Raw genomic sequence first — 71,540 nt, 5'->3', positions numbered from 1 at the left:
TTTTATAATTTTACACTTTCATTTTGGCAAATTTTGAATAATTTTTGTATAAGAGATTCACCATCTTCTCAGTTATTCAGGTCAATAGCTTTGAAGTTATCTTTGAATTCTCTCTTACTCTTATATCCCACATCAAAACCATTAGGAATTTCTACTGAGTCTACCTTCTCACCAGTTCCACATCTACCACTCTGGCCTGGCCCATTATTATCACTCATCCATTTTCTATCCTTGTTCTCTATCCTCAACACAGCTACAAAACTGACCTACCTATCTTTCTTTCTCCCGTCCTTCCTGCCTGCCTTCCTTCCTTCCTTCCTTCCTTCCTTCCTTCCTTCCTTCCTTCCTTCTTTCCTTCCTTCCTTCCTTCCCTCCCTCCCTCCTTCCTTCCTTCTTTTCAGAGACAAAGTCTCGCTCTGTCACCCAGGCTGGAGTGCAGTGGTACCACCTGCAGTCTCAAGTCTCACTGCAGCCTCAAGGCTCGCTGCAGCCTCAAGGGCTCAAGCGATCTTCCTGCCTCAGCCTCTCAAAATGCTGGGATTATAGGCATGCGCCACCATGCCTGGCCAAAATTGACCATTTTTAAGGCATAAGAGAAATTGGGTCACTCTTCTGCCCTCCAGTGTCTCCCATTTCTCTACATGATGTGCTCCCTCCCTTACTTCTCAGACCACATTTTCTAGTACTTTACATTCAATCTCTCCACTCCCTCCCCACTGGTGTCCTCGTGTTTTTTAACCATACCAGGCATACTCCTACTTTGTAGCTTTTGTACTGGCTGTTCCTTTAACTGAAATGCTCTTCACCAGAAAGCCACATGGCTAACTCCTTCATCTTTTTTAAGACTTTGCTCAAAATTATCACCTTTGCGTGAGGCCTATCTTGACCACTCTAAACTTTCAACCTGCTACCTGTCACCCACCAGCACTCCCAGTCACTCTTACCTTGCTCTGCTTTTTATTTTGTCCATAGCACTTATCATCTCCTAATGCATTTCCTAATTTGCCTACATATTATATTTGCTATCTTATTGTCTATTGTTACCCTGCTAGAAAATAGCCCCATGAAGGCAGAATTCCTTGTTTTGTTCACTGACATATCCCATGCTCTTAAAAGTGCCTGGCAGTCATAGGGACGCAGTTAGTCTTTTTTTCAATGATAGAATAATAGCACATTTTAAATTAGTGATTTGCAAATTATGGCCCACCCACTCCTGTGGGTTCCCCAAATTCTTTCAAGGAATCTGCCAGCTCAAAACTATTTTCATAATAATATTGAGATGGTTATGTCTTGCTCTCTGTATTAGGCAGTTCTTGCATTGCTATAAAGAAATACCTAAAAAAAAAAAAAAAGAAATACCTAAGACTGGGTAATTGATAAGAGGTTTAATTGGCTCACGGTTCTGTAAGCTGTACAGGAAGCATGGCACAGGCATCTTCTTCTGGGCAGGCCTCAGGAAACTTTTACTAGTGGCGGAAGTTGAAGCAGGGGCAGGCACATCACGTGGCCAAAGCAGGAGCAAGAGAGAGAATGGAGGGAAGGTGCCATACTTTACAACAACCAGATCTCACAAGAAGTCACTCATTAGTGCAAAGACAGCACCAAGCCATGAGGGATCCACCCTGATGACCAAAACACCTCCCACCAGGCCCCACCTCCAGCACTGGGGATTACATTTCAACATGAGATTTGGGTGAGGACAAATATCCAAACTATATCACTCTCTGGGTTGACATTTGCATTGAAAGTTCAAAAGCACCAGTGGGTAAAACTGCTGGAATCCTCACACCCATGAAGGCAGTGGCACCAAATTATTGTAATAATCATATTCTTTTTTCTTTTTTTTTCTTTTTGAGATGGATTCTCACTCTGTTGTCCAGGCTGAAGTGCAGTGGTGCAATCTTGGCTCACTGTAACCTCTGCCTCCCGGGTTCAAGCGATTCTCCTGCTTTAGCCTCCTTAGTAGCTGGGACTACAGGCGCATGCCACCACACCAGGCTAATTTTTGTATTTGTAGTACAGACGGAGTTTCACCATGTTGGCCAGGATGGTCTCGAACTCCTGACCTCAAGTGATCCACCCACCTCGGCTTCCCAAAGTGCTGAGATGACAGGCATGAGCCATCGTACCCAGCCAAATAGTCATATTCTTCACTGCCATGGCACTCATGACTTAAAAAGAAAAGAAGATGATTTCTAATATGAGGTTATAGAAAAAAAATTTAAGGAAAAAGAGTTTCACTTAGGAATGTCCTTGATAAAGCACTAAAAATTGTTAGTTGTCAACCTTTGAGTGTACTGTTTTTTAATATTCTGTTATAAAATGGAAAGTCCTCGTAAAGCACTTTTGTTGCATGCTAAAGTACTGATTGACTTGAGGAAAACAATTTGTATGAGTATAGGAGTTGCACACTGAATTAGACAGTTTTTTCATGCAACACCATATTTTCTTGAAAAAACACTGACTGGCAAAGTATGGTTATCCAGATGTGGGTACTGGTGGACATTTCACTTTGGGAAAATAACAGACAGTGTTTGTTGCCAGTTGTGTCATAATTTTTTTTTTTAAAAAATAGAGTTTCTATATTGTTGCCCAGGCTGGAGTGCAATGGAGCGATCTCGGCTCACTGCAACCTCCACCTCCCAGGTTCAAGCGATTCTCCTGCCTCAGCCTTGTGAGTAGCTGGGATTACAGGAGTGCATCACCATGCCCAGCTAATTTTTGTATTTTTACAAGAGACAGGGTTTTGCCATGTTGGCCAGGCTGGTTTTGAACTCCTGGCCTCAAGGGATCCGCCCACCTCGGCCTCCCAAAGTGCTGAGATTACAGACGTGAGCCACCACGCCCAGCCATTGTGTCATAATTTTGTACATACTCTAGTTTCATAAAAATCTCATTAGTTGATATTGAATGCATTTTATTGTGTTTAAGATTTTTCATTATTTTTTTTTAACACCCCACTGTCAACATTAGACAGATCAACCAGACAGAAAGTTAACAAGGATATCCAGGAATTGAACTCAGTTCTGCACAAAGTGAATAGACATCTACAGAACTCTCCACCCCAAATCAACAGAATATACATTTTTTTCAGCACCACACCACACCTATTCCAAAATTGACCACATAGTTGGAAGTAAAGCTCTCCTCAGCAAATGTAAAAGAACAGAAATTTTAGCAAACTGTCTCTCAGACCACAGTGCAATCAAACTAGAACTCAGGATTAAGAAACTCACTCAAAACCGCTCAACTACATGGAAACTGAACAACCTGCTCCTGAATGACTACTGGGTACATAATTAAATGAAGGCAGAAATAAAGATATTCTTTGAAACCAATGAGAACAAAGATACAACATACCAGAATCTCTGGGACCCATTCAAAGCAGTGTGTAGAGGGAAATTTATAGCACTAAATGCCCACAAGAGAAAGCAGGAAAGATCCAAAATTGACACCCTAACATCACAATTAAAAGAACTAGAAAAGCAAGAGCAAACACATTCAAAAGCTAGCAGAAGGCTAGAAATAGCTAAAATCTGAGCAGAACTGAAGGAAATAGAGACACAAAAAACCCTTCAAAAAATTAATGAATCCAGGAGCTGGTTTTTTGAAAAGATCAACAAAATTGATAGACCACTAGCAAGACTAATAAAGAAGAAAAGAGAGAAGAATCAAATAGATGCAATAAAAAATGATAAAGGGGATATCACCACCAATCCCACAGAAATACAATCTACCATCAGAGAATACTACAAACATCTCTGTGCAAATAAACTAGAAAATCCAGAAGAAATGGATAAACTCCTCGACAAATACACCCTCCCAAGACTAAACCAGGAAGAAGTTGAATCTCTGAATAGACCAATAACAGGCTCTGAAATTGTGGCAATAATCAATAGCTTACCAACCAAAAAGAGTCCAGGACCTGATGGATTCACAGCCGAATTCTACCAGAGGTACAAGGAGGAACTGGTACCATTCCTTCTGAAACTATTCCAATTGATAGAAAAAGAGGGAATCCTCCCTAACACATTTTATGAGGCCAGCATCGTCCTGATACCAAAGCCTGGCAGAGACATAACCAAAAAAGAGAATTTCAGACCAATATCCTTGATGAACATTGATGCAAAAATCCTCAATAAAATACTGGCAAACCGAATCCAGCAGCACATCAAAAAGCTTATCCACCATGATCAGGTGGGCTTCATCCCTGGGATGCAAGGCTGGTTCAACATACACAAATCAATAAATGTAATCCAGCATATAAACAGAACCAAAGACAAAAACCACATGATTATCTCAATAGATGCAGAAAAGGCCTTTGACAAAATTCAACAACCCTTCATGCCAAAAACTCTCAATAAATTAGGTATTGATGGGACGTATCTCAAAATAATAAGCGCTATCTATGACAAACCCACAGCCAATATCATACTGAATGGGCAAAAACTGGAAGCATTCCCTTCGAAAGCTGGCACAAGAGAGGGATGCCCTCTCTCACCACTCCTATTCAACATAGTGCTGGAAGTTCTGGCCAGGGCAATCAGGCAGGAGAAGGAAATAAAGGGTATTCAATTAGGAAAAAAAAAAAGATTTTTCATTATTAAGCGAGGTATCTCTAAACTTTTTTCTGACACATTTTCTCTTTCATCTTCAGTTTCTTGCCAACTCTATGTTTTAGTCAGAAGCCTTTCTATTGCAGGTGCAAAACCCTAATTTAAATTAGCTTAAGCAAACAAACAAACAAAAAAACAAAAAAAAAAACAAGAAGAATTATTAGCTCACAGAAAAATTGGTTCAGAAGGCCCTGAGTTCAAGCTCAATCAAGCCAGATCCAGGGTCTAAACCTCCAGGACTTTTCATCTCTATTATTTGTCTCCACTTGGCTACACTCGGCATGCTATCTATGCCTCTCCACCTAGAGGAGTCACGAAAGTGACCACGGTCATCCCCAGCTTTATGTTATCCCGGATGAGCAAACAAGGAAAAAGGAGAGCTTCAGTCCCCTAGTTCCTCTCTCTTTCTCTCTCTTACACACACTGTATACTCTGGCCATGATTCGATCATGTTTCCACCTCTGTGTGTCCAGCCAATGTTACAGTAAGATGGGTCTGGTCCCAGTCACATGCCAACCCTGGAAGTGGGATGTATATTTATGAGACCCATTATGCACACACACACAAACACACACACACATACACACACAGCCAAATGGATTTGAGGAAAAACGGATCCACAAGAAAAAGATGCTGGCAGAAAAAAACAGCGTCCCACTACAACAGAGACAGAATCCCTGTATATTTGTACACCCTACTCCCACAGCTAAGGATAACAGAAAGTTTTTAGAAATAAGCAATGCTTGACTTACAGTTTTCAAAATCACTATTCTATAATTTCAAGAAACGTCTGGGTTGAGCGAGTGGAGTAAACTGACGCTAGGAAATCACCTCTTACGAACCCCTGACTATTCAAGAAAGAAGAAAGAAATTCAAATTGTCAGTAGTCAAATTATTATAAAAGTAAAATAAGGTTGAGTTAGGCAATTCATGGGATAACGTATTCAGGATATAAACCAGAAAACGCCGCATAGATAGGTAGAATGTGGTCCTACTTAGTAGCATTATATTTTTCTTCCAATAACATTGGAAACCAGCATTTCTAGATATTACTATAGCTAAAGGAGAGTTATAGCTGTCTCTTAATTCATTCTTGAAATGCAAGTCTCCAAATCAATGGGCTGAGAATAGGGGCCATTCTCATGTCACCAACTCCAGCTGCACTGTAGGTGCCCCGCTCGTATCTCCTCACAATTACCACGTCAGCCCATGGTGCCTGACTTCCACTTTCTTCAGCCACCTAAGCACACTTTGTCCACCCATGCAGTCAGGCCAAAAGTGTGAAAATATTAACAGCCCATCAATGTTCAACTATTGACTTACAGGAGTTGGTCGTGGTGACTCTGGGGGGTGAGTGGAACACTGTTTTCCGGAGAAGGCTTCAGCTCCTGCTGCCCATGGTGGAGGCTGGCTTGTAACACACTCTTTACCAGCTGCCTTCATCTTCCCTCACATCTCACTCACCTGTTGGTGTTTCCTTCACCTGCCAAACAACCTGCTTTTATTTGAATCTTTATCTCAGGGTCTGCTTTTAAGACAAGAGAGAGAAAAGAAATGAAAAGGCGTGTATTGAGCGAGCCGTTCATGCTTTTCCTGCACTTTGAAGTATACAGAGCTTATTCCAGCAAGGTCCCATGTAACCAGAAATCATTCTTTTGCTAACTTTAAGAAACTAGAGGACCTAGGTGCACAAAAATGAGAGAAAAGGGCCTGTGAACATATGCACTTGAGTCTCACATGGATGTATTTAGTCAGCCTTGGGACTGCCTCCAAAACCAAAAAGTAAAACAACATAAAATGAAGTTAGTGATGGAATAACCAAGGTCGACTGACCTCTTGTATCCTCCCTCCATCTTTCTGAGTTTAAATGAGTAGATGATTGGAAGCAAATGGGTGTGGGAGGGAGGGGAATGGAAGGAGAGAGGAGGCAGACACATTTAATACATGACCTCAAACTACTACGCTGCTTCGTTTCGTGATTTCCTCCTTTATGTCTATGCACTTTAATCAACCTCAAGGTGTGCACCCTTGGGGAACTGACACACATAATCATCACCTACAGAATTCGTAGATTACATTCTATATGGTCTGCTTGAGATGGCAGGAATCCCAACAATACTTTTTTTTAAAAAATGTTACTTAACTGGTTAAAAGGAAAAAAACTTTTGAAAGTGTAAGCTCTAGGTGTTCAGAAAACTTATTCTAACAGATCCTCCCCCCAGAGTCATATAACCTATTGGCATATAAAATATTGTGCTCTAAGATACTTTCCTTTCCATTTCTTTTTTTTTTTTTTTTTTTTCAGAGTCTCACTCTGTTGCCCAGGCTGCAGGGCAGTTGCACAATCTTGGCTCACTGCAACCTCCACCTCCTGGGTTTAAACGATTCTCCTGCCTCAGCCTCCAGAGTAGCTGGAATTACAGGTGTGCGCCATCATACCCAGCTAACTTTTATGTTTTTAATAGAGACACAATTTCACCATGTTGGCCAGGCTGGTTTCAAACTCGCAACCTAAGGTAATCCGCCTGCCTTGGCCTCCCAAAGTGCTGAGATTATAGGTGTGAGCCATCGTGCCCAGCCCTCCCTTCTATTTCTTAATTAAATATTCTAAAAGCAAGTTATAAAGCACTTGTGTTTCACATATAATAAGTATTCATTTAAATGATGTTTGGCAAGTATTCTACTAAGTGAGCAATTTAAAGACGGAAGGTATTTTACTCACAATTGCTCATAGATATTTGGTATAAATATAAATATACAAATAAAAGCTTACAAATATTGTACTCCTGTCACACATAATCACAGACTTTAAAATATCAATTTACCTTAACAGTCCAAGCAGCTCATGAAAATTCACTGTCAGGGAAGAACCGAAATGAGTCAAGAGAACAATGTGTTATTTTTCTTTTACTTCAATTATCTTTACATAATTTCTAATTTTGTGATGAGACATTTTGGAATATTGCTTTCTTAAAAATCTACTGATTGCCTCAATGCCTGCCAGAGGTTCTGTGGGGTATTTAAGGAGTATGTAGGAAAGGGTAGTTCTAGTAAATTTGTTGTAAATCTTAACCTGCAAATTGAATTATTTACTATGAAATAAGTAATTTTTATTTTTTGGGAACTTGACAGTCTTCAAAGCTGTGATACTCCAGAGGCACTTCACACTTAAGGAAGAAGATATTTCATCCAAGTGTCAATAGCTATAACTCCAAGGATCCAGGACACCTGCGCTTCTCTCCGGACACACCTTCAGGTGTGGTGGTTTAGTAGTTACATTGCTGCAACACAGCTGAATACGATCTGCCACATAACAACGTTTAAAATTATACCATCAGTTCCCCTAAAACACAGTGTCCCCATGGGGATTCTCTGACTGTGTTTCCATCAGAAGGTGATAACCTTAAGGACTGGTTGTCTAAGAATATACCTAAAGAGACCCCCAAAAAAAGAGAGATTGGAAAGAGTATAGGACAAAGTTACCTAGTTATAAGGATGGGCTGTTGTGGCTTCCGAAATTCTGATGATCCCTCATTGCCATGGCCCTATTATGCATTTTTAAGCCTTTTGTTTTGTGGCAGATGAATTCATCTGGTTTACACGCATTCTGGTTCAGTTTACCATTATTTATAGGATCAAGAGACTGTTGCTACGATGACTCCAACACAAGTAAAGGAAGAGCCAAAGGGTTAGTTTTGCCCCCATCTCCGAACAAAGGACTAAATGTTTCCGTCTTCAACTAATTGTTGTGGTGACTTTTCAGTTCTATGAATATAGACCTGAAAATCCTAAACAAAACGTTAGCAAGTCAAATCCAAAAATATGCAAAAACAGATAATACACAGCAGCAATTATCGTCTTAGGTATCTACCTAAGAGAATGAAAACATATGCTCATAAAAAGACTTGCATATGAATATTAATATTATAACAGCCCAAAGTGGAAACACCCCAAATGTCTGTCCACAAGCAAATGGATACTGAAGTTGTATTATTTATACAAGGGAATACCACTCAGCGATAAGAAGGAACAAAGTACAGATACACAAAATAAACATGGATAAATTTCACAGACATTTTTCTGAGCAAAAGTGGCCTGGCATTAAAAAAGTGCATACTGTATGATTCCACTTATGTGAAATTCTAGAATAGTTAAAACACATCTATGGTGATTTTTTTTTTTTCTAAACCAGTGTTGGCCAGGCACAGTGGCTCACACCTATAATCCCAGCACTTTGGGAGGCCGAGGCAGGCGGATCACCCTAGGTCAGGAGTTTTGAGACCAGCCTGGCCAACATGGCGAAACCCTGTCTCTGCTAAAAACACAAAAATTAACCAGGTGTGGTGGCATACCCCTGTAGTCCCAGCTACTTAGGAGACTGAGGGAGAAGGATCCCATGAACCTGGGAGGCAGAGGTTGCAGTGAGTGGAGATCATGCCACTGCACTCCATCCTGGACAATAGAGCAAGACTCCATCTCAAAAAAAAAAAAAATGTTTCAGTGAGGTGTGGGGTGAGGGAGACTGCAAAGTGGCAAAGGTGAATTTTGGAGAGAGGGCACTCTTCTATATCTTAATTTTTATGGCAATGACATTGATGTACAGTTTTGTCAAAAGTCATCAACTTATATACTTAAAATATGAGAATTTTATCATAAATTATGCCTTAAGAAGCTTATTTAAAGAAAGAATATTATTGAAAAGTGATGAATAGGCAATATCTTTTTACAGAAAGGTTTTTTGTCTCAATTTCCATGATTCCACTCTCTGACCACCACCTTCTTTCCTTCCTTCTCACTCCTTACATTACCAATGCAACAACTCTTTGTCCCCAGTGAGCTCTCCAGCTTTTCACTCTCCCTGCCCTGCCTCCTTTTGTCCCTTATCCCACTTAAATTTCATGGTCTGTAAATCACTCCTTTGCATCCCTCACCGTCCTTGCTCTGCGCTTCAATTGGATAGACCATTTCCCAGATTAAATCACTCTGCCTACTCCACCTGCACCTAATCAGCTGAATGTGGTTGAAGAAAACCACACAACCAGGCTGATAGGACACATTCTAAATGCATAATCACCAACCCCGGGAGGTCCCCACTGTTGCTGACGTTGCTCCATTTAACGCTGTGCCCTGCTTTTCTCAACAACAATGACATCTCTTTTTGGATATTCAAAACTCAAATCTCTCTCTACTTCCTCACTTTCAAGGAAATTTTGCTAGTTTTTGCTTAATAGAAGAGATCAGAGGAGAACTTCAAAGCACACACCCAACATGAAATCTCTACCTGCATCTCTGCCTTCATATACTTGCTACACGCAACTGATTCTCTGTGCACCTACTTAATGCTCACCCCTTTGCTTGTGGACCTGCCAAAGACATCACTCCAGCAATTGTCCTCTATCCTTCAACATCAGACTTTTCACCTCTTCTAAATATCTCCAATTGCATATAAACACATTTCAATATCTTCCATCATTAAGAAAAACACCTTCCCTTGACTTCAGATCCCATTGCATTTCCCAGTTCCCCTTCATAGAAACACTCCTGGGCCCAGCACGGTGGCTCACGCCCATAATCCCAGCACTTTGGGAAGCCAAGGCGGGCGGATCATGAGGTCAAGAGATCTAGACCACCCTGGCCAACATGGTGAAACTCTGGCTCTACTAAAAATACCAAAATTAGCTGGGCATGGTGGCATGTGCCTGTAGTCCCAGCTACTTGGGAGGCTGAGGCAGGAGAATCACTTGAACCCGGGAGGCGGAAGTTGCAGTGAGCCGAAATCCCGCCACTGCACTCCAGCCTGGGCAACAGAGCAAGACTCCATCTCAAAAAAAAAAAAAAAAAGAAATACTCCTCCACTTTGGGAGGCCAAGTCAGGTGGATCACGAGGTCAGGAGATCGAGACCACAGTGAAACCCCTTCTCTACTAAAAATACAAAAAACAATTAGCCAGCGTGGTGGCGGGCACCTGTAGTCCCAGCTACTCCAGAGGCTGAGGCAGGAGAATGGCGTGAACCCGGGAGGCGGAGCTTGCAATGAGCCAAGATTGCGCCACTGCACTCCAGCCTGGGCAACAGAGTGAGACTCTGTCTCAAAAAAAAAAAAAAAGAAGAAATACTCCTCAAAAAAATTTTCGGTAATTGCCATCTCTATTTTCTCACCTCCTTTTCTCTCTTGACCCACACCAGTGAGGGCTCTTTTTCATCAGTACACTAAAATTGCTCTTGTCAAGGTCACAGTGCCCTCCACGTAGCCAAGTCTTATGGCTTTTTCTCAACTTCAAAGTCACAACTGATCACTTTCTTTCTTTGGCCACCTGAACCTGTCTCGGCTCTTCTCCTACTTCTATAGCCACTCTTTTCCAGTTTCCTTTTCTACTCTTAAAAATTTCTCAACCTCTAAACTTGGGAGTGTTCCTGGGCTCAACCATGGAACCTATTGTTTTCTCTTTATTAATTCACTAGAATATCCCCTCCCACACCATGGCTTTCTGTTCCATGTGGACACTGTTTACTTTCATGTTTCTCTCCAGCCCCTGAACACCAGACTGTAGAGTCAACTGCCTAATGGACATCCACACACGCTAACATGTCTACAATCAGAACTTTAAGTTCCCACCCAAACTCACTTCTCTCCCAATTTTCCCCATATAAGGAAAGCATGATTCCATTATACCAGCTTCTCAAGCCAAAAACCTTGATGTTATCTCAGGTAGGAATTGATTTCAGTTGAGATCAGAAAACCCAAATCACTGGAACAATCATATTGCTTTTCTCAAGCAGTCTGTAAGTAGAGATCCTGGAATCTTTTTTAGTGGCTCAAGAACATTAAGACTGAAGACTGTGTAATTATTTTGGCTTTCTCCTCATGGTTGCAACATGGCTTCCATATTCACTTGGGAGATGTAATTTTTAACTTGCCACCCCCAACAAATTCAGGATTCTACCAGTAAGGGGAAAAAAGAAGATGCATCTAGAAGTATCTGCCATATTATCTTTAGCTCCTCTTTTTCCCAGGTACCTCACATCCTATCGGTTAATAATCTGGACTCTACCTTCAAAATACATCCATCATTCAATCATCTTCACCATCACATCCTGGTCTGAGCTACTATAAACTCTCACCTGGATTACTACTGCATTTTCACCTCCTAACTGATCTCCCTGCTTCATCGTTTTTCACCCATTATTTATTCTTAACAAAGCAATCAAAATAATATCTAATTCTATTATGTCACTACTTGGCCCAAAATGCTCCTATGGCTTCCCATCCCAGTCAGAGAAAAAGCCAAAGTCCCTACTTTTTTTTTTTTTTTTTTTTTTTTTTTTTCCGAGACAGAGTCTGGCTCTGTTGCCCAGGCTGGAGTGCAGTGGCACAATCTCAGCTCAATGCAACCTCCACCTCCTGGGTTCAATTGATTCTCCTGCCTCAGCCTCCCCAGTCGCTGGGATCACAGGCACACACCACAGCACCCAGCTGATTTTTGTGTTTTTAGTAGAGACAGGATTTCACTATGTTGACCAGGCTGATCTTGAACCCCTGATCTCAGGTGAGCCACCTCGGCCTCCCAAAGTGCTGGGATTACAGGCATGAGCCACTGCATCTGGCCCCTTACATTGTTTTAAAAGGCCCTGAATGATCTGTTGTTCCTGTTACCTTTGTGAATTCATCTTCTGCTAATCCCCTCTTGCCCAATCTATTTGAGCCACGTTCACTTTCTTGCTGTTTTTCGAACATTCCAAGACCCTTTAACCTCAGAGCTTTTGCATCTGCAGAGTCTTCTGCCTGGAATGCTCTTCCCCTCACGGGGCCCATATGATGTGCTCTCTCACTTCCTTCAGGTTTGTGCTCAGGTACTGCCTTATCACCTCATAGAAAATAGCAGTCTGCCTCCATCACCATCCCCTTTCTTTGCTTTATCCTTTGTATCACTTTCCACTAGCCACAGATAAAATGTTTATGTGATGGTTAGTGTATTGTCTGTCTCCACTAACTAAAATGTAAACTGTGTGAGAGCAGGGACTTAGTTTTATTCACAGCTGAAATTCCTGGCACCAAGACAATACTTGGCTCATAATAGCTACTTAATAAATATTTGTTGAATTTGAGTGAAATTTTTCTGATTCTGGATCAGAACTCACATATCTTTGGAGAAACTTTGCACTATTCCTGCAGGGAAAATTCTTTTTCCCCCTTCCCACAGTGGCAAGGGAAATCTTCCCATGAAGTCTAGATCAAACCAATCCCCTATCCTCCTCTGGATTAATTACTCACCATAGCCACTGGGAGAACCGAGGTCTGTGAACTATATCCTGCCCTTCAGGGAATATAATCCTTTTTTCAAAGCCTCTGCACTTATGTTTTCAGTGACTTGGGGAGTGCTTGAATAGATCAGAGCATCTGCATCTCTGCTGCGCAACCCCGACTAATAACAAGCCCTGAAATTATGGTCTATCATTGTAGCAAACCAGAGCTACCCTAGAGCATCCAACTTAGTACTAACAAGATCAAGTGTGAGGAGGTTATCATCAGTCTATACCTTCTATACCTGCAAGAATCTCATATATAGATATACACACACATACATATACATACAGTCATGCACTGTATTACACTATATTGGTCAATGATGGACAGCATATGTGATAGTGGTCCTATAAGACTGTAATACCATATTTTTACTGTACTTTTTCTATGTTCAGATATGTTTTACCATTATGTTACAATTGTCTGCAGTACTCAGCACAATCATGTGCTGTACATGTTTGTGGCCTAGGAGCAATGGTTTAGCATATAACCTAGGTGTGTAGACTATACTAGACTATACTACGTAGTATAGTCTAGTACTGTCTGGTACACTGTATGATGATCATACAACAACAAAATCACCCAATGACACATTTCACAGGATGCATCCCAATCATTAAGTGACATATGACTGTATAAACATACACATAAACACACACACTATGCATGCACACACACATACATTCATATTCCTTAAATTTATTTTTGATAGCTTCTCTGGTACTTACCGACACCAATGAATGGGGCATCTAGCCTTACCTTGGATAGGTCCTAAGCAGGCAATGCAATCAAATCCTCCTTAGTCAGTGCAGCCTCTACGTCTTCTGAGCTAGTACTGGAACGTTATGTGGAAGGCTTATTGTCTTCTCATAAGGCAACACAGAAGCCCCCACTAGTAGGCCCACTAGCCCTTAAACTGTCTTTCCACAGGCTCCTCTCTCTCCCCAAACCCCATTCCATCATCTCCATTCTACCACAGGAGGCCATCTTGTCTGTTTGATGTCCTGTAGTCAGGTCAGTAGGAGGCTCAACAACATGTCTGCTCTACTCTCTGAAGCCCTGAAATGTGTTTATTGAGTGAGAGTTGTTAGGACAAGACTGATGGGTGATGGGAGACAGATTTAATAAGTCTATTCTCACATCGTGCTGGAAAACTTGTCTACCCCACACTCACTATCCTGGTGCTTGTCAAGTGACAGTTTTTACCATGGCTCTACAGAATGGTTTAGCAATTTAATTTTGCAGGAGAAAAAAGTTAATGATGCAAGAAAATGTTCACAATGTATTGTTAAATGAAAAGAGCAGATTACAAAAGTACAGTATGCTCCCAGTGGCTTATGTACATAGATATGTGGGATGACATAAATAAAAGTGCTTTTTCTCTGAGCAGTGGCCTTATGCATTGACTTGTTCAGCTTTTCTCTGCATGTTTATGCCCATGCACTTTTTAATGTCTTTCAATTTCTCTATAAAAGGCATTTATTACTTTTATAATCAGAAAGAAAACTGCTAGAAGCATTTTTTTTCTCTTTAGTTTTGTTCCCACTATGCATAATGGTAAGAAAAGAGCAAATAAAAAAATAAAGAATAAGTCCACCTGTGGTGGCTCACACCTGTGATCTCAGCACTTTGGGAGGTCAAGGTGGGAGAATTGCTTGCGGCCAGTTCAAAACCATCCTAGTCAACATAGTAAGAGCCTATCTCTACAAAAAAAGAAAAGATAAGATAAAAAAGAAATTAAAAAGAAATAGACAATAACAGATTTCATCATATAACCAGGACTCTTGATTGCCAAGTGTCAGAAACCCAGTCAAATAAGCTTAAATGAAATCGCCCAGGCACAGCTGGACTAGAGGCTCAAAAAATGTTATTAAGGGTCTTAGGCCCTCCATGTCTTCTCTGTGCCCATTCTCTTTGTTTGTTGCCTCCTTTCCTCCTAAAATAAGCAACTTCTTCCAAATGGCTAGGGAGAATACTTACATTGTCCTTAGAGCTTGCAATCCCAGTGGTCTAGAGAGTGTCCCAGAATCCATATATCAAATCCCAGGAAAGACTCTGATGTGCCCTGCTTGGATCATGTGCCCATATGTGAACGCGGGACAGGAAGGAGAGTATTCTGATTGGCCAGGGCTGGATCACCTGCCTTCTTTGGGGCAATGGGGAAACAGAGTGGAACAACCTGGTGCTAGCCCCATGCTAAGGGTTCCCCATAATAAAGAAGGATTTCATAAATAGAAGGGAAATAGTGTACTAGTTAGACAAAAGCAATAGTCTTCTACTCTGCTTGTTTTTAAAGTGTTACTTTGCTAAATTATTCTTTGATATCAAATTTGGGTGTTTCTTAGTATTGCTCTAGTTTTAAACGTTAAAATTATTTCTCCCCTTTTTATAGAAAGCATCTACTTATAAATATTGAAATGACTTTACCTTTACTCAGTTGAGATTGCTTTAACTCATTTACTGGATCTTTAATCAATTCCAGATTATAGCCGTTATATTGTATGGATTCTTTCTTCCTTTCTTGAGGCCGGGAATTCCATATGAAAATTTCCCTAGCTTTATAACAAACAAAAATCTTACAAGTTATCCCAAAAGCTGTGTCTAGATAAAAAGAGTATATCCTCTTCTTCCTGTTTCAGTCAGGGTTTTAAGTGGCTTAAATGAAAAAGGAATTAAAGGCTGGTAGGTAGCTCACAGATGCTCTGAGAGAGCTTGAGAACAAGGCTTGGATGCTGGGCAGTCAGGAATAATGTCCAATTACTCTGCAGGAGCCACTACAACTAAAACACCCCTACTGCATGGTCAGCATCTGTACCATGACTTGCACAAATGCTGCTCAGCTCACGTGGGAATTTTCAGGATCAGATGCCAGAAACTCTGGCACCGATGATCCTGAAGAGCCCCAACATCTTTGTTGCCAACCTTGCCGAAGGACAAATTCTACATGCCTCCTTTCTCCCATTGTTCACTTCTGAATGAAAGCCATATGCAAGTGCATCAAATTGGCAGAATCCAGGACACACACCCATGACCCCAAGGGAAGCTGGGAAAGAGTTTCCTGCTGCAACCTGGGGAAGTGGGACTCCTACTACAGAAAATTTTCCAAGCATTAAAAGAGCATTCAAGGGGTGCTGGGCAATCAGGAATGTCCACAATAACCAGTGTCCACAATAAGCCCTTGAAGGAGAGATTTCTATCTGTTAGTGCTTCCCCTATCTTATAGTTGCAAAAAATACTCAGAAGATCAACTGAAAGGTGGAAGTGCTGACACCTATCAAGCACTGCAGAGTGTGCTACTTCATGGAGGAATATGTTACTGATACCAGAATAATGCAGTTGTTTCTTAATTCTCCATATCCCAAATTCAGTAGGACTTAACCTGGAATCCCAACTTTAAGACAATAAAGGTACTCATATACATGAAAAACATTTTGCACAAATCATTTACCTGTACCAAAATTCAACCATAATGCCAAAATCAGTTATATCTTAAAATTAATCTCTTGATCTTTTAATAAGTGAAATAGTCTGATCACTTGAGTTTCAAGGAATAATTGTGCCTTTTATAGCTATTCTCATATTTACAAAATAGCATAATATTAACTTTCAATATGATCACTTCCATTCCTTTATATAAATGCCAAGATTTACTCTTGTCTGCCAGGATACATACTTATTTCTCTCTGTATCTGTTGACAGCGCAAATAATAAAACTTATTTTGTTCACTTTTCTGTGTCAACAGCAGTTGTATAAATCATGTGAGTCTTTGAATCTCTCACTAAAATAGAGAAAATTGACTTTATTTATCCCTTTTGTGTTAAACTGTTTTTAAATTTCTTTTTTGGTAGAATGTCTGCATTGTTTTGATCATACTCCAGCTTTGGTGGCCATGCAGACATGGTTCACACTGCCACCTGGTGTGGCTGGGACAAACTTTCTTCAGCTCTCTGGAAGCTACCAGAGCAGAGTCAACACACTGACCCGGCATTACTGTCATGCCACAGGCTGACTTTTGTTCTTGAAGAATCTGCGGATCTACGTAAAATGAGGAGAGAGGTTTGGATCAACAGCAAACACAAATTATTTTATAGAGGAAGGGGAAATCATAAGTCTTTAGCATTTTAATTCAGCAAATGTTTACTTAGGGCTCACTGAACTTAAGGTCTGTACTTTGTGCCATCGGTGACACAAAAATGAGGAAGGGACAACCCCTGCCCTAGAGTATCCAGTAATTAAAGGCAGAATATAACACGAGGTAAGCATGCAATATGCTTTAGAGGGGAAGAGATCACGAAAAATAACATAAAAGCAAACAAACAAACAAAACCCAAAAATAGACCTCTTAGTGGGAGTGGCATCTGGGATAACCTTAAAAGAAGTTTGGAACTTTGCAGGCAGAGATAAGGGAATTGAGGAGGATGGGGAAAAATATATACCAATAATAATAAATTAAAGCCTCTAGTTTAAAAATGAGTCTTATTTTACTTTTCTCTATTATTTTATCAGCAAAGTATACAAGAGAAAACTTACAATTTTCACAGTCCTTTGTGATTAGGATTTGATTATTAGAAAGGTGAAAGATATTTAATTTGCAATACTAACAATTAAATTTTTCTTTCCTTAAAAAGTGAATCATGAATGATAAAGTTTGGTAGCAATTTTGCTACTAAGTTTTCTTCAGATCATTTTTGCCTCAAAAAAACAAAAGACAAAAAACTCACCCAAATAAATTTTCCAAAATTTTATTAAGATAGGATGATGTATAATTTTAAATAAGTTATATTAAATATTCATATTATCATTATCACTTAACACATATTACATTAATATATATTACATATTCACAGGACTTAAAAGAATAGTTGTTCACTTTTCAAGCTTTTTTTAAAAGATGTTCAGATAATCTATGTGACCGCTGATTCTTAGAAATTCAGCAAATCAACATCATCCTCTTTTTTATTCTTATGGTAAAATTAATGCTTTGATATTGTACTTGTTTTATCAGCATCTTCAATGGTGATTTCAATTATTTGAATTTTAGTCTAGACAGGGCTATCATGCACCCTTGAATTTAAATTTTGATTTTATCAAATATGTTACTGGCATGTTTTTCTTCGGATTCAGGGTATATACGTAAATTTTATAAATGTTCAGTGTAATAAGAAATAAAGCAATAACCTTTGAATTTTTATTAGAATAGTCTTTGAATATATACTGCTGTGGTCTGAATGTTTGTCTCCCCAAAATACATATTTTGAAATCTTAACGCCCAGGGTGATGGTATTAGCAGGTGGGGTCTTTGAAAGGTGATAAAGTCATAAGGACGAAGCCCTCAGGAATGGGATTAGTGCCCTATCAAAAAGACATGAGGGAGCTTGGCTGCTCTTTCCACCATGTGAGGACACAGCTGAAAGGCACAATCTGTGAACCAGAAAGCCCTTAGAAGACACTGAATCCAGCAGTGCCTTGGACTTCCCAGCTTCCAGAACTAGGAGCAAAAAATTTCTGTTGTTTATAAGCCATTCAGTTTATATTTGGTTATGGCAGCCTGAATGGACTAAAACACATACATATTCATCTTGCAAAAATAATGATTTATGTAAGTTGAATAATTACCTATGCAAAATGCTTTTTAAATATAAAACTCTATGAACCCATAACTTTATTTATTTATTTATTTTTGAGACAGGTCTCACTCTGTCACCCAGGCTGGAGTGCAGTGGTGCAATCTCAGCTCACTGCAAGCTCTGCCTCCTGGGTTCACACCATTCTCCTGCCTCAGCCTCCCTAGCAGCTGGGACTACAGGCACATGCCGCCACGCCCGGCTAATTTTTGTATTTTTAGTAGAGACGGGGTTTCACTGTTTTAGCCAGGATGGTCTCAATCTCCTGACCTTGTGATCCGCCCGCCTCGGCCTCCCAAAGTGCTGAGATTACAGGCATGAGCCACCAAGCCTGGTCCCTCCAAGTATTTTCAAACCAAATTTTTATTATGAGTATAATCTTCTGGTCCTATGGTTTAACTATGCAGAACTTTGTAACAACTATTACAGTAGCAAAATATATGTGAAATGGGCTAGCACATTGCTTGATGGATAGCAAGCACCCAGGTACTTTTTGGACTGAGTACCCAAAAAAATGTAAGGAAGTCCTCTGCCCTTTCTCTGGAAATTATATCTGTTTTTCTTATAGTATTTTATTATTTCCTAGGAAGAAACTCAAACTTAAATTGCTCACTCAAGATTCACATGTGACATGACTGGAGGGTCTGTGAGGTACATCATCAACAGTAACAGAGTTAAAACTTGTGAAGCAGGCTGGGTGTGGTGGCTCACACCTATAATCCCAGTGCTTTGGGAGGCCAAGGTGGGCGGACCACTTGAGGTCAGGAGATTGAGACCAGCCTGGCCAACGTGGCAAAACTCCGTCTCTACTAAAAATACAAAAAAATTATCTGGGCGTGGTGGTACTCGCCTGTAATTCCAGCTACTCAGGAGGCTGAGGCAGGAGAATCACTTGCAGAGGTTGCAGTGAGCCAAGATTGAGCCATTGCACTCCAGCCTGGGTGACAGAGGGAGACTCACACCTGTAATCCCAGCACTTTGGGAGGCCAAGGCAGGCAGATCACCTGAGGTCAGGAGTTTGTAACCAGCCTGGCCAATATGGACAAATCCATCTCTACTAAAAATACAAAAATTAGCTAGGCGTGGTGATGGGCGCCTGCAATCCCAGCTACCTGGGAGGCTGAGGCAGAATTGCTTGAACCTGGGAGGTGGAGGTTGCAGTGAACCGAGATCCTGCCACTGCACTCTAGCCTGGATGACAGAGCGAAACTCTGTCTCAAAAAAAAAAAGTTGTGAAGCAGTTATGTGCACTCTAGCAGGTATGTGACCTCTACATATCTTGACTCAAGAGTCTTTTTCTAGAAAGATATTTAAAGGAGTGTTAAGGCAGTCCAGGCACTAAAAGACTTACCAAGGGCAAAGGGCCAACATGAAAAGAGAAAGGAAATTTTGAGTATTGCTCTTAGTGCACTCTGTGTGTGGCTTGTGCGAAGATTCTGTAAATGAATCCCTAAATGAGAACAAATGTAAGCAGCTGAGAATCAGTTAAGGTAACATTAGTTAGCTGCTATAACAAACAGACCTCAAATGTTCAGCAACTTGTCACAGTAGTAATGTAATTTTAAAAATTGTGGTAAAATACACATAACACAATGATACAATTTATCATTTTAATTATTTTTAAGTATACAGAAAATGTATTTCTTCTTTTTTTTTTTTTTTTTTTGAGACAGAGTCTCACTCTGTCGCCCAGGCTGGAGTGCAGTGGATGATCTCAGCTCACTGCAACCTCTGCCTCCTGGGTTCAAGCAATTCTCCTTCCTCAGCCTCCCGAGTAGCTAGGATTACAGGCTCACGCTGCCACACTTGGCTCATTTTTTGTATTTTAGTAGACATAGGGTTTCCCTGTGTTGCCAAGGCTGGTTGCAAACTCCTGAGCTCAGGCAATCTGCCCACCTCAGCCTCCCAAAGTCCTGGGATTACAGGCGTGAGCCACTGTGCCCAGGCCAGAAAATGTATTTCTTGCTCCCAAACAGTGCAAGGTGGATGTCCTGGCTCCTTCTGTCCCATATTCTGACATTCTTTGAGGTATTAGAGCTGGCAGAAGAGGAAAAAGAGAATGTAAAGGAGACACACCCCACTTCTTAAACTCCTTGGCCCAGAAATGAGACACATCAGCTCTGTTCACATGGGTGTGAGCTAGTCCTATGACTCCACTAAATGCAAAGGTGGGGTACAGGGGCTCAGAATTTTTTTTTAATGTGTGTGTGGCTACTTCTTGGCACTTATTCTACATAATGGAATTTTAGCAGACACCTAGTCATCTCTGCAAAAAGCTTCTTCACTAAATTCTCCCTGCTCACTGGCAACACCAGGAAGCATGACTTTGGAGCCCAGGTCGAAATATAAGACAAAAGACATAAAAAGACCCTTTCCACTTCAGTAGAGAACCTATTGGTGCTTTGAAGTCTTTATCACATCAATGCCACCACCAGTGCCTGCATCAGCAGAGTGGAACACTAGCAACCTTGCCAACCAGAGGTGCTAATACATTCAGCAAAGACATCAGATCTTCCACTTCCATACAAGACTTCCAGCAGTGCTACCTTCAGCAGATGAGAGAGAGCAGCGGCACTTTTTGTGGGAGTGGGAGGTGACAGCACCTTTGACAGGCACCAGCGGAGTCTCTGTAGGTATCTGAGGTCAGCAGCAGATCATCTGAGAAGAGGGCGATCCTGAAGGAGAGGAAAAATATGGCAAGCTTATCATGGTACCTGAGAAGATGCTCTGTGTGACTGTTCACTTATATGAACCCCTATGATTAACAGCAATTAGTTAGGAGTAAGGCTGTGATCATTCATTTTGTGTCAACTTGACTGGGACCTGGAGTGCCCAGATATTTGGTTAAACATTATTCTGGGTGAGTCTCTGAGGGTTTCTGGAAGAGTTAACATTTGAGTCAGCTGACTTAGTCTCAGATTGCCCTTCCCAATGTGGGTGAGCCTCATCTGATCCTTTGGAGTCCTGAATAGAACAAAAGGGAGAATTCATTCTCTCTGCCTGTTTTCAAGCTGGAACATCAGTCTTCTCCTGCACTTGGACTGAACACCACAAGATCTACTGGGTCTCCAGCTTGCAGACGGCAGACTGTGAAGTTTCTCAGCCTCCATAATTGCATGAGCCAATGAGCCAATTCCTTATAATAAACACACACACACACACAAATTCTGTTTCTCTAGAGAACAAAGGCTTTGTTGTCAGACTGTTGAGAATCAAATATAAGAAATATTACTGAGACCTTGGCTTTACTCCAAAGCTGCTATCAGCCTGAAACTGCATTTCTGCAAAACCATTTCCCTGGGAGAAAGATCCATGTCTGAGTAATGGAATAGCACGTGGGACGTATCTTAACTTACAGATCTAGGAGCCACAGTAAGCCCTGGAACCCAGTCCCCACCTTCAGTTACAGCAGCTCTGAGGCAGGCAATGAATATCTGCTAAAAGCTACGCTCTGGTTTGAATGTGTCCCTGAAGTTCAAGTGTTGAAAACTTAATCCCCCCCATGCAGCAGTGTTGCAGGTGGGGCCTCAGAAGAAGTGATTGGGTCATGAGGAATTTGCCCTCAGGAATGGATAGATGTTGTTATTGCAGGTGTGGGTTAGTTATCACTAGCGTAGGCTTGTTATAAAGGCGAGTCTGGCCCCCTCTTACTCTCCTTCACTCTCCTGCCCTTTCACTTTCCACCATGGGCTAATGCAGCAAGGCTTTCGCCAAATGCCAGCCCCTCAATCTTGGACTTCCCAGCCTCCAGAACTGTAATAAATAAAATTATTTTCTTTATAAAATACCCAGGCTGTGATATTCTGTTGCAGCAACACAAAATGGACTAAGACAAGTTATGGAGGGAAAAGATGAAATACTAAATGGCTCTCAGGATCACACACCCATCATGAATGAATTAGGATGAGGTGCTACTTAGAAGAGGAGGTGAAAAGCTGAGCTTCAACGGGGTGTATTTGCTGGCAACTGAAAAGAACAGAGGGAACTGAAATGAAGAGAGGTTGAGACTTGAAAAGCCCAGAACCCTGGAGACTTCCAACGTGCACAGCTGTCAGAACTGGACTCTACAATCGGAAGTCTGGAAAAGTGTCTTTGGGGTTTAAGTAGGAAATTGACCTCAACCTCCAGGGAACCAGCTACGAAGCTTGGAGTGTCTAGAGCAAAGTTATAGAGAGGCCTGATTGTGATAGTGTGAACAATGCTGAAGCTTAGAGCCAGAGAGAAGAGCTTCTAGCTCTTGCTGGAAGCTAGGACCCTAACTGACCTAGGGCAAAGTGGCCCTGTGGCCAGAAGCATCAATATCACATGGGAACTTGTTTGAAATGCACATTCTTGGGCCCACCTTCAAACCTGCTTGATCAGAAACTCCCAAAGTGAAGCCCAGCAACCCATGTCCTAGTAAACTGTCAAAGTGAGGAAAGAAAAAAGGTTGCTCTGAGGAATGTGAGCCTTTTCAAATTATTAGGCCCACAGAGGCACTGAAATGAGACAGCAATCACACCCTACTCCCTTCTTTGAGCTATGTATTCATCTCTTGAAACTGCTTGCTATTGCCACAAGCTGCTATAAATTAACCCAATGCCACACTGGACACTATAACCAACACCCTATAGTTTAACAATGTCTAGCCAATCACTAATAATATTATTTCTGTAAACCAATGAGAATTCCTGACAGATGACTTTGTATCAGCCCACTCCCTGCCCCCTCTTTCTGCCTTTAAAAATCTACTTGTAACAGCTAATAATTGGAGTGTATATTCAGGACAACTTGAATCTATGCTCCCAAGTTGCAATCCTCAAACTTGGCCCAAATTAACTCTCTACTTATATTAATTTTGCTTCAGCTTCTTCCTTTTAGGTCAATACAGGTTATTTTGATGCACACTAGGGAACACGGGAGACCCAAGCAATGTTGGGTGAGGGGAAGTTTACACAGGGTAGGAAAATGGAATGAAACATATGGGGGTAAGAATAACCTATTCCCGGAAGGTAGAAGCTGAAAGGATGTTCTCAAAGGGACCATCTCTCAGACCTATCCATAAAACTAACTTGTATCAACTCCAGGCTATAGTAAGACTAGTTTAGTTTGGCACATACGCCGGACAAATAAGCTGATTCACAAACTAAAAACTGGAGTCAGTATCTACCACCTCAGAAGAGAACTCAGGAAATTGAAAATGATGAATAATTACTATGAGGGTTTTTAACACTTCAGGAACTTTTGTAACTTGTGCAAACTGATTGGTTTTTATACTCCAATCTATTTATCATAATTTATTTATGTTTTTTTAAAAATCTTTCAGTGAAGAGACAGTCTATTCTTTATTAGGAGTAAAGGAAAAAAACGGGGAGTCTGGGGAAAGAACATCCTAATACATGAACAGTCTCAGAAAGAGAAGAATTCTAAATAAGAGTGATGGGCAGATATTTTTAGAAGAAACCAAGCTAATTCTATGAAGACTCAAGACAGGAAAGGGACTTCCTTCTAAAAGATCGTTCAACAGAAGGCTGTGCTTCTGCAATATAAAATAGCACATTTCTTCATCAAAGTTAAAACATAAACATTTACATAAAATAGCACATTTCTTCATCAGAGTTCAACACAAAGTTTTACAAATAAAAATGGACAAATGGATCACATCAAGTTAAAAAGCTTCTGCACAGCAAAGGAAATAATCAAAAAAGTGAGAGACAACCCACAGAATGGTAGGAAATATTTGCAAATTACCCCTCTGACAAGGGATTAATAACCAGAATATATAAGGAGCTCAAACAACTCTACAGGAAAAAATCTAATAATCTAATCAAAAATGAGCAAAATATTTTAATAGACATTTCTCAAAAGAAGACATACAGATAGCAAACAGGTATATGAAAAGGTGCTCAACATCACTCATCATCAGAGAAATGCAAATCAAAACCACAAAGAGATATCATCTCACTCCAGTTAAAATGGCTTATATCCAGAAGATAGACAATAACAAATGCTGGCAAGGATGTGGAGAAAAGGAAGCCTTGTACACTGTCAGTGGGAAGGTAAATTAGTACAACTACTATGGAGAAGAGTTTGGAAGTTCTTCAAAAAAACTAAAACTAGAGCTACCATATGATCCAGCAATCCCACTGCTGGGTATATAACCCAAATAAAGGAAACCAGTATATCAAAGCTATATTTGCACTTCCATGTTTGTTGCAGCACTGCTCACCATAGCTGAGATTTGGAAGCAACCTAAGTGTCCACCAACAGATGAATGGATAAGGGAAATTGGTACATACACACAATGAAGTACTATTCAGCCATAAAAAATAATGACATCCTATCATTTGAACAACATGGATGGAACTGGAAGTCATTATGTTAAGTGAAATAAGCCAGGCACAGAAAGACAAACATCACATGTTCTCACTTATCTGTGGGATCTAAAAATCAAAACAATTGAACTCATGGGCATAGAGAGTAGAAGGATGATTACCAGAGGCTGGGAAGGGTATTGAGGGGCTGGCGAGGGAGATGGGGACAGTTAATGAGTACAAAAAAATAGAAAGTATGAATAAGACCTACTATTTGATAGCACAACAGGGTGACTGTGGTCAACCATAACTTAATTGTACATTTAAAAATAACTAAAGAAGTGTAATTGGATTGTTTGTAACACAAAAGATAAATGCTTGAGGGGATGGATACCCTATTCTCTGTGATGTGATTGTTTCACATTGCATCCCTGTATCAAAACATCTCAAGCACCCCATAAACATATATACCATGTACCCACAAAAATTAAAAATTTAAAAAAAGTTTTAAAGAAAAGTCAATAAGCCATCCTCCCACAGGGTTAACAAGAATTCTAGACAGAAATATAATTATATTAATCAAGCTGCACTTTGGCCCACTTCTTGTAACTGAAAGTCACTAGATACTGACCATTTGTATCACCATTGTTCCTATTGATAGAATTGCTGACATCAGAATCATAAAGCTTCTGTTTAAGGATTGCTTAAGAGGTCTTTCAGATCCTGAGTTCCATGGAAACAGTTCAAAGACCCTCACAGAGGAATCAGCATGAGAATACAGTTTCTTCCTCTCCCTGTCCCATGACTTCACCTTGCACTCTTCAAGCAATCAACAATCTCCACACTTCGGCCCATTCCAAGACCTTTAAAAACCGTAGCCCCAAACACCTGGGCAAACGGATTTGAGATTTCCTCCCATCTCCTCAGTTGTCTGCCCTACAATCGAATCTCTTTCTCTTCTGCAACCCAGGGTCTCAGCATACTGACTTGCCAAATGCATCGGGCAATGATGGTCATTTACTTTAGTGATACTAATTCATCCTTTTACCAGTTTCATATATTGAGTGCTAATGGATGGATTCAGGGCCATTTAAATTGAGTTTTCCATTTCTTATTGCCACACTTATTCCACTAAGACAAGTCACTTGAAGACCTTGCTAATGAAGATTAGTATCTCCATTAATCAGACTTAAAATAGACCCCAACTGGTGAGCTACAAGATGGAGACTATGCCCTGGAATCCCCAATCTCCTTTTACCTATCCTCCCACAGACTATGAAATGAGAGTCACATTAAGACACATGCAGGCTGTGTACAGGGAGACTAATATTTCAACTCACACAGTAACTTGTGTGACATTGGGAGGTACAGGTGCTCCAAAGGGGCTGGGAGCATGGCAGCCACAGGATACGTCTCAGAGCAGAAAACACATATCTGTTTCCCACTAAGCTCATCATGTCTACTCCTCTCCTTCCACCTCCCCATCTATTCCCTAAATTCAATACATTTTTTGTAGCCTCCTCTAAGTAAATAAGCGTATCACCACTCCTACCATATTGCCATTTTTCTTTTACATCGGCATTCAAGATAAAAATACAGTAAGCTTTTTTCTCATTTAGCATTATTCCTCCTGTTCATTAAATCTAATAGCCTTGCAACAGTATGGTTTTCTACCATACTGCAAACAATGCTTGCAAACAATGTTTCAGCCCTATTAAGGACTCATAATTGAGCTGACCTTGAAATTATAATATCTTCATTTTTCTGTAGGAAAATGCATTTCAAGTTACAAACAATAGATCTACAATTAAGCTTTGGGATATGTTTATAGATGTGAGGTGGATTGATTGGCATGACCTCTCACACACAAAAGGCAACTACAAAAAAGCAATTAGAATGGTGCTTTCAAAGACAGGAAACAAGTTCTTCCACAATATTTCAAATCTGCTTTAAAATACTAGATCTAGCCTCTCTTCCCTTCCCTCCATTAAAAAAAATGAAAGGGAAGAATGGAGAAAGGAAGTGTCATAATTTAGAATTGTGTAAGTTCTTATTACTGAGCTGAATGACCCTGATCTGCAAACTCACCCTCAGAAGCCCTAAAGATCCAAGAATACAGCATCTGTATAGTACTCAAACTCAGTAATATTGTTCTCTGAAAAGCTAATTAATCCTGCCTCTCACAGCTCGTGCTAGATTGTTTTATCAGGAGAAAGAAATGCTAAGGGTAAGGAAGTTTTTATATGGCCAGAAGATGCTATTAGAAAGGTTCAAGAATGAGTGTTTATAATTAGGAAAAGCAGAAGGTTGGTGATGAGGGCCAAGAGATGAACTCCCTTCTTCAATAACAGAGCCAGGCCTGTAGAATCCAGAGAATCAAAATACTCTGAATAAGCCCTTAATCCACAGCAAAGTGGTGAACTGCCTCATATGTAGACCACTGTGTCCATAATAACCATCATTTACTCTGCATTTTTGCCTTATTGATAGGGTCTTTTTCCTTCTGCTTTGCCTCAGTTAAATGGCTCTCAGAGTGTGAAGAGGTTGTAAAGAGACCGTACAGTCTAACTACAGGAGTTCTACGTGGGACCTGTATTGTGAGCCACTTGGTCAAAATTAATTTACCACGATCTTTGCACACCTTCCTACTTGAACTCAGATTTCACCATCAAGTCATTGTTCCGACTTAGAAAAACCAGGGCATTGTTTCCAGGAGGCCAGCGCTAAAAAATTCACAGGGAATGGAAAGCTCTGGAGGATTTTGCTTCTCTCATCTGTGGAGATTAAGTTATTATGTCAGCCACTTGTACCCTGGAGAAACAAAGTCCAGCCTGAGAGTCTATAACAAAGGCAGGTATATTTGAATTGATGAGTAGGTAAGATGAAAAAGAAGGGAAGATAATCTGTGAGTCTAGAAGTCTGGTAGAAAAGAAGCTAGGGGGCTAGCTTGTAAAGAATCAAGTCCTTAAAACAGAATTACCATTCAACTCAGCAATCCCATAGCTGGGTAAATATCTAAAAGAAAATAAATTGTTCTTCCAAAAAGACACCTGCACTCGTATGTTCATCAGACCACTATTCACAATAGCAAAGATATGGAATCAATCTAGGTGTCCATCAATGTTGGGATGGATAAAGAAAATGTGGTACATTTACACCATGGTATACTACACAGCCATAAAAAAGAATAAAATCATGTCAGCGTGGTGGGCTCATGTCTGTAATCCCAGGAATTTGGGAGGCTGAGATGGGAGGACTGCTTGAAGCCAGGAGTGCAAGACCAGGCTGGTCAACATAACAAGACTCCATCTCTTAAAAAAAAAAAATGAAAACGTGTCCTTTGCAGCAACATCAAGGGAGTTGGAAGCCATTATCCTAAGCAAATTAACAGAGGGAACAGAAAACCAAATACTGTGTGTTCTTACCTATAAGTGGGAGCTAAACATTGGGTGTTCATGGGTGTAAAGATGCAAGAATAGACACTGGTGGACTACTGGCAGGGTGGGGAGAAAGGGCTGAAAGACTATTGGGTACTATGCTCACTACCTGCATTATGGGATCATTCATAACCCAAACCCCAGCGTCAGGCAATACACTTATGTAACAAACCTGCATATGTACCTCCTGAATCTGAAATTAAAGTTGAAATTATATTTTTAAAAAAAATCAAATTCTTAGGGAACATCATGGCAGCCTCTACCTAGACGTAGACCCTAGTAAGGGCCCTGTCCCTAAAATCTGCACCCTTCTCCACTCCCACTCCCGATCTCTCTCTCTCTCTCTCAATCTCTCTCTCTCTCCAGATTTGCAACTCAAAGCAAATATAGATCCCTCTTGGTCTAAATTCCTCCTTCGTAAAATGAAAGTAACAGACTAGACTGTGGTTGTTACCCTGGAGAAGAGTCATCAGTGTTAAAAATCCCTAGAGTGAGGAATGTTCTCTTAAAGTCCCAGCTAAACAAATAATAGGGTGAAGAGATAATACGGTAGAGGATTTTTAAGTGAGTCATGGATGACCTTAAAAAGAAACAGGTTTCAAATCAGTGCCCTAACACATGTCCAGCAAAAATAACATAGGTATCAACTCTTTCCACTAATATTATTAATATTATAATAATAATTTCCACTAATAATCATATTAGTGGAGATTAATAGATGCTTTCCAACAGGTGCCTAAAGTCATCTTAACTTTATGCCTATATCTTAGGAAAGGTTGGATCCCAGATCTTAAGAATCCAAATTCTATGTTCTTTCTACCTCATTTGGCTGCCTTACTTTAAAATTCTGCACAGTGCTTTCACATACATTACTTGTCAACAACTTTATATACCCATCTGTAGAGGTGTAGATGTGGTGTTAGTTAAAAGCCATAACAAATTGACCCTAAAATATGAGGACATTTTTTAAAAAGATGTTTTCTCATACTACAGAACTAGCAGGGGAGTTATATTCCATATGGTCATGCAGCCCAACATGGTGGGAAAAGAGAAGAAGACTTGGGGAAAGCACACCTAATGTCTTAAATCCCAATTCAGGACGTGGTACACTGCATTTCCACTCACATTCTACGGCTTCTGGCCTCACTTAATTGATAGGTAGGTGGAAAATGTAGTCTTGCTATGCAGCCATATGCTCAGCTTCAATTATTTTACTAGAGCAGGAGGGAAATGATATTGAGAGAGAAAAAGAAAGAGAGAGACAATAGATTTAGGTTCAGGTCCTGGTTTAGATATAGATTTAGATTTTATATGTTCTAATACTTTCTCAATTTTAAAGAGATGAAACTCAAGCATATAAAGAATGTACACCTGCCCTAACGTTTCCTACCTGATAAGTGGTACATTTGGGGATTCCAGCATAGTCCTTTTGGTGTTTGGTGGGGCTTGATTTAGGAGAGCTTTGGATACCATGCAATACCATGGAAGGCTTTTGGATAGGTGATGCAATCCAGTGATATTTTAAGAAGATAGTTTATCAGCTGTGTAAAGAGTGAATTGTAGAAAAAAGAAATTGAAGAGTGAATTGTAGAAAAAAGAAATTGAAGAGTGAATTGTAGAAAGAAGGTATACAATCAAGAAACAGTCCAAGCCAAATTCAGCAGTGGCTTAACCAAAAACATTAGAGATGGAAAGAAGACAGACTCTAGAGGAAGTTCAGAACTTGGGGCCCATGGAAGGACCAAGACATGGGGGACCTCCATATTGTCAAACACAATAGTCACTTCACTAGCATTTTACTGAACCCTCTGCTGGTTTTCCTCCCAGTTCTCCAGCACCTCCTTCTCAGTCTCCTTTGCTGGCTCCTCCATTGCTACCTAACCTCTAAACATTAGAGGACATCAGGATTCAGTTCCAAATCCTCTTCTCTACTCATTTTGCTCTCCCCCACTAGATTGTCTCATCTAGTTCTTTGGCTTTAAATTGGATCTGTATCAGTTGTCTGTTGTCATGAGAAGTTTACATAACAAACCACCCTAAACACAGTGATTTTAAACAATCAATTATTAATTGAGTTCATGACTCTGTAGGTTCTCTGAGTAGTTCTTAGATTCACACACCTGGTCGGGAGTCAAATGGCTATAGGCTGACCTAGGATGGCCTTGGCTATGATGACTGGGGCAACTTGGCTCTACTACATGTGTCTTTCATCTTCCAGCAGGCTAGCCCAGGCATATTTTCATCGTTGTAACAGAGAGCAAGAGCAAGCTAAGCCAAGCACATAAGTATTTTGAAACTTCCACTTGCATCATATTTGTTAACATTCTCTTGGTCATTAGTAGAGAAGCACTCCAAGTGAGGACATCAATACCTGGAGAGATGTAAAATTGGAGCCATTTTTGCAATCCTCCACAAAATCTATATGCAAAAGCCACCCAGTTTATATATCTAGGCAGTGACCTCTTTTCTGAGCTCTAGACATGTAAGTTCAGTGGTCTGATGGATACTCCATTTGGGTATCTCCAGGCATTTCATGTTTAAAGAATGTTTAAAATTGAATTTTGATATTCCCCTTTGAAAACCTGCTCCTCTTCCAGTATTCTCCTCAATATCTGATGCTGCCATCCTCTCAGTTGCTCAAGGGAGAAACCTGAAACCCAGAGTCCTTCACACTTTTCTCTCCTTCATCTCAGATATAGTCCAAATCCTATCATCACGTCCCACCAATTATACCTCCAAAACATACAGTTGGCCCCCTATATCCTCAGCTTGCACATCAGCAGATTTAGCCAACCATGGATCAAAAATATTCAAAAAAGTAAAATTTTAAAAGTAAAAAATAATATAAATAAAAAACAAATATAACAACCATTTATATACATATATTTACATTATGTTAGGTATTATAAGTAATCTAGAGATTATTTAAAGTACATGGGAGGATGTCTGTAGGTTGTATGCAAATACTATACCATTTTATATAAGAGAATTGAGCATCCTCAATTTTGGTATTTACTTTGGCGGCGGCGGGGAGGTGAAGACATCGGGAGTGGTCCTGGAACCAATCCCTAAGAATAGCAAGTGACGACTGTATCTCATTTCTGTCTTCTCTCCATCTCCTTCACCACTCCTCTAGTTCAAGTTGTCCTCATCTCTCTCCTGAATATCTAAAATACATCCCATTGAACTTAAAATCTCAAATCCTTAAAAAGTCCTGCATAGTTGGGCCCCCACCTCCATCTGCAGCCTCATCCTGTGCCACTTTCTCTTCACTCACTTAGTTCCAATCTTACTGGTATTTGTTATTATCCAGACACAAGCCCTTTCTTACCTCAAGACCATGGCATACTGTCCCCAGCAGAACATCTTGAGTGATAAGAACATGGACTCTGTTCTTACCAGCTGTGTGAACCTGGGCAAGCTGCATAACCTCTCTGTGCTTCAGTTTCTCTATCTGAAAAATGAGGATAAGAATATCACCTACGTTAATTTAATTCTCCGTGAGCGAATTCCTATTCTCATTTTTCAGACATGGAAACTGAAGTACAGAGAGGTTATGCAGCTTGTCCAGGTTCACACAGCCGTTATGTATTCATATGTGTGGTGGATTTGTTGGTTTGGTATCGGTTTTTCCCATTAGACTCTTAGTTCCATGAGGGCAAACTGTGTTTTGCTCACCACTCTATCCCCAGCACCAACAAAAATTTGCTTTGCCTGTGACAGATGTTAAATATTTGTTGAATGAATAAATAATTATGAATGGTTCAAGCTGGCAACCAAGTTATTATGGGTTTGTGGGGGCTTTAAATTCTCTCTCTCTCTCTTTCCCTCCTTCTCTAGGAAGCTTGGGAAAAGATATCAATTCTAAATTCATAACATCCAGACAAGGTTCTGTCTCTTTCTCTCTATAGTTTTACAGGAGAATGGGGATTGCTTACTAAATGGTTTTCAATAAAAATCTCTCCTCCCCTAAAAGGAAGACAGAAAAGAGAAACTTGGAGCCTAGAGGCAAGAGGGCACCGAAAAGAGTGATTCAGTATCAATTATAGTGTATGGGGTCACCAAAAGGCAATTCAATTAAAAACCAAATACTAGAACCAAGTATGAATTTGCAGCTATTAATAGGAATTTGTACTTTATAATAAGCATAGGGGAAAAAAGGGGGAGAACAAACATAACTTATGCCAAAGAAACTTCTGGTGCTCTTTTTACTTCGTTGTTTGTATAAGTCTGGTTCTGCCAACATGAAAGTGAGACCCAGGTTATGCCATTTCTATCTACAGAAAAAAGAAACCTTATCCTGGAGGTAACAGAAGGGAGCCTGAAAACTCACCCAGATCTCAGTGTCTGTTCTTCGGATTGGAGAACCCCAGTATGGGCCACTTAGGTACCTTTGCCATCTGGGTCCTTATACCTCTAGCCTATCTGTTGCCAATATAAGTTGAAAGACTCTATGTTTGTGTGTTAGGTGTTTTAGATATATTAATTCCTTTAACCTCCTACCACCTTAGTATGTGAGTAGTATTATCCAAGGTGACAGTGAGTAGACGGTAAAGCTAGATTATAATTATGATCTGATTCTAAGGTCAAAACTTCGCCAGAGGGCTCTATCTTGAAATCTGACACGTTTGAGATTAGTTAAAACTAGACTACCAATTTTGGTTTTTTGTTTGTTTGTTTGTTTGTTTTTTGAGAAGAGTCTCACTCTGTCACCCAGGCAGGAGTGCAGTGGCAGGATCCTGGCTCACTGCAACCTCCGCCTCCTGGGTTCAAGGGATTTTCTTGCCTCAGCCTTCGGAGTAGCTGGGACTACAGGCATGAGCCATCACGCCCAGCTAATTTTTGTATTTTTAGTAGAAATGGGGTTTCACCATGCTGGCCAGCCTGATCTCAAACTCCTGGACTCAGGTGATCCGCCCGCCTTGTCCTCCCAAAGTGTTGGGATTACAGGCGTGAGCCAACGAGCCCAGCCTAGACTAGCAATTTCTCAAAGCATGGTCTGTAACTCCTGCATCAGAATCACTGGCAGTGTTTATTAAAAATTCAGATTTCCTGACGGTGTCCACGACCGAAGGAATCAACACCTCCGGCCGGGCGTGGTGGCTCACGCCTGTAATCCCAGCACTTTGGGAGGCCGAGGCGGGCTGATCACCTGAGGTCAGAAGTTCGAGACCAGCCTGGCCAACATGGTGAAACTCCATCTCTACTAAAAATACAAAAATTAGCCAGGCGTGGGGGCGGGCACCTGTAATCCCAGCTACTCAGTAGGCTGAGGCAGGAGAATCGCTTGAACTTGGGAGGCGGAGGTTGCAGTGAGCCGAGATAGTGCCACTGCACACCAGCCTGGATGACAGAGCAAGACTCCATCTCAAAAAAAAAATAAAAAGCTCCTCCAAGTGATTCTGTTGCAGGGGAATCTGTGGATGATGCAGATTTTTTTTGTTTTTAATTTTTTATAGAGAAAGGGTCTCCCTATGTTCCCCAGACTGGTCTCCAACTCCCGGGCTCAAGCGATCCTCCCACTTCGGCCTCCCAAATTGCTGGGATTACTGGCATGAACCACCACACTTGGCCCAGAATTTCGGATTGTTCTCATGCAGACGAAAGCATAAGGACTCATACCTAGGCTATCGGAATTGTTGAAAGCCAACAGCACGGGGCATTAGCCAACTTCAGCCCTGCTCAGCAGCGTCTAACCAAATCAGCTCCCAGAGCCGCTTAGCAGCCTGCAGCCGTTGAACAGAACTGGGCACGCGCAGTATTTAATCCCCACGGGCGCTGGGTGGGGCTCCCTAGGACCCCGCCCCCTGCCAACCTGCGGAGCCAGGGGGCGGGACTCTCCAAAGTAATTCCGGCTTCTCCCGGCAGCGGCCCAAAGCCCCGCCCCCAGCTCTTGGACCAATCAAACGGCAGATTGCTGAAACAAAGGACCAATGCACAGGGCTATCCTTAATTCCTCCCTGCAGTTTGAAACTGTCAGGTTGCTGCCTAGGTAGCGGCTGTGCTTGCTGAGGCTGCACTTGCTGACACTGCAGCTGCGACGCGGCTAGGAGGTGCAGAGCGAGGAGTCGGGATTTGGTCGCGAGCGGCGACGGTGGGTAGCAGCGCTCCGGGCAGACCCTGCGTCCCTGCATCCCTGGCGAAAGTAGTGGAGGGAGATTTAAAGTTCCTTGGCGCGGGCTTCCTTCCCCTGGGCTCTTCCCCAGACGCGGGTGATTCGGCTGCTGTGCCGGAAGGTCCCAGGGTTTCCCCTCCGAGGCGCGCAGGAAGAGGAAGAGAGCAGGAGTGAGAGATACTGAGCGGTTACTGTCATCAGAGGTTCCGGTCACTTAAAACGTTGAGAAAAAATAACCATGTATAAAGCTCTCTTGTGCTTAAGTAAGATTTTTCTTAAAACAGGCTGGGTCGGAAGGTGATGGAAGAAAACTTCTGGCCTTTTGCTTACTGCAATGGCTTTTCTCCTCTGCTTCTAGTCCCTGCCTTGGGGAGGGGCTGGCGCGCCCCCTCTCCTTGCGTGCAGCTAGGTCTGATGAAGGGCACAGGGGACATCACTCTGCTTCTAGTTTGCATGTTAATTCGCTCTTCCTTTGACTCTTGGGAGTTCCGTTTGAATTCCCAGACCCCTGTTTTCCTGTCAGCCAGGTAATTACCAAGATGTTATTTTATGTCTGTGGCAACAGAGAAACACACAAAAGTTTTGATCTTGTTTTCTGATACCTTGGATTAGAAACTACTGAAAATGTAGTGAACTAATGTACATCTGCCACCCATTAAAGCAGTTTTCATTTTTCTCCTTTGTTTCTGAACTTAGAAACAGGAAAATGCTACTGTTCTAGAGTTTCAAATAATTCATACCTTGTTGGCATAAAGCAGGGCAGATGGAAGATAGCATATTTTCCAAAAGTGCGGTGGGTTTTTTTTGTGTCTGCAGTGTCCATATTAAGAAACAATTTTTGAGATCTAACCATACTTATTAACTCATTTTTAAAATAATCAGCACCACCCCACTCTCCACCCCTGTTACCTGCCTGGTCTCAGATCCTGAAGGAAGAAGTGAATAAAAATATAAATGGAGCAAGTTATCACAGTGGTAGATTTGAAGTCAGTGAAGCAGCCATTCCTTGCTGCAGATACATGCTCTTATTTTATCCTCTCTAATTGGCTTAACTAAAGACAGTCATGCTGAGATTTAGTTTACTTAGCATGTGTATGCACCGTGATACTCACTGGAAAAAGTTGAACTTTCCTTTCCGCAATCTAGTTCCAGCCTGTGTTTCCATTCTACTTTTGCACTTTTCCCTGTATCTTCCTTTTCTATTTCAATTTCCTCATCTCTCATTTATTTTTCAGCCCACTGTGACTGAGACCTGAAATTGTTTTATTTTCCACTGAAATTGTTCAAGCAAATGTCACAGCAACCTCCTAATCGCCAAATTCTATCCAGTCCTCATGGTTCTTTGGCATCTAACTCTATTCTCTTCTCAAAGTTGTGATGCTGCTCGCATAGCTAATGTTCTGACTTCCTTTGCTGACTCCTCTTCTTTGCTGCCTGTTCTTCTCTTGCCCTTTAAATGTTAATGGTTCTGGCTTTAACCCTCTTCTCATTCACAGTCGTAGTCCTTAACTTTGTTAGGGCCATGGTCCCCTCTGAACACATATTTAAAGCTAAAGATCTTCTTTCTAGAAAAATACACATTCGCATTTATGATAAAAATATTACATACAAGTCAGGTGTAGGGACCTGATATGGTTAGGTTTTGTGGCCCCACTCAAATCTCATCTTCAATTGTAATCTCCACATGTAGTGGAAGGGAAGTGATTGGATTATAAGGGCGATTTCCCCCATGCTGTTCTCATGATAGTGAATTCTCACGAGATCTGATGGTTTTATAAATGGTAGTTTTTCCTGCACTCTCTCATGTACTCTCTTGCCTGCCGCCATCTAAGACGTACCTGCTTCCCCTTCTACCATGATTTTAAGTTTCCTGAGGCCTCCCCAGACATGCGGAACTGTGAGTCAATTAAAATTATTTTCTTTATAAATTACCCAGTTTTGGGCAGTTCTTTTTTTTTTTTTGAGACAGAGTCTCACTCTGTCACCCAGGCCGGAGAGCAGTGGCAGTCTTGGCTCACTGCAAGCTCCGCCTCCCAGGTTCAGGCCATTCTCCTGCCTCAGCCTCCCGAGTAGCTGGGACTACAGGCGCCCGCCACCACGCCCGGCTAATTTTTTGTATTTTTAGTAGAGACGAGGTTTCACCATGTTAGCCAGGATGGTCTTGATCTCCTGACCTTGTAATCTGCCCACCTCGGCCTCCCAAAGTGCTGGGATTGCAGGCGTGAGCCACCGTGCCCGGCCTGGGCAGTTCTTTATAGCAGTGTGAAAACGTACTAATTCAGGACCTCAGGATAAGAACTTTTTCTCACACTCCTTTTTTGTAAGTGATCTCATCCATTCCCTTTTTTCAGCAGTTCTCATTATGCCAATGATTCCTCAAACTGGATCTCCAACTTATACCTCCAATGCGGGGCTCCCACAATGCTTAATTCCAGGAAAGGCCATTCACAGTGTAGCCATTGTGAATGGCAGTCCTTGGAGGGGTGCACTGCGTAGCTAGTGTGACCACAGACTGCAAACTTGCAGCTTTACCCTGGTGCCTCAGGCAACCTCACACCCAACTCATCTGATAGGGAACTCATTGTCCTTCCTCCCAACCTGCTCATCTTCCTACTTTCCTTGCCTTGGTCAGTGGCACTATCCATCTAGTTACCCAAACCAGAGATCTGGAAGCCACCAACAGTTATTTTTAACCCCTTGATCTATTATTGATCATTTTCCCTTTCCATCACCATAACACAACTGTCTTGTAGTCATACCCTCCATCCCCTTCCCTTTGCTACTTCCTAGACTTAGGTCATCATTTATTTCCTTAATTACTATCAAAGAGAGCATTTATCTCTTAGACTACGGCAGTCAGCTCTCAATTGATCTCTCTCTCTCTTTTTTTTTTTTTTTTTTTTTGAGACGGAGTCTCACTCTGTCACCCAGGCTGGAGTGCAGTGGTGTGATCTCAGCTCACTGCAACCTCCACCCCCAGGGTTCTAGCTATTCTCCTGCCTCAGCCTCCCAGATAGCTGGGATTACAGGCACCTGCCACCATGCTCGGCTAATTGTTTTGTATTTTTAGTAGAGACAGGGTTTCGCCATGTTGGCCAGGCTGGTCTCGAACTCCTGACCTCAGGTGATCCACCCACCTCGGCCTCCCAAAGTGCTAGGATTACAGGCGTGAGTCACCGCACCCGGCCTGATCTCTCTTTCTTAATATCCAAATTCATCCTCAATGCTGCTGGAATGATCTTTCTGATCATGTAACTTTTAAAAAATATTTCAATAACTTGTCTAGAATAAACACCCAGATTTTTAATATGACAAGTCCTGACCTTCCGTCATCTGGCTGCTCCTTACTTTTTGTTTCATCCTTAGCCAATCCTTGCTTTGCACCCATTGCTTTGGCCTTACCAAACTGCTTGCTGTTCCTGGCATACATGTCCATGACTCTGTCTTTGCTTACATTGCTCTGCTGACTAGAATATCTACACCTGTGTTTATACCTTTTATCCATCTTTCAGGATGAGACCTACTCATCTTTCAGATCGCAACACGTGGGTCATCTTCTCTAAAAACTTTCTCTGCATCCTTTCCTGCTTATTTACAGTCATGTAATCTTACCCCATGAAAAATAACTACTCCTACCTCTCTACTTTGTATCTGTTGTTTTAGGGCCTATCAGCAGTTTATTCATCAGTCGGTCACTTATATAATATACATGCCTGGCCCTCTCTACAGATTGTAAACTCCTTAAGAATGAGGACTTCATTTTACATTCCTCACCAATGTCTTACATATTACTGGTATTCAGATAGTTAGAATAGTCACTATTTGTTCTTTAAATAATTTGGTTACTTGTTACTAAAAGTACTTTTAATAATTTTTTTATTAGGACTTTCAACAAATTCTCTATGCACGTATTTGATTCTGTTGTTCTGTATAAGCTCACTTTTCTTAAAATAATATTTCCAAAGGTAAGTTTCCCAAGAAGGGAATTTGCACAAATTGTTTGTTCTCTCTTGGTTCTGTATCTTAGAGGAAAGTACGCAGCACCCAGGTTGTCACACATTGTTCAAGAACAGTGATCACAATCTCTTATGCTCAACAGGCCCCGCTGGCGATTTTTCTGAAGACCCTCTATTTTTCTTTAACCTTTCACGTATTCTCATCTCCCTGACTACATTATAAACTCACTAATATTGGGACTGGGTCTTCAACTATTTTTTGCCCAGTGATTTTTGCCTGTAGGTACTCAATATGTTGAATGAATGATTTTAACATATCACAGGAAGATTGCAGATTTGGATACTGTTGCACTTACATATATCTGGAAAGGATTTTATCTTAAATATTAAGGAAAAAAGCTAAAGTTAGCTTCTACTGTTTTAGAGCATTTGTGCAGAATGTCATCAGATGAGGAGAAATACTCACTTCCGGTTGTGCAAAATGACTCCAGTCGAGGCAGTTCTGTCTCTTCGAATCTTCAGGTATGAAAAAATTTCTAAATTTATCATGACTTTTTTTATTTTAAACAAATGAATGTAAGGGAAAACTAGGATTTTTTTTTTAATTTTTTCATTCCATTTACAAGGGAGTTTTTCAATTTATAATAATATCAAACTTTAGGAATTACTGTACACATTTTAGGAGTTACTTTACATTGTTTTAACTTTTCAGAAAATATTGATGAACTCTTCAAACACTCTGTACAAAGGCTTCAACCAACAGTAAGAGGTGAAACTGAAATGTTCAAGAAACATTTTTTTCTTTAAATTTTGTTCCTTTTAGCTACCTCTCATGAATGCTACTTTCACTTTTAATGCAAATTAATACAATATCAAACCATCCAAAGTTCTAGAGCTCAAGATTCCCTTGTGTTCTACCTGCTGAGGTTTGTTCTCTATTGTCACAACATTCAGTACAATCTGCTGCCCAGGACCTGGACATTGACAGATAAAATGAAGTGGGTCAGTTGACTACAGAGGGTGTGGTATTTACATGAAATGTTTTACATTTCTTTTATTTCTAAATATTTCATCATCAAAAATATGGATTTAGATTTCTGGAGTAGATTTTAAATGAGAGAATAATGACATGATATATCTTAAATTTTACAGTTGTATTACTCAAGGGGAAAGGCTGTTTATGCCTAAACATACAAAATTGTTATTGATTCTGTACAATATGAGAAAAGCTTTAGGAAAATATTTTATGAAACAAATTTGTTCCTTTAATTGAAATTATGGATTTCAAAATGGGGAAGGTATTGGGAAAATAGCTGAATATTTACTAGGATAAAAGTAGTCTGGAGTTGTGACAGAGCTTTTGCACCCTAGCCTTCCCTTTTGATGGTACCTCTCCCATGTAGTCCTCTCTTCAGGTGACAGTACTTCCTCCACCCTTCATCCTTGTCTGATTGAAACTTGAAGATAGAACTGATTAACTCATTTATACTAAAATATAAACACCTTGTGAGCTCTCAAATTGTCATTTTGTCAAGAGACAAAGCTTTAAATCAAAAGGATAAATCTCTAGAGTGGAATTTTAGAGAGACGGAAGAAGAACCTGCCAGAAATTATTTTGTGTTATTGGTTACCCACCTATAATGTAAGCCCAACTAAGAGTCTATTACTGTCAACTAATATTCCTGCTGGTTCTTGGACTGAAGTTGAAAGCCTCTCCATATTCCCTGCACATACAGTGTTATTACTTTGGGTTTCACTGCTGGAAACACTTCAAAATATAAATACAAAAAGTAATCTTAAAAATAACATAAAATACCTATGTTTACATATGTAGTAAATATGTAAATCCAAACATTTAATACAAAAGCCCCTCATAAATCAATATTCCTCTTAAGGGACTTTTTTGTTACTCTTTCTGTTATGCGAATGCTTCATAAGCCAGAAGGTGGAAAACGCTGAGGGATGGGCAGCATCCATAGTGCTTATACACTGAAAATTTCCTCTAACCACAGCTCCTATCAGCCAAGTTGCTCTGACTCTAATGGTTGAGGCATGGGTGGAGCTGTATTTCAGGGTCATATCAGTTCAGCTCCTGGGGGTTGGGGAGGGGGGGCAAAATTACAAGTTTTGAATGTTAACACAGGTTATGTTTGGCAATTAAGAAAGACGATATTATTAATTTTGATTCTTAATTTTAAATTCTTATTTTTAAATAACTCATTTGGCCTGTATCTACATATATGAAACTCTAAAATAGTCATTTAAATAACTGATTTTTTAAAAATATTTTTCTTGAAATAAGTTGGAATATATGATCATGGAATACTATTGACATATTTATTTCCCCTTTAAGCCATATCAATTGTGGTGAAATATATGAATATGTATGAAATATATGATTTGAAATATATGTTTGGATCTTTTTTTTCCTTCTCTCATCCAGAACAGAAGTCAGACTAGGGAAGCCACAAGTGAAAGCCACTGACTTCCACTTCTCCCTCCGTTCCTACAGGCTGGAGGTGGTGATAGGCTAACTCTGAGCAGAGCTGACTTGGCTAAATCTAGTTGTAACTGACACTACAGTAGGGACACTATAAAAAGTTTATGAACCTCACAATATAAGATCACCATCATATTAATCTGCTCAGGCTACCATAACAAAATACCATAAATTCATAGGCTTAAACAACAGACATTTATCTTCTCACAGTTCTGGAGGCTAGAAGTCCCAGATCACAGCCCAGTAGGGTCAGTTTCTGGTGAGGGCTGTCTTTGTGGTTTACAGACAGGTGCCTTCTTGCTGTGTCTTCACATGGCCTTTCCTCAGTGTAGTATGTGCAGGTGGGAGGAGAGAGCACGCAAGCTTCCTGGTGTCTCTTCTGATGAGCACATTAATGCTATCAGGGCCCTGGCCAATGACCTTATTTAACCTTAATTACTTTCTTGGAGGCCTCATCTCCAAATACAGCCACACTAGGTGTTAGGGCTTCAGCATATGAATTTTGAGGGGACACAAATATTCAGAGTCCATAACTCCATAACAGCCACACTTTTATATATTCTTAGCCAAAATCAAAAGTTTATTTTGGCTGTTTGGGAAGTGTAATAGTGCTTTAACAGAAACCAAGTAAGGGTGGCTTAAGTGAGTTCCTTACAGTTTGATTCTCTCTCTCGTAAATTCTGAGCTGATACATAGTCCTGAGATCATCTGAGGACCCAGTCCCTTCTCCTTTATTGCTGTGCCATGAGCTGTTGACTGTGTTTGCATTGTCAGGTACTGGTGCACTGACAGTGCACCACCTCTAGCCCATGGGAAGAGGGGACTAGAAGGAAGCAGCTTCCTTTCTAAGGATTTCACCTAAAGTTGTACACATCATTTCCATTTGAATCCCATAGACTAGGGCTCTTGCCCACACCTAGCTGCAGAGGAGGCTGGGAAATGTAGCTGGGTGGCCATTTGCCCAAATCAAACCCTGGGGCTTTATTAAGTTAAAGAAATTAAAAAGAAATGGATGCTGCTGGTTTAGTTACAGTCGCTATGCACTTAGAATTTTATGTATTAGTTTATTAGGACCAAGGCACACATTCAGGTTTATAGGAACTAGTAAATATCTTGTGTATGGCCCCAATTTATCAAACTCTTTGGGAATTTCCTTTTGATAATTGGAAAACCAGTATGCTTTGGGAAGTGTATTTTTTTTAACCTAAGGATATTTAAATCTATTTAAATAAACATAGTTATTTTTGTCAGTGTAAAAATTAAATGTTGGTGCTCGCTTCAGCAGCACATATACTAAAATTGGAGCCACACAGAGAAGATTAGCATGGTCCCTGTGCAAGGAGGACACGCAAATTCATGAAATGTTCTATAATTTTTTAATAATTTTTTTAAGTTTTATAATATAAATAAATGTTGTATTGTAATATCCTAAATGATTTGTTTCCTAATAAGAGCCATCTGTCTCAGCGATAACCATTACGTAAAATACTGATTTTTATTTGCTACTAGGAAATGTAAGTTTAAAACTCAGACAGATGTTTATTCTCATGAAGGTGACATCACTAACAAAAATGGTTGATTATAGCAATATGAAGGAGATTCTGGTTGAATTTTCTAAAGATTTTCTCTTTGAAATATCTCCCTCTTCTGTCGTTAGCCTTAAAATATATAAAAATCAGTATTTGCTATACCTAATGTTTACTGCATATAAGTATCTATGTTAAATACATGAATCAGGCCGGGTGCGGTGGCGCACGCCAGTAATCCTAGTACTTTGGGAGTCCAAGGCTGCGGATCAAGGGGTCAGGAGTTTGAGACCAGCCTGACCAACATGGTGAAACCCCATCTCTACTAAAAGCACAAAAATTAGTTGGGCGTGGTGGTACAAACCTGTAATCCCAGCTACTCAGGAGGCTGAGGCAGGAGAATCGCTTGAACCTGGGAGGTGGAGGTTTCAGTGAGCCAAGACCATGCCACTCCAGCCTGGGCGACAGAGCAAGACTCCGTCTCAAAAAAAAAAAAAAAAACAGGAAAAAATGTAAATCAAGGTTGAAGCGCAAACCAGGTCACTCTTGTACATGTAATTGCCATAAAAGCTAGCAGTTTTCAAATATATAAAAGCATAAACCTTTTTTAAAACAATTTTACTTAAAATTCCGATATTAAAAAAAAGATGAAAACAAAACTACAGTAGTATAGATTTATTTTGTAAATTCAAATACGTGACATTTCTCACAATCAGTTAATGAAAACAGTTAAGCTGCCTTGATAACATTTGAAATTGGGGGATAATAGAAGGCCATTGCAGTTTTATAAGCTTAAGTATCCAATTTGCTTCTATATTTTGTTTGGGTTACATAATTTTTTTTTTAATTCCAAAAATGGTGTCTTTTTAATAGCATGTCTCATCTTCAGTTAAACTGATCTGATGTATAAAATTAAGTGATAGAAAATTTTTAATTCAGTGTTGAGTCACTCACACAATCTTATCACCTCTTCATACTTTGTTGTTGTTTCCCCAGAGACAGGATCTTGCTTTGTCACCCAGGCTGGGGTGCAGTGGCACCATCTTGTCTCACTGCAGCCTCCAGTTCCTAGGCTTAAGTGGTCCTCCTGCCTCACCCTCCTGAGTAGCTAGAACTACAGGCACACATCACCACACCTAGCAAATTTTTGTAAAAAATCTATTGTAGAGATGAGGTTTCGCTTTGTTGCTCAGGCTTCAAGCCATCCTCCTGCCTCAGCCTCTCAAAGTGCTGAGTTTACAGGCATGAGTCACTGCACCCAGCCCTCTTCAAACTGTTAATCATAAATGTAAAAATCACACAAGAAGCACTCGAAGAACTCAAGCTTGGAATAAGTGCTAAAACTTTGTAATATAATAAGCATGTGACTCTATCATGGTAATTAAATTTCTTTAAAACAAATTCAGTTGAATATATTATAACATTGTAACTGTTACACTACGTTATTGATTATTGGCCTCTCTTAGGAAGAATATGAAGAACTGCTTCGTTATGCTATAGTGACTCCAAATATTGAACCCGGTGCTTCACAGTCATCTCATCCTAAAGAAGAATTGGTGCCAGATGTCAGAATTTCTACAATTCATGATATTCTTCATAGTCAAGGTTATATATATTTTTCAAGATATCTCTTAATTTAAGATATTACTGAGTTTATTAATGATACTGATAGGATTGTGAAAATGCCTGTCCAGATCAGCGATTCTTCTCAACCATTTATGTGTGTTAGTATCATCTAGGGGAGCTTTTTACAGTTTAATATATTATTCCTGACTCTCGTATGACAGCTTGATTTTTCTTTGAACTTCATTTGACTCTTACTTTATGAAGAATAATAAAGTTGAAGCAATGCTATGGCAACTGCATGGCTTTTGGGTATGTTGTATCTCAGTACTTGTTCCAACAGTTTTATGCCAGGATTAACCTGAAACTAAATGCCCAAGCCTAAAATTAAAGATGGTAGCCCTGAGAGTCTCTTAAATTACTTTACGAACCTCATGCTAGTGCTTTATCAGCAGTATTTATATGGGCATGGAGGACTGTTTGAATAATTATCGCAAAGGTGAACCCATCTGTGGACCATGTCAGCAACAGAACTGAAAGCTACTACAAACCAGGATGTGTGGTGATAGATGAGTGAAAGGTGGAAAAAGGAGGATAAAGCTCCTTTTACCTCCATTCCTTATTCAGGTGAAGACAACATCCCAAACTCTAAATAAATGTTCTTTCAAAGGGCACAGAAAGCCTTCCTAAAACAGTCCTGATAAGGAACAGTTACCACACTATAGGCGTAACTCCAGGGATCCCTGTCCTTGAAGGCACATGACATAGCCTACTCAGAGGCCGCAGGCTCCTGGGCTTCTGCGAAGTCATAGCTCTAGTGTCTGTTGTCTCTCATTCTCTGTAGACATGGATTTTTCACTGCTCCTCGGTCTTTGGCCTGTTGCAGTGGAACAACAAACGGGACCACAGGATGAGAGCCTTAAAATACAGGCCAGGCAGTGGCTCATGCTTGTAATGCCAGTACTTTGAGAGGCTGAGGCAGGAGGATCGCCTGAGCCCAGGAGTTTGAGACAAGCCTAGGCAACATAGCAAGACCCTAGCTCTACAAAAAAATGAGCCGGGCAGAGCAGCCTATAGTCCCAGCACCTTGGGAGGCTGGGGTGGGAGGATTGCCTGAGCTCAGGAGTTCAAGGCTGCAGTGTTCCATATTTATGCCACTGCACTTCAGCCTAGGCAACAGAGCAAGACTCTGTTTAAAAAAAAAAAAAAAAAAGAAAAAACTTTGGAGATGCTGTAGTCAACAGTTCAAGGTAATCACCTGGGATTTAAGACCATTGTTCTTTTCTCTTATGTAAGATAGCATTTATTTATTCTCTGCCATTTCCAAAAAGGATTTGAGATTAAAACGTACATTATATAGTAAGTTTAGATATCCTTTAGTCATCTTGATTCACAAGTAGAATTTGTTAAAGTCTCCTATGTAAATTCATCATCCCACATTCTCTTTATTCTTGGTATCTCAGTTGCTTGATATAAGGCATGGTATGTGGAAATTGGCAAAGTATGTATAAGCCTCTAACAGTCATTCTTGAGAGGTTTTTCCCAGTTTCCTTTTTGCCATCTGTTGACTACAGGTTCCTGAAGTGGAAGCAAGTGTTTGGGGGAGCCAGTGCCACTTGAGTTTGATTGCAGCTAGTGAAAAGCAGCGGGCCTCTGGAAATACCCAGTGTCATAAGAGAGCAGATCCTTCTCTAAGTTCTAATGTCATTCACCCACTTATTCTCTTAGTGTGAATTGAATTCTATAGTAGACTACATTATCTCTCATCTGTATTTGGTGCGTAAGTTGGAGCTTATCAATGATATAGTAAGTCTCTTTCTAGTCTCAGATTTTTATCTCTTCTTGTTCTTTATTTTAGTGTTCCTATATCCCCAGCATGTTGTATTTTGTTTGTTCTAAAATCTCATGTACTGCTACCTTCTTAAATTATGTGTGATTAGACATTTTATTTAAGAGTGGTTCAGTTTAATTTTAAAAAGCTTTCTTTTTGGCAGGAAACAACTCTGAAGTAAGAGAAACTGCAATAGAAGTGGGGAAAGGATGTGATTTCAATATTTCAAGTCATTCAAAGACAGATGGTATGATTTTTCTTTAGCTTATTTGTATTAATATACAACATTTTGTGGTTTGATGAATATTATCTATGTAGTAAGAGGAATAATTTCAGCATATTACTTATTGGCAGGATTTTAAAATGCTATTGTTGCTAATTTAAGTGATAATATTTAAAATAATTTTATAAGATACCAAAATAGTACAATTAAGACAGGTCAATGCATTATAGTGTGTAGTATCCTTTCTTAAAATTGCTAAGTTAGAGGGCAAGTCTTTTAAAAGATTTAATGGGATATTAGATAGTTTGGCCAATTCAAGTTTTTATGTAAACCAATACACTGTTTCCCAACTTTCAGGCATTTGCGTACCAATGTAAGGATTTTCATCCTATCTTTATGCCACTTGTTCTATCATTTAGTGTTTTTCTTTAAAAGTCTGCTTTGTCTTTGTAAAAAGGAAAGATTAGCAAATCTTAAAGAGGCTTTGGGGGGAGGGGTTTGTTTTTTTTTTATTTTGTTTTGTTTTTGAGACAGGATCTCACTCTGTCACCCAGGCTAGAGTGCAGGGCTCCCTGCAGCCTTAACCCCCTTGGCTCAAGTGATCCTCCTGCCTCAGCGCCCCCTCCCCCAGTAGCTGGGACTACAGGCACATGCCACCACACCTAGCTAATTTTTAACTTTTCTGTAGAGGTGGGATCTCACTATGGTGCCCAGGCTGGTCTCAAACTCCTAAGATCAAGTGATCCACTTGCCTTGGCCTCCCAAAGTGCTGGGATTACAGGCATGAGCCACCATGCCTGGCTTTAAAGAGCTTGTAAAAGCATACTAGAACTGGACTGAGACTTTCTTCTTGACTAGTCAGAATAATTAAAAGAATTAAAATGTAATATTGTGGAATATTTTTCTATTTAATGTTATTTAATGTGGTAACCATTTTTGCCACCATGTAAGTAATGCCTCTCTCCCTTAGTTTCCTTACTTGTAAGTAGAAGTCTTAGGCACCATAATCTCTGACAGCCCTTCCAAGTTCTGAAGTTACATGATTTGATTTCTTAAAAGGTGAGTGTTGAGATATTTTTTAAATTGAAAAGCAGAGTCTATCGCTTTCTTCGTGAGTTCAGATCTAGTTGGCAAAATCAAGTAAAAGAGAATATTCATGTACATTGTCATTCCACCTGTTCTTTGGGTTTCTTAACCATCCTCAGAACATGCAGGTAGCGTTTCATAGTGTGACTAGCCCAGACCTTGTGTTATGTTTTTTATACCAAACACACACATTAGGGAATTATTTTCCCTTTTGCAAAGAAGTCTTTACATAAGCAGAATATGTTTGCAAAAAAATTAAAATCTTACAAATTTTAAAAAAAGAATTCTTGAAATATTTAAGTAACAAGTTCTGTATCATAGATTCATCTTTCATTCAGTAAGAAGAAAGCTTTTCCATCTTTGTTATTAGGATGCTCGTAGCAAATGTGAGATATGTGACAAGTGATGACAGTCTCTAATTCCAGCATAAATATGTGAGAAAATATTAACTTTTCTTTCTCAGTGATTTTTTTTTTTTTTGTTTTGAGACAGAGTCTCGCTCTATCACCCAGGTTAGAGTGGGTGGCACAATCTCGGCTCACTGCAACCTCTGCTTCCCAGGTTCAAGCAATTCTCCTGCCTCAGCCTCCCAAGTAGCTGGGACTATAGGCACGTGCCACCATGCCCGGCTAATTTTTTGTATTTTTAGTAGAGATGGGGTTTCACCATGTTGGCCAGGCTGGTCTTGAACTCTTGACCTCATGATTCGCCCACTTCGGCCTCCCAAAGTGCGGGGATTACAGGCATGAGCCACCGCGCCCAGCCTTTCAGTGCTTTTTTAGAAATAGATACCAGTTCTCTTTAGGGCCCTGACTCTCCCCCATCTCCCTGTATATGGGCAGGGGATGAGCGTTTTATATATATGCACATACGTATAGAGATGTGTATATTTCTCACCTATATATTGAAGCCTAACAGTGTACTTAACAACAGAGTATCTGCAAAACTAAATTACGAATCTCTTTCTACTTATATTGTTTAATTTTAATAGGTTTTTTTTTGTTTGTTTTTGTTTTTGGAGACAGAGTCTCATTCTGTCACCAGGCTGGAATGCAGTGGCACGATCTCGGCTCACTGCAACCTCCGCCTCCCTGGTTCAAGCGATTCTTCTGCCTCAGCTTCCTGAATAGCTGGGACTACAGGCACGCGCCACCACACCCAGCTAATTTTTGTATTTTTAGTAGAGATGGGGTTTCACCTTGTTGGCCAGGATGGTCTCGATCTCCGGACCTCATGATTCAACTGCCTTGGCCTCCCAAAGTGCTGGGATTACAGGCGTGAGCCACTGTGCCTGGCCGAATTTTAATAGTATTAAAACCAATCCCAGTGTTAAACTTATAGAGTAATATTGACCTATATACAACCACACTGACCTTGGTCAATTACTTACCTTTTTCTGAACGTCGGTTTCTCATCAGTAAAATGGAGATAATCATACCTATTTTTTAGGGTAGCGTGTGTTATGAGAACTAATCTTTATAATGTTTTTATTGCAGAAACAGAAAGCACTTCATTAATGGTGATATGATACAGATGATGATAGTTTCAGCTCAGGCTGGACCTGGATATATGAAGGATCCTTATTTGGGATAGAGGTCATTTGCTGGGGGAGAAGGGATTGGGAGTATAGGAGGTATCTCATGCCAGTCTGTGCTAAATCAGTGACAATACTGAAATTAAAAATAGATTAAGGTACACCTGAAAGGTAGTTTCTCTGCATTTTTTTCTCAGCCTCCAAAGGTAGCAGACATCTTTTAGCCTTCCAGTATGGTTCCTTACCAACTTGAGTTATTTTCAATTTGGCTTGACGGCTGCAACTTTTCTTTTATTCTAGAGTCATCACCAGTGTTACCGCCAAGGAAGCCTTCTCACCCGGTCATGGATTTTTTCAGTTCACATCTTTTAGCTGACTCTTCCTCACCAGCAACAAATTCTAGTCATACAGATGCCCATGAAATACTTGTGAGCGATTTTCTTGTTTCTGATGAAAACCTTCAGAAGATGGAAAATGTACTTGATCTTTGGAGTTCAGGTCTTAAGGTATGGTACAGCAGTTGTTCAATTACAGTTGTTTAATATGTAATGTAATAGTTTTACTCTCGTTTATACTGTTTTGTTTTGTTTTTTTGAGTTAAACTTTTTAAAAATCTTTTGTTTCCTGAGATCAGTTCAGTGTATTAAGTCTTGCTTCTCAATCTTTAATGTACTTATGAATCATAGGGGAAGCCTGTTAAACTACAGCTTCATATGCAGTAGGTCTTCAGCAGGGCCTAAGATCGTGCATTTCTTTTTTCTTTTTTTTTTTTTTTTTGACTTGTTTGTTTGATTGATTTTACTTTAAGTTCTGGTATACATGTGCTGAACATGCAGGTTTGTTACATAGGTATACATGTGCCGTGGTGGTTTGCTGCACCTATCAACCTGTCATCTAGGTTTCAAGCCCCACATGCATTAGGTATTTGTCCTAACGCTCTCCCTCCCCTTACCCCCAACCCCCTGACAGGCCCCAGTGTGTGACCTTCCCCTCCCTGTGCCCATGTGTTCTCATTTCTGTCAAGCTCCCAGGTGATGCTACTGGTTCAGAAACTGTACTTTGAGTTGCCAGGTTTCAAGTGGTTGCTGGAACGGTTCTACATACTCCACTGAATTTGGCAGATATTTTGAATGGCTCAGCCTGTGTGTAACTGAGACATACTGTGCCTTTACCATATCATAGTTGCGACTAATGGAAATGTCTCCTTTTATGTGATAACAAAAGATCCAATTTTAGCAATGGATATTCATTCTATAGCCACTCCTATAGCAACCATGATGTGTAAGTGATAAATCTATAAAAGTTGATTTTTATTTTGATACTACTGGCCTTTAAGTAGAACAAAGTATTGCAGAAATAGTAAGTGGTTTTTTTTTGTTTGTTTTTTTGTTTTTTGTTTTTTTTGCTATTAAAAAACTGGAGAAAATGGCAGTTTTTCTGAAACATAATTTGAGAAAACTAAGTTGCATATTCACATATATAGAGAAATTATGGCCATGTGAGTTCTGTGGCATTTATATTTTTCCCTCATTTGGAACCTTAAGTTCTAGAAATAATTCTTCAGCATAGTTTTACCATCTTCCCCCCTTGGAACAGGTTTCATACTTATAATAGTGTAAGTCAATTGGAGTATTATACCACCAACCATTTAAATTGTGTTTAGTGAATATGTTGTCCAGTTTTTTTTTTATAACATTATTATTTGGTCTTTTTATTTATGCCAGTCAGTAGGGTGACAGAACTTAGCAGTCCATTATAACAGATAATAATCTGTGATAAATGGCTTGGGAAAAAAAAGTATCAATTCTCATGGTTTCTTTCCACTATCACTCGTTTCTAAGTAACTTCCCAGTCAGTATGGCTTAGCCTATGCCATAGTTCTGTGTTTCCCTTTATTCCTGATCCACCTTCATATGGACATTTAATCCTTGAATAAACAAAGGAACATAGTGAATGAGGCCTGAAATTTTTTTTAAATGACAACAAGATTTCATACAAAATTAGTTAAAATAGGAAAAAATTAGCTTCCCTAGTATGATGAATGTGAACTGCACAGACCTGTGACTGTTGAACTTACATATGTTTTTCATTAATGTGTTCCAATTGTTTTAATGATTTTTGTGTTGATTGCTTCTTCTGATTTTTTTAATGTTTCTTAATTTCAGTGTAGTTTTAAGAAGTGATATTAACGAACAAACTACTTAATTGTCACTATATTAATTTTTCAGACAAACATCATATCTGAACTAAGTAAATGGAGACTTAATTTTATTGACTGGCACCGAATGGAAATGAGAAAAGAGAAAGAAAAACATGCAGCACATTTAAAACAACTGTGTAATCAGATCAATGACTTGAAGGAGCTGCAAAGAACCTTTGAAATCTCCATTGGGAGAAAAGATGAGGTCTTCTTTTTATATTTCTTTTTAACTGAGATTCAGTAAATGTCTTGATAAATAATAAATTCTAAGAAATGAGTATTTACCTCATACAAGATACAGGTTCTATCAGAAACTGACAGAAAAATTCATAGCCATTGGATTTATTCTTCCTATTAAACATACCAGCATAATGTCATTTTACCCTCACCACTGACTTCCGTGTTCTTGATGTTTTAAGAGTGTTTGCTTTGTAAACTATATTAAAACATCACCTTGTAACCCATAAATGTATAAAACTATTATGATTTGTCAATTTAAAAAAATTTTTCTTTAAAAAGAGTATGTGCTAAATGTAAGTACACTAGTTTTTTTCTTTCTAATCCTTTCTTCCTAGCCTTAAGAGAACATGAAGGAACCAGCATTATCTACATTTTAAACCATCCTTTTAGGGGTCATTTTAAGCATCTCAAATTCTTTTTTTCTCTCTCTCTTTTTGAAATGGGGTCTTGCTATGTTGCCCAGACTGGAAAGCAGTGGCTATTCATAGGCATAATCATAGCTCACTGCAACCTCAAACTCCGGGACTCAAGCGATCCTCCTGCCTCAGCCCCCTGCCAGGGACTGCAAGTACATACCACCATGCCTGGGTTTAAGCATCTCAAATTCTGTCTGTGATGGGTGTGTTTTCATTAATGAAGTCTTTCTTCATTTTATTGATAAACATAGAAAACATCTTTTATTTCACTTTCCTTTAGCTTCTTAAGAATTTGAGGGTAAGATTCAAGTCTGTGCTAATTTTTTGCCTCCTGACACAGTACCTAGAACAAAGCAGATGGGCAACAAATCTGTGCCCTGCTATAAATGGATGTCCGGATGGGCATCCACTTATGGATAGGAGAGTGGTGGTGTTCAGAAGAGGAGGACTTGGGCAGACACCTCAGCTGCTTGTCTGCAGAAGTAGCACTTAAGTGTTTTCATAAATTAAAGATTATAATTTTTTTAAACATATCTTAATTTTGTATAAAATTGAACATTTTATAGAATTTGTTTTTTTTTGAAACAATGGATTTTAATGTCAGTCATTTTCTCTGTTATACTCAAAATTCTGTTCTATGGTTTTTAATTATTTTAAGTTTAATTTTTTTATTTTGAAGTATCACAAAGAATATAGATATATATTCAGTTTATGAGAATGTGTAAAGTGGATAAACAGGTACTACCATTCAGCTTAACACATAGAATATTTCCAGTAGCTTAGAATGTATGCCCTTTTCCTCTCTGGAAATTCTTTAAAGAGCAGGTATAAATATCTCTTGGTAAATGTGCCCAGTTTACAAAATCTCTTTCTAATGTGACTATTTTTAGAAATTTATTTCAGTTATTCAGTTCTTTTATAAGAGAGAATATTATCTTAGGATTTTAAAGCCTTCTGAATTTTTTTTTTTAAGAACAAGAGTAATAATATTACTGAAGAAGTGCATCAACATATAACATATTAATAACTATATATAACGTTATATATGTTGTTATATGTATAACATTAATTATATATATTCAATTAATTATATAAATGTTATATATTTTTTTTATATTATAACATGTTTATATTATATGACGGGCGGTGGCTCACGTTGTAATCCAGCTTGGGGGGGGGGGGATCAGGTCAGGATGAGACAGGTGAACCCGTCTCTACTAAAAATACAAAAAATAGGGGGTGGGGGCTGTAGTCCAGCTATCGAGAGGCTGAGCAGAGAATGGTGAACGGAGGGAGTTGAGTGAGCGATCGCCACTGACTCAGTTGGCAAGAGCGAGACTCCGCCTCAAAAAAAAAAAAAAAAAAAAAATATATATAACATATATAATATATAGTTATATATATAACTATAACATATTAATAGTTATATATATAACAGATGACTAATAAGCAAATAATAGAACTATTATTTGCTTTTATAGGTTTGTTTAATCCAGAAAATCATTGGACAGTTTTTGAGGAACTTCTATATTCAGGGTAGTAGTAGGGACCAGAAAGATACTTAAATATCTAAATATTCTGGCCCCTGCCCTCAAATGTAGTGAATAAAGACATGATGTATATAGAAGAACTTTCAAATGTATAATTGTTTTACCTGAATTGAATGTCAGTAGCTAATTTGCATATACATAAACTTTTTATTGGTGATTACCATATACACATAATGAAGATTTCTTTCTTCTTTTGTTCCCTTTCATTAGTTGATATCTAGTATATTCGTGTGAGAAAGTTTTATCATCTTTTTAAAGATAATAATGAGGTTAACTGAATGAATATAGTAGTGATCCATACCTATCCTCTCTAGCATTTTTTGATATATGAGAAAATCACTTTTCTCACCAATTGCTGTTATTGTAATATCACAAACACCAATTGCTGTTATTGTAATATCACAATAATTGGGTTAATTGCTGTTTACAGGTGATTTCTAGCTTGTCTCATGCCATAGGCAAGCAAAAGGAAAAGATAGAGTTGATGAGAACATTCTTCCACTGGCGAATCGGCCATGTCAGAGCCAGACAGGACGTAAGTGTCAAAGCAGAAGACAGCTGATGGATGTTAGACTTCTGAATTCAGAAGCGCTCAGGATCATTTATTATAGTTGTTTTCTAATAAGTCAAAATGAATTTGTGATTTAATGTTCCTCTTATTTCAAAGGAATTTGATTTTGATGTAGTTTGGAAAAAATACAGTTTAGATCTTATAGACATATAATATATATTACAATAGATACATCATTTCCTGCTTCATACATCAAGTAATCAAGTAGGTTAATAAGGATTGTTCCTAAATTGTAAATGCCCTGGTAATAGAACCCCCTCAGATGTGGTTATTGCAGAAAGAAGTTATCTTTAACATACCAAATGCTTCCTATATTGTTTCTACTTTTAAAATGCCTGAATACAACTTATTCATAAAGAGGCTTTACTATATTTATACATTAAATCACAGTATAAATGTTTGTTATATAGACTCGCCTTAGAGTGAGAGTCAGAGAAAGCCATACCTGTACAGCTTTTTAAAAGTTATCCTTAGCTTATAGTATATCATTTAAACTTGAACATCTTTTAAGTAAGAGCTGAGTTGGTATATCAGTAAATAGTGAACTGAAAGAGAATACAAAATTGTTGCATCAAAAGTGGAAAAGTATGAGAGTATATCCCACAACAAGACATAGTTTAGAGACACATGAATATAGGAGATGAATATATATATATATATATATATGCTTTCCATGTATATTCATGTGAGCTGTGGAATAATCTCTGTGTATTTAGTTTCCAAGAGATTAGTATTTAAGGAAAAAGCTAGTACAGGTTGAGTATCCCTTATCCAAAATGTTTGGCACCAGGAGAATTTTGGATTTTAGATTATGTTTCATATCACAGCTTATACACAAAATTCATTTATGTTTCATATTTCACCTTATACATATAGCCTAAGGTAATTGTATGTAATATTTTTAATAATTTTATGCATTAAACAAAGTTTGTGTTAAGTACTTCTGTGTGGAATTTTTCACTTGTGGTGTCATGCTGGCACTCAAAAAGTTTCAGATTTTTGGATTAGGGATGCTCAACCTACTTTATCCTGGAATAAGATTTCTCCTTTAAGAATACTTTCCGGTTTTTTCATTTTTTTAATTAATCCCAATAGATTAAATCCACATTAAGTAAGCTGGTTAAAATGAATATTTATACTCTATTTTGAAACTTGTCAAGTAAAATAATGAGAATACATATTTATTTTTAAATGTTAGCCAGAACAGTTGAGGCTACCGTCACTTTTGGATAGTTTTTCAAACTTAAGAAATTGAGAATTGAACTACTTCTTCAAAAGAATTTAAATTCATTGATAAAAATAGCATAAGTTTTTATTTGGATTGGCACCATATATGATGGCAAGGTTTATAAATTAATCTTGCTTGTGGTGGCCATCAAACTGAAGAGAAAGCAGTGTCATCTGAAGCCACAGCCACCACCTTTTCCTGCCTTCTAGCCACTCTGTTATTCTCCTGGTCCTGCTAAATTCATAACTAAGATGGCAAGTGGTGATTTGCTCATTTTCTTTCATTTGGTTGTATTCTTTTTCTGTAACTTGATTAGTTGCGTAAAGCAATGATGTAATGGATAAGAGCTCAGTCTCCGGAGTCAGGCAAGTCTGGCTTTACTCATCCATTTATGTGAACTACGTAGGTTACTTAACCTCTTTAAGCCTGTTCTCCTATATGCAAGATGAGAATAATATGATTACATAGAATTAAATAATGTGTGTATGTACACTTACCACCATGTTATGTTTATTATTACTACCAATATATTTATCAGTCCACTGTGTTTTTGAAGTTATATTTTACTTTTATTTAGGTTTATGAAGGTAAACTAGCTGACCAGTACTACCAGAGAACTTTACTGAAGAAAGTGTGGAAAGGCTGGCGTTCCATAGTCCAAAAGCAGTGGAAAGATGTGGTAGAAAGAGCTTGTCAAGCAAGAGCTGAAGAAGTTTGTATCCAGATTTCCAATGATTATGAAGCCAAAGTTGCTATGGTAAGCATCTTTTTCTGGTTTTCACTTTCTTCTAATACAATAAAAAGATGGATAGACTCACTATTAATTAATAGACTTCTTCTTTTGGTCTTTAATCAAGAATGAAGACAAAAAAATCAAAACGTTTATTGTGTTAATTTAATGTTTACTGTATATTCTTACATGGTTGATATAAGGAGCTGTATAGAAATTGAAATTATTAATTGGGCGCGGTGGCTCACGCCTGTAGCCCCAACACTTTGGGAGACCAAGGCGGGCAGATCACCTGAGTCAGGAGTTTGAGACCAGCCTGGTCAACATGGTGAAACCCCGTCTCTACTAAAAAAATTAGCTGAGTGTGGTGGCGCATGCCTATAATACCAGCTACTCGGGAGGCTGAGGCAGGAGAATCTTTTGAACCTGGGAGGCAGAAGTTGCAGTGAGCCGAGATCACACCGTTGCACTCCAACCTAGGCAACGAGAGTGGAAATCCGTCTCAAAAAAGAAAAAAACGAAATTGAAATTATTTTTTCCCATTGACTTTTAATAATAAAATTAACATTGTTTTCATGGGAAAACATTTGGAATTGAAATGAAATAAAATCCATTCTAAAAAATGCAATAGGCCTTTTGAAGTTAAATATTAAAATGAAAAAAAAAAACTCATTACAGCATTAAATTCTTAAGATTAAAAATAAATCCATAATAAAAATAATTTTCTGCAGTTCACTACGACATGCAAAAAATGCTGTCCCCTGAGGTTTGGCCTATGGGAAAGTGTGTTTTACCTAGGGTCACTCTCCACTTCAAATACTGAAGGTAACATTTACTTTACAAAAATTCTGTTAATATTGCAGGCATGTAGTTTGTTTTTTTTTTTTTCTGAAAGGGCTCTCTGTGGCTCTTAATGTATTTTGTTTAACATCCTACATAAAAGTTTTACAGTAAAAAGTGGCGTATCTTTTTGTGAAATGAAAATACATCAGCAATCTTCAATGGGACTGGATAAAATTCCCCTTGTTTGAGCCTTGATTTTAAGGTTAGGAATGAAAGCAGTTTGTTGATGGAGATAATAGAGGTAAGAGGTGCCTTTTAAAATAAATTGCACATAGAAGAAGAGGTAAGTGACAAACTTTTTAATATTTCACGTGAGAATAATCTCAAAGTATATATCTATTTTTTTTGACAGTATTGTTTGTATCTCAAATTGTTTTGCTTTTTAAACACTCTTAGTTATCTGGAGCTTTGGAAAATGCAAAAGCTGAGATTCAAAGAATGCAACATGAAAAAGAGCACTTTGAAGATTCCATGAAAAAAGCTTTCATGAGGGGTGTATGTGCATTAAATCTCGAAGCCATGACTATATTTCAAAACAGAAATGATACAGGTTAGTATTTCATTAAAGATTCTCTGCCTACTTTCAAAAAAGGATTTGAGGAGATTTTGATGATTGGTATGGTCTACAGTACAAATAATCTGCAGTAGGTATGTTTCATCCAGGTGTGCTCTTCTTAATTCCAAGGTGTCATATCCAGACTTAAATCTGCCATGAAAATGAGCTCAGTCATGGTTACTTATGGTATCTTAAATCTGATCAAGTAAACTGTCACTCCTAAATATTTAAGCTAAATGTTAAAAATAATATTTTAATGTATAACATTATTTTAAATCTCTTTTAACTAAGAATTTTAATGCCTTTTTAAGTACGAAACTTCTAATTTTATCTTTTCTTAAGTAGCCAAATATCTTGGACTATTTTGGTAAGTATTGTTATCTAGTCATGGTTTCTCATTTTAGAAATTCCTAATCTTCCAGTTTATGAAAGGCCTCAACTAAGCTCATTGCAGCAAACATAAATATAGACCTATCTATAGAAGTAATTTTACTTTTTTTAAAAATCCACATATTGTCTGACATGAGTGGTTTGTGTAGTAGTTTTGTCATCTTGGTGTAGAAAAGCCCATAACTAGAATCCTTTGCCACCAATTTACCCAGGGGCCTGTTTTCCTCATTGGGTCTTAGATTTCTTCTCTGAGCAAAGGAGATAATATAAACCTTCCTTACCTGCTTCCTAGGGGCTTCTTGTGGGATGCAGTAAAACATAGCTCAAAGCACTTTAAAAGACAAAATGCACTTAACATGTAAGATGATAATCATGATGTAATTATTAATAGTTTTAATTTAAGTCAACCTCTCAAGATTTTGTAAATCATTAACATGATTTCAATCCAATGAATAACTTCTCTGTGCTTGTGATGCCCTTATTTTAAAACATCAACAAACATTTATTATTTAAAGCATGCATATTGTGGGTAGGAGTAAGTTTAGGCAAACTGCTTTCTATCTGAAGTGGTTGTGGTTTGTGGTCCATATTTAATTTAGAAACTGAGAATCATGGAATCTCAAGGCTGAATAGTTGATTTTGGTAATACCTAGGGGAGTACTTGATTTTTCCAATAAATGGTCTTTTAAATATCAGGGTTGGAAACAAACTCACCACCTTCAGTGATAGAATAGTCTGTTTCAGTTCTAAGTATTAGCAAGTTGTATGTCGCAAATTAAGAAATTTAATTGTTTACTTGGGAGAAATACGAGTTTCACAAGTAAAGTGACAAATTCCTATTAGAACTTCTTACATTAAATTACAAGAAACCTGTTTCCTATAACCTACTTAAAAAGATTTTGAATTGACTTAGGAGTGTTTCCCACCTTAATATATTTACTATCTTAAAATGTAAATTGAAATGCAACTGTGTCTCCTAAAGGCCAATATCCATAAGAGGATTTGAAGAAAATGTCTTCTGCTAATTACACAACATGATTTCTTTTGCACCTGTTACTTTTAAAACAATGGATGAGAAAGATGACAAGAATGATAAAGCATGCATTAGCAATAATGTTGGTAGAACTACCAAAGGCAAAAAAGTTCAGTATAATTCAGTGGATCTGCTTTGTGCTATTTAGGTTTTATGACATTTTAGTGACACCTATTTTTTTTTTAATTCTCATAAGAAAAAAATTACTTCTGGCCCCCTTCTATTAAAACAACTGTTTTTTATAGGCCAGGCACGGTGGCTCACGCCTGTAATCCCAGCACTTCGGGAGGCCGAGGTGGGTGGATCACGAGGTCAGGAGATCAAGACCATCCTGGCTAACATAGTGAAATCCCGTCTCTACTAAAAATACAAAAAATTAGCTGGGCGTGGTGGCAGGCGCCTGTAGTCCCAGCCTCTCGGGAGGCTGAGGCAGAAGAATGGCGTGAACCCAGGAGGCGGAGGTTGCAGTGAGCTGAGATCACACCACTGCACTCCAGCCTGGGCAACAGAGCGAGACTCTGTCTCACAAAAAAAAAAAAAAATTGTTTTTATAATGCAGTTTTTAATAATGTAAAGTTCCTAATGCACCTGTCTTGTTAGAGCAAAATAAATATTTGGTTTTTTTTTTGTACCGATTCTTTGCTGTCTGTAATTTTCAGTGTCTCTCATATTGTGCAATATCTTAAATCTTACAAATTAGAGGTTTTTATGAAGAAGGTAGAACATGACAAAAAGTCCTTAAAATCATATCTGCCAATTTTACTGTGCCAATTAGGCACAGTAAGAAAAAATACTTGACAAGTGAAAAATGTATTCCAGCTGAAATGAGATTAATTATTAAACTTAAGAGTTACCTGATATCAGCCTATATTAGCAAGAGTTGGTCACCTGCCTCTCTTCCCTGACCTTCATACTGTTTCTACATCTCCTAATGTCTGCCACCATCTAAAGATAGACACTCAGAATCTCTACCAAAACATGTTAAAACTCAGTGTGTGTTTTGTTTTCAAATTAAAAGTATTTTATATTGAATTAGTACCTTTCATCAGAGGAGTTCAAAGGATCTAGGTAGGCACCGTAATCATTGTTAAACTTCTTAAATAAGGTAACTAACTAATACTCTACAAATTTTCTATACAGATAGTCTAAGGAAAGGACTTATGCAGAGGCCCAAATTTCTGGAGGGAAAGAGAACTGCATAGAAAATCATTTAAACATATGACTTACATAATGCCCTCTGTTCAGATGTTCTGAAACAGCTCTGACTGAATTTCTAAAGCCTCAGCACACTGTTTGGTACCACACAGATACAGTCTTCAGCAGAAACTAACCAAATTATAATACTGGAGCGAAAACATCTAAAATTGGAAGAAACCCTTTGTACTAGCCCTGGAATTTGACATTATTGGCTCCTTAGATCAAGATGAAGGTTCAGTTTTGAGGGAAGGTTACTGATTGGGGTGTCACTGCAAATCAGTTAGGTGCACAAATATGCTCTTGACTTACGATTTATATAATTTATCTGCGAGAACCCATTTCTTTTACAATGTAAAAAGTGAAGATTTTAGTTTTATTGATGTATTTTTGTTTTCTGATGACTCAAGAACAAAAATAAATTGTTAGGATAGGCGCAGTACATGAAAATGAGGGAGTATAGTGATATCAGAAAGTGGTTCTAAAGATCGATTGCAGGTCATTTTGGCCATTTATCAGGATATTTGTATGAACTAATACAAAGGAACCTAGATCTTTAGGCTCACTGTGATCATATTTTTTGTGACAGTTGTGATGGCAATATACCCTACTTAGCTAAGTTCCCAGCTGAGTACATAAGTTATTTTCATCTTTTATTTAAGAGCAAATGATCCATTAGCTTTCGCATGTGGAAGGAAGTAGTCTGAAGTTTTTAGTGGTTAATGCTGACATTAACCAGTTAATACTGACAAACTGTATTAACTGAACATTGTATCTAATATACTGTAAACATCTACATTTTTGTTAGGACCAAACTTTAGCCAGTATGTGTTTTCATTGTTTGGAAGATAATAGTAGTCCTAACCTGGAAGAATTTGAATGGAATTAATTTGTGATTTATAGGGATAGACTCCACAAATAATAAAAAGGAAGAGCATGGTCCTGGTGTTCAAGGAAAAGAACATTCTGCTTATTTGGATCCTTCAGCTCCTCCAATGCCCTTACCGGTTACATCACCACTGCTGCCATCCCCACCAGCTGCCGTCGGAGGAGCCAGTGCAACTGCTGTTCCCTCAGCTGCTTCAATGACTTCTACCAGGGCTGCTTCCGCATCTTCTGTTCACGTTCCTGTTTCTGTTCTTGGTGCAGGATCTGCAGCTACTGCTGCATCAGAAGAAATGGTTAGTACAGTTTATACAGGTCCCACCTTATGAAAAGGGCGGCCAGGCGCAGTGGCTTACACCTATAATCCCAGCACTTTGGGAGGCCGAGGCGGGTGGATCACGAGGTCAGGAGATTGAGACCATCCTGGCTAACACAGTGAAACCCCGTCTCTACTAAAAATATAAAAAAATTGGCTGGGTGTGGTGGCAGCCGCCTGTAGTCCCAGCTACTCGGGGGGCCAAGGCAGGAGAATGGCGTGAACCCTGTAGGCGGAGCTTGCAGTGAGCCGAGATCGCGCCACCGTACTCCAGCCTGGGCAACAGAGCGAGACTCCATCTCAAAAAAAAAAAAAAGCTTGTTTGTAAATTTAATATTTTGAACTCATAAAATATTTTCCTATGGAGAAAAAAAAATCTGTGGTATTTAGGCAAAGTCACTGAAAATATTTAATACACAAAGTGACTAGAGCATTAAATTGTAATGAAACTACCTGAAAGTGCTATCATAGTAGTGATAATTAAGACAAAGAACTTTTTTATATTTTTCAAAAATTATGTAGGAAAAGTAGATTTAATTTGAGAAAGTTAAGGACAGACTTTACATTTGAAGAACACTGTTGGGTGTTTTCAAAGGTGTCAGAGGTTAATGTATATTTAATGTTATATTTTCTATTCAGCTAACAGCTTTCCTTTTTCCTAAATGCAGATATATCACTAACACTGTTCTGTAGTAACTCCATCTTGATCGAGTTTTAATTTGTAATTTGTAATTGGAATGGAGATAGGAATAGTTTTTCCTGGAATCAGTGAGCTACTATTAGAGAAGTGCCAAGAGGATAGTGTTAAATGAGGATGGAAGGTTTGTGTGCGAACTTGCCTGAAGTGAAATTGATCAAGCTGTTAATGTGGTAAGAGGCTGGGCATGTTGGCTCACGCCTGTAATCCCAGTACTTTGAGAGGCTGAGGTGAAAGGTTTGCTTGAGGCCAGAAGTTTGAGACCAGGCTGGGCAATATAGCGAGACCTTATCTTTACAAAAAAGTAGAAAATTAGTCAGGCATGGTACTGTGCACTTGTACTACCAGCTACTCAGGAGGCTGAGGCAGGAGGATCTCTTGAGCCCAAGAGTTCAAGGTTACTATGAGTTATGACTGCACCACTGCACTCCAGCCTGGGCAATGAGCGAGACCCTGTCTCTAAAATTTTTTTTTTTTTAACTAGAGTTTCAGATGAAGCACATCGTGGCTCTAACTCCTTAGCTTCCTGTTGTTAAACTTGTGTTCTACAAACCATGTTTCTCAAGTAAGGGTGGAGTACAGATGCAAGCCAAGCTTATCAGACTCACCTGTGCAGAGCTAGCAGTGATTAGTTAGTTAGTTAGTGAGTTTAGTTCATTAGTTTAAAAAAAGCCAGGCGCGGTGGCTCCTGCCTGTAATCCCAACACTTTGGGAGGCCGAGAAGGGTGGATCACGAGGTCAGGAGTTCAAGACCAGCCTGGCCAAGATGGTGAAATCCTGTCTCTACTAAAAATATAAAAAATTAGCCAGGCATGGTGGTGGGCACCTGTAATCCCAGCTACTTGGGAGGCTGAGGCATAGAATTGCTTGAACCGGGGAGGCAGAGGTTGCAGTGAGCCGAGATCATGCCACTGCACTTCAGCCTGGGCAACAGAGCGAGACTGTCTCCAAAAAAAACAAACAAACAAACAAACAAAACAACAAAAAACACTCAACTTCTTTCCTGCTGTGGTGTGGATCTGGTATAAAGGCCTGTATAGTCTTATAAAGCTCCTGAGATGATTCTGATTTGCTTGTCTTCCTCTTCTTCCCAACTCCTAACTACTTACAAGAGGAGAGAAGAGACAGAATAAGTTTTAGGTCTTAAAGTTCCCTTGGCAGGCCATCAGAAGGTGCCATTGCTCTGGACAGCTGTCTGTAGCTAAAGGGAGTATTGAGACAGACAAGTGGTCACCTTTAGTATTCTAACAGATTTGAATTTTTACCTTTCGAGAGCTACTAACTTTGGGAGAAAATACATTGAGATCAGTTATTTACCAATTATTGACACAAAGAGGTTGAAAAATATCTAGCACATGGCTAAGAGAAATTTATGTGGGGGAGCTTTGACTTAGAAATGAGACACTGGCCGAGCACAGTGGCTCACACCTGTAATCCCAGCACTTTGGGAGGCCAAGGCGGGTGGATCACGAGGTCAGGAGATCGAGACCATGCTGGCCAACATGGTGAAACCCCGTCTCTACAAAAATACAAAAAAATTAGCCGGGCGTGGTGGCACGTGCCTGTAATCCCAGCTACTCGGGAGGCTGAGGTGGAAGAATCACTTGAATCCGGGAGGCAGAGGTTGCAGTGAGCCAAGATCATGCCATTGCACTCTAGCCTAGGTGACAGAGTGAGACTCTGTCTCAAAAAAAAAAAAAAAAAAGGAATAAAACACTAAAATTCAACTGACATATTTTCAGCTGTGTTTGTTTTCCATGATTACACATTTTGAAGTGTGATCCTGCACAGATGACCTCATTTAAACATTCACTCACTGTGTTTATGTTCTGGTTTCTCATTCATCTTGCATATGCAGTTAACACATGCGGAGCTAGATTTTTCAAAATTCTCTTCCTAAAATGTGACTTCATGGGTACATCTGCATTTATATGTAAACCTGAATATGTATGGGAAGAACTGAATGAATGAGTTTGCTTAGCACCCTTTTTATTGCTAACTTTTTGAATAATCTGGTCATCGGAGATAGTGTTGAAGTCTTTGAAACCTGAAAACCATAATATTCTGTAGACAGCCCTTCCCCATCTGCCCCATCCCACTACATCCACTTCTTCAAAAACAGATACACACTCCGTTTCAGTCACATAAGTAAGTGACCTTTAGGGCCAGGGAGAAAAGAGAATCACAATTAAATCTATCTCTAAGTATAATCTTAGTTTTCTTCCTTCCTTATATAATTGAAATACTCAGATTTACCTCAAATATATGTTTTTGTTTTTAAAAGAAACTTGATAACAAAAGTAGGAATAAATCCAGTAGTTGGCTAACTTACCGTGAAACCGTCATTGTTGGGAATAGGAAAAGAAGAGAGAGATTTGCAGTCCTGGCTTGGTTGTCTTTCTTGTCATTTTAATCACAGAGGCTTCCTATGAACATTCAAAAAATTTTTTCAGTTTTTCTTGGTATTTCCAGTAGCTAAAAGGAGATAGGTGCAGAAAGTACAGAGAATTAGCAAACAAATAACTGGAGAGTGGAAGATTACCATGCTAGTAAAATAATATCTTCATATTTAAAATGACTTTCTTTAATGCAGACATCCTCAGTATGTTAAAGACTATCAGAATTTCGTGGTGGAAACCATTTTTCAACAAAGGCTAGACAGTTATACAAGCAAGCATATTGCAGTTCATAAAGTTGAACAGTAGATGGCATTTTATTCTTTTTCTAACTCCAATTGGAATAATTGAGGGGAAATATTTTTCATTGAATTTTAAAGCTATTTGGTAAAGACCTTTAGTAAAGTTTCTCTTCTAATTTTCCTCTTCATTCGAATAGAAAGTGAAAGGGTATCATTAGGGAGTTGGTACTGCATTCTCCATTTTATAAATGAAGAAACTGAGGCTTAGAGAGTATACAACTTGCCTAAGGACACGATTAGTAACTGAGTTGGAATTCAGACTTTGACAATCTGATTTAGACCTCTTACTCTTAACCAATAATCTGTACTGTCTCTCCGTCAAATATTAAGCTATAAATACTGTTTTTAATGTCATTTCCTTTTTTTTTCTTACTCCTTTCAATTTTGTTGCTTATGTTGATGTGGCTAAAAATGCTAGAATTTTTATTTTTATAGCATTTTTTAAAGTCAGCTAAGCTGATAAATTTAATGAACTCCAACATGATTGGTACCAGTAAGTGGTCATTTAATTTGCAGAGAATGATACATACCTAATACATTATTTTATCCTAAAACATAAATATATATTAATTTGCTAGTTTTAAATGTGGAGCCAAACTGAATGTGGGGTCAAAGATTGTAATTGTCATCTTTTTAATATAAACCACACCCAATATATTTTCTATGATCTCCAGTTTCAGTTTCTGTAAAGCATGAACCTAACAAAACTTTCCAAACAATCTGATTAGAGAATCCTTCTAGGTTTTTCTTTCCTGCCCCTGATTAGTAGCAACTTTTTTCTAATAATTTATCTTTATGAATTATTTCTAAATTGTCCTTATGCATTTTCAACTTTTTCATCAATTTATACAATTTTTAATACATTAAATAAACATTAACAAGTGCAAATGACAAACCGTCTGAAAACAAGCAGCTGACAGTAAACATGCGAGTCATTGAAGACAACTTCTATTTAATTCAAATGAGCGTATAGAGATTTCTTTTAGAAGTCATTTTATTTACAGGAGTATATATTTTCAAATTATTGAAGGCATTCTGAAGCAATTCTGAGCTGGGTTGAATGAAACTTATCATCTATGAGCATTTTTCCTGCTACTCTAATTTTCTTCAGTCCAGACTTCTGTAGTTTTTCATTCACACCTGAAGCTCCAGGTGAGAATCATGGCTACTGAGAGGACACCCCTCAAGCATGATTGGGCAGGAGGAAAGTTACAAACTCAATTGTACTTCATTTTCCACATTTTGGCAAAGAATATTCCTGCCAGCAATTAGTTTTCTATTTTAAAATAGCATTTAAGCATCTTTAGGAGTTTGTAAAATCTTTTTTGTCCCTTATTGTAATAAGTAATAGGACAAAGTTCCCCTCAGGCCAGAAGCATGAATTTAGTCCACAAAAACATATTTGTAAATATTTTTAAATCTGAGATTTAGTTTATCAATTTCATAAGATCCATAGAAGTTAATGTTAAAAAGCCAAATCATTTTTACAAGGACTATAGTGAGAAACATTCTTCTAAATCCCTCTCCCTAACTCTTAGCTGTTTCTTCTGTTTCCATTTTTTCCTAAATAATATGTTTGTATCATTATTTCTTTATTTATTAATTTCAAACATTATCTGTTAACTTATTACAGATAAAAGGACTTGGCCTCCTGATGCCACCTTATTCCTTCTCTCTCTTCACTTTCCTCATCCTCCCTGTATGTTATAGATATTCCCATTTCAGATTAAATCATTTATGATTACTAATATAGCTAAGCCATGAATGTGTACTATGACTACATTTCCTTTCTGGTATAATGTTTTGTTCTTAGAATTAATTGCTTCATTTTTATTTTCGGTTTTCTATCAAACTATAGTGAATTATTTCCAAACTCTCCAAGGATTACAAAACCCCACTGAATGCCATTTTCCATAGGGTCTTCCAAAAACATCAATACTTTGTCATTTTAATTTTTCCAGAGACATTTCTCCTGAAGCCCACTCTCTTCCCACTTCAATATACAGCTGTGACTGTGTGTAGCTAGATGCAGCTATATGGAGAATCACAGATGAACTATAATAATCGGGAAAAGATTGATACTTAATACATGCCTTTGGAAAAACTGTTTAGAGAAAAAATGAATTTAGATTAATACTTCACACTGGAATTTCAAATAAGTTAAGCCAAAATAAGTAAATGTTATAGGAATATAACTACCTCAGCTGTCCAAAGCTGGTTTTGGTTTCATCATGGAAGCAAGAGGAAATTAATGACAGGATTAACCACAACTTAAAAAAATGGATGTGCATTGAAAATTAAGACAAATAAATGAAATGGGGAAATGGTTTACACTCTTAGATAAGTATCTATAATTATTAAATGAGTTTACTACTCGTCAGGAACTATTAAATATTAATATCCTTTCAATTCTTAGCAAATAAGATGAATAGTTGACAAAATGGAATACAAATATGAAACATTAATAACCACAACTTGAATAGTAGATTTCACCTCAGACTTAAACAGGCGGCTGTGTAATTGATTGACAATGGACAAATAGTCCACTTATGTGTTATTGCTGCTGTAAATATTTTTCTGGAGTATCATCCAGCAATAAGCAACAAAAGCTATAAAAGCTGGTAATACTTTTTGATATGATCGTTCCATTGTTTGCAATATATTTTTATTATACAGAAATAACTCTCAAAGAGGATTTTTCTTTTGCAAAATGTGCTAAATGTAATAAAAAAAGAAAGACAAAGTAGTATGTTGCTATAAAAACCATCTCATTAAGAACTATAGCAGGTCTCTGTATTACCTCATGAAAAAAAGTATATTAATAAAATGAGAAGGAAAAAAGGCAGAACACAGAAGCATATGTGTAATGATAATATTAATTATACTTAAGGATCAAAGAGTCCATAAAACAGATTAATGGTTGCCAGGGGTTAAGGATGGTTGGGGAAGGAACAGACAGATGGATATGACTGTCAAGGGTGGCCCGAGGGAGATCTTCGTGGTGATGAGTATTCTGTATCTTGATTGAGTGATAGTTAACGGGAACTTAGGGGATAAAATGACAGAGATCTATACATAGGCATTATGTCATGGTGAGCTTCCTGGTTTTCACTTTGTTATATTCTAATTATGTCAGATGTAACCATGGCAGGAAACTGGGTGAAGAGCACATAGTACTTTTCAATATGATCTGTGTGTCTTCCTATAAATCTATCATTTCAAAAAAAAAAAGTTGATTTTTTAAGTTTCTAAAATCTTATAAAATTGTTGGCATACTCAGGTTAAAGGGATATTTTGGGGTGTTCAGTTTTGTTTTGCTTTTTGTCTTGTGATTTTGTTTGTTTTTTCCATGTTAAAGTTGGTTGAACATACAATTATTTTAAGTGCCTGTGTATTCTTCATAATTTATGGAATCAAATTAATAGAAATTTTGCTGTGGATTTTCTGCCACCTTGTTACTTCTTTTTTTTTCTTCTTAGTATGTGCCAAGAGTTGTAACCTCTGCACAACAGAAAGCAGGAAGAACTATTACAGCCCGGATCACAGGAAGATGTGATTTTGCTTCAAAAAATAGAATTAGCAGCAGTTTAGCCATAATGGGAGTTTCTCCTCCCATGAGCTCAGTTGTTGTGGAAAAACATCATCCAGTCACAGTGGTGAGTCCACATTTGATGACCTTTTGTCAAAAAGTCTTTTTCCTGAGAGTTCATAGACTAGTAAACACTTACATAACATGTTGAGAAGATAAAAATTTATGATGACTGGTACTTGTTCTGCCTTTTCCTGATACAGTTTTTATATATATATATATATACTTGTTTTTCTCAAACCTGCTACAAATCTACCTTTCTGCTGTTGGGAAATTAATTTCAGAAACATCGTTTCTTCCAAACTGTAAAAATTATAAAATACTAAAAGTAATCCAGTGTGTTTGTGGTCAAAAGAGTAAAATATGTAAATGCTTTATTATCAGTTTAAAAAGAGACAAAAATTGTTCACTCACTAGCTGCTCATGTAGCAGATATTTGATTACAAGAAAACTCCACTACACTTATAGTTTTTAATTTTTGGTCCTTTTTTAAAAAAAGTCTTCCCCTTTTTTCAGTACAATTGTCAGCATGTTTTTAGTTTAACAAAATTCAACTTGCAATACATGCATGTGATATAAAGAAGGTGCATTGAATTTGAAGCAGACATTTTAAAACTCGAGTTAGTGCTTCAGCTTTGCTACTTACTGGCTTTGTGATATATACAAATCAAGTAAAATATTTGAGCCTCCACTTTCTCTTCTGTAAAATGGGGTTAATAAGAATAGTTAGCTCCTCGGGTTATTGTTAGGATTCAAGATTAAATGAGATAATGTAAAAATTAAATGAGATGTATTAAGGCATTTTATAAACTATAAAACCATAAGCAAATTTAACTTACTGAAAGTTACTAGAAAAACATACAAGATATCTCTGAATTATTTCCTACAAATGAGTAGGAATCAACCATTATCTCAAAAAGTAAAATGAGTGATTAGAACATCCCTAAAGAAAAACAAAGATTGATTTTTTTTTTTTTTTTTTTTTTTTGAGACGGAGTTTCTCTCTTGTTGCCCAGGCTAGAGTGCAATGGCGCAATGTTGGCGCACTGCAATCTCCGCCCCCTGGGTTCAAACAATTCTCCTGCCTCAGCCTCCTGAGTAGCTGGGATTACAGGCACCCACTACCACACCCAGCTCATTTCAGGGATTGATTTTAAAAGAGAATGCCCTCTATAAATTCTCAGCATTGGACAACATTCCTGTGTACTTACTAAGTATTAGCAAAAAAAAAAAAAAAGTATGTGGAATGATTTTAAATCCTTTTTTCCTGAGTACTAGCTGGTCACTAGATGATTAAATGAAGACAAGCTGGATTGATCTGAACTGAACTTCAGGTGAAGTGGGACCTTAGCGAGGTGGAAGGCTGGAGATGGAAGCACCAAGTCGAGATAGAGACGTGGAGATGACAGAGGATTTATTTTAGGATTATCTTAGGTTTCAGGTTTCATAAGTTGGACAGACTCTGAAAGTTCATAGAAGACTTTTCTATATATTGTTGAACATGGAAGTTATCAAAAATGAGAAGAAATAAACCCACTTCTGTTTTTTCAGATGTAGAAAATGTATAGAGATGGTGAGAGACTGTCCATTTGTGAGGTAAAGAAGGTGTAAAGAGAGCACATATGTGTTTATTTTTTATTAGACAACTTTTTGTTTTGTAATAATGATGGGAATTCACATTTTACAGAAGAAAAATCAAAGAACTAAACATTTAGAACCCTTGTTTCTGATACTTACCTCCCACGCTGCCCTACCTTTTTTCAGTATGTACATTTCTTCCCCACTAACTGCATAGGAATCAGATAGCCATCAGCTGCCTGGATTATGTGACAGACACAGTGGCAGTCATTTGTACTGTATTTCTTTTCACCCTGGGAATCAAGATCTAAATCTACCAGAAATAGTTATTACTAAAAAACCAAGGATGCAATTTGTGACACTGTAGCCTCGTCTGCTGGATAACTGCATGCTTCTAGGGCCACTTCATTCTCTGTCATATTTTGTGTATCATAATTTCAGTGGCTACTTTGTTTCTACAGTTTCTCTTGCCCATCCTCCCCAAGGAGAAAGCCTTTTTGGTAGGCTCAGATTAGGTGGCTGGCAACTAAAATTTCCTATCTGTTGCAAGAGTATCTCCTATTTATAATGGTTATCCAGTTATTTATGTACAAAGAAACATTTTTATAAGATACTTTAAGAAAAGTTATTTTTCTTTAAAAAGGAGTTCTTTTTAAAACGGAATCTGACAGGATCTTTTGTTTTTAAGAGGTTTCATTCTTTTTTTAAGCAAAAACTACAGCTTGGAGTTTTTTAAATACATAGTGAATGTTTTGACCAAATTATTACAAAGTATGTAATTGTACTTAAAGTATTTTAACAATGACTTTTCTAAGTGGAAGACCCTAATAGAAATTGACATGTCTTTGTCAGTGACATGGACTGAGAACTTACCTTGATAACAAATCCCACTGCTGGCTACTAAGAAGCTTTATTGGGTTTAATTGGAAAAACCCTTGTACTGATACATATTTTTCATATGTTTACATGTAATGTGTACTTGTATACATAGTGTGTACTTTAACATGTATTACATGCATATTATATGTGTAGACTGAGTCATGTGTGTCCTGACTTTAATGATTCAGTGCTTATGTCTGAGGTGTTCCTTTGAGCTCTGAGGTGATGTGCATAAAAGTTTTAGTCTGCTCCCAGGTGAACCAGGTTAAATATGAGGGCTCTGGCTTAAAGCAAGGACCAGACTGCATCCTGAGGGCTTCCCTGTGCCCCTGGGATTGGTTTCCACATACTAACAGTCAAGTAGAGAGAAGGAAGTTGGATGGAATGAGGGGAGGGCTCAGGGCTGACCCCTCTTCCAAACACCACAGAGTTTCTCTCTGTATACAAAGCCTCTGTACACATTACAAGATTCCACTTGGCCCTGTTGGAGGAATGGCTGCCATGGCTTTCTTAATGATCCTTGTGGATATAGCTCTGATATTACATTGTGGGTGTTGAACATGTCAGTCAGACTGGGTAGGGGTTCCTTACAGAGAAGGGCCTCGTCTAATTAACAGCTGCTTCACTCCATTCATTGCTTCTTTCTACTGGATCTTAATAAATGTTTGTTGGGTTAAATTATAGATGATAGATGATGAAATGATACATAGTATACATAATCTTGGGATATTATTAAAGCAGATTTTTGTCTTTTCAGCAAACCATTCCTCAAGCAACTGCAGCAAAATATCCCCGGACCATTCATCCTGAAAGTGGTACCTCAGCTTCCAGATCACTTGGAACCAGATCAGCTCACACCCAGTCTCTCACAAGTGTTCATTCCATAAAAGTGGTTGACTAAAGTGAATATGTCCATAGTGGGGTCTTTTAATCCCTCAGGCCTTACCAAAGGTTAGAAGTCTTTTGTTTTTATCTTTTCCATATTGTTAGAACATCATGGATACATCATGTTCATCTGTTCAAAATTACAAGAGGCTTTTTCAGGCTCTACCATGCTTTGTAACTATATGTAGAAATTATTTTAATGTTATTTTTTATTTAAGCAATTAAGTAAAACTTTTTTAAATTAAAAAAGAAACTGGACTTTATTTCTTGAACATGTTTAGCCTGTTGCTGATTACATCATCAAAGTATATAAATTTATTTTCACTATAAAACACTAAATCATTTCCAGTATTACACAGCTGTAATTCACTCAAAGTGTTGAGAGGGAACCTTACTAAAAACAAAGTATTAGAACTAGTAGAAACTAGGATATTTTTATTTTTAATTTAAAAA

General features: G+C 38.6%; 1 protein-coding gene, 1 long non-coding RNA gene and 1 other non-coding gene across 3 annotated transcripts; 2 read left to right on the top strand and 1 right to left on the bottom strand.

Moving 5' to 3' along the window:
• Positions 1-20,314: 20,314 nt before the first annotated feature.
• On the bottom strand, positions 20,315-34,243 carry LOC115831218. The gene is made up of 3 exons (XR_004026741.1): positions 34,091-34,243; positions 31,607-31,729; positions 20,315-21,220 (listed from the first exon to the last, which is right to left on the bottom strand). It is a non-coding gene; the product is annotated as an uncharacterized LOC115831218 (long non-coding RNA).
• Positions 34,187-71,340, top strand: POC5 (POC5 centriolar protein). The gene is made up of 12 exons (XM_003266078.3): positions 34,187-34,369; positions 38,771-38,868; positions 43,839-43,977; positions 45,930-46,013; positions 48,910-49,115; positions 50,838-51,014; positions 53,446-53,550; positions 55,392-55,571; positions 56,784-56,937; positions 60,464-60,741; positions 67,636-67,812; positions 70,960-71,340. Exons 2-12 carry the CDS (start codon positions 38,785-38,787, stop codon positions 71,101-71,103), a joined length of 1,728 nt encoding a protein of 575 aa, XP_003266126.2. The 5' UTR covers positions 34,187-34,369; positions 38,771-38,784; the 3' UTR covers positions 71,104-71,340.
• Positions 42,116-42,222, top strand: LOC115831411. The gene has a single exon (XR_004026910.1). It is a non-coding gene; the product is annotated as a U6 spliceosomal RNA (small nuclear RNA).
• Positions 71,341-71,540: the final 200 nt, after the last annotated feature.

This window comes from Nomascus leucogenys, chromosome 18 (genome assembly GCF_006542625.1).
Source record: "Nomascus leucogenys isolate Asia chromosome 18, Asia_NLE_v1, whole genome shotgun sequence".
In the NCBI taxonomy this organism is placed as follows: domain Eukaryota; kingdom Metazoa; phylum Chordata; class Mammalia; order Primates; family Hylobatidae; genus Nomascus; species Nomascus leucogenys.
The sequence above is the reverse complement of the archived record's forward strand: the minus strand, read 5'-3'. Positions and strand labels throughout refer to the sequence as shown.

Excerpts from the sequence above, each read along its gene's own strand:
- POC5 (XM_003266078.3), top strand. The coding sequence starts at position 38,785 with ATGTCATCAGATGAGGAGAAATACTCACTTCCGGTTGTGCAAAATGAC. Across the intron at positions 49,116-50,837 it reads TTTGGAGTTCAGGTCTTAAG|ACAAACATCATATCTGAACT; the intron begins GTATGGTACAGC and ends TTAATTTTTCAG. Across the intron at positions 67,813-70,959 it reads AACATCATCCAGTCACAGTG|CAAACCATTCCTCAAGCAAC; the intron begins GTGAGTCCACAT and ends TTGTCTTTTCAG.